The following is a 72,089-nucleotide window of genomic DNA, read 5'->3' on the forward strand; positions in this document are numbered from 1 at the left end:
TTAGACTTTTAATCAGCTATTATGTTTTATTGCAAATAAAGTGCTCTTTATATGGTGTGTATGTAAATGCTATCGATTAAGTATTCATTTCTTCACCGTTTGGAGGCTTTATCACATTGGGCATCGAGTGGTTGTCTGCATTAAAGGAATGGAAGGAGTGTCGTGAGCAGGTTGGCCATTCATAACACCGACTAATCTTTGGTGCAGGGTAGATTCACTGAGACATTCCCTGGGATGAAGGTGCAGTATAGATGCACTGGGATGTTTTCCAGGTTGAGGGGGCAGTGTAGATTCACTGGGATGTTTCCTGGGAGGAGGGGGCAGTGTAGATTCACTGGGATGTTTCCTGGGATGAGGGTGCAATGTCGGTTCACTGCGATCAGTGTCAGCTGTGGCTCAGTGGGTAGCACTCTCGTCTGAGACAGAAGAATGTGGGTTCAAGTACCATTCCAGAGCACACAAAAATCTAAGCTGACGCTCCAATGCAGTACTGAGAGAGCACTGCAATGTTGGAGGAACAGTACTGAGGGAGTACGGTGCTGTCAAAGGGACAGTACTGATGGAGTGCGGTGCTGTCAGAGGGACAGTACTGAGGGTGTGCGGTGCTGTCAGAGGGACAGTACTGAGGGAGCACTGCACTGTCGGAGGGGCATTACTAAGGGAGCACTGCACTGTCGGATGGGCAGTACTGAGAGAGTGGTGCTTTCGCAGGGTCAGTGCTGCACTGGCGGATGAGACGTTGAACCGAGGCTCCATCTACTCTCAAGTGGATGTCAAAGATCCCATGGCACTATTTTGAAGAGCAGGGGAGTTATCGCCGGTTTCCTGGCCTTTGTTTTAAATGTTGAGTGAGGGATAAATGAACAGATTATCTGGTCATTATCACGTTGCTGTTTGTGGGAGCTTGCTGTGTGCAAATTGGCTGTTGTGTTTCCTACATTACTACAGTGACCATGCTCCAAAAGTACTTCATTGGCTGTAAAGCGCATTAAGACGTCCGGTGGTAGTGAAAGGCGCTATATAAATGCAAGTCTTTCTTTATTACCTGGGATGAGGGTACAGTGTAGATTCATTGGGAAGTGGTCTGTGATGAGGGTTTAGTTTAGATTCATGGGATATTATGTGGGATGAGGATGCAGTGTAGATTCACTGGGATCAGTACCAGCTGATCTGGCACTTTAGTGTCAGCTCTGGCTCAGTGGGTAGCACTCTTGCCTCTGAGTCAGAAGGTTGTGGGTTCAAGTGCCACTCCAGGGACTTGAGCACAAAAAATCTAAGCTGACACTCCAGTGCAGTGCTGATGGAGCACTGCACTGTCGGAAGAGCAGTACTGAGGGAGTGCTGCACTGTCAGAGGTGCTGTTTTTCAGATGAGTCGTTAAACCGAAGCCAAGTCTGATCTCTCAAGTGGACGTAAAAGATCCCATGGCACTATTTTGAAGAAGAGCAGGGGAGTTATTCCCAGTTTCCTGGCCTATATTTATCCCACAAGCAACATAACAAAAAAAAACATCTGGTCATTATGACACGTTGCTGTTTGTGTGCAAATTGGCTACTGCGTTTCCTCATTCCAACAGTGACCATGCTCCAAAAGTACTTCATAGGCTGTAAAGTGCTGTGAGACATCTGGTGGTCATGAAAGGCACTATATAAATGAAAGTCTTTCTTTATAATCGTGAATAAGGGTGCAGTGTAGATTCACTGGAATATTACCCGGGATGAGGATAGATATTACCTGGATGAGGATACTGTGTAGATTCACTGGGATATTACCCAGGATGAGGATACTGTGTAGATTCACTGGGATATTACCCAAGATGAGGGAATAGTGTAGATTCACTGAGTTATTACACAGAATGGTGGTGCAGTGTAGATTCACTAGATATTACCCGGAATGAGGATACTGCGTAGATTCACTGGGATGAGGATAATCTGTAGATTCTCTGGGATATTACCCGGATGAGGATACAGTGTAGATCCACTGGGATATTACCCGTGAATTGGCTAGAATAGACTGGCGAATGATACTTAGAGTTGACGGTGGATAGGCAATGGCAAACATTTAAGGATCACATGGATGAACTTCAACAATTGTACATCCCTGTCTGGATTAAAAATAAAATAGGGAAGGTGGCTCAACCGTGGCTAACAAGGGAAATTAAGGAGCGTGCTAAATCTAAGTAAGAGGCATATAAATTGGCAAGAAAAAGCAGCAAACCTGAGGACTGGGAGAAATTTAGAATCCAGCGGAGGAGGGCAAAGTGTTTAATTAGGAGGGGGAAAACAGTATAAGAGGAAGCTTGCTGGGAACATAAAAACTGACTGCAAAAGCTTCCATAGATATATGGAGAAAAAGATTAGTGAAGACAAATGTAGGTCCCTTGCAGTCAGATTCAGATGAATTTATAATGGGGAACAAAGAAATGGCAGACCAGTTGAACAAATACTTTGGTTCTGTCTTCACGAATAAAGACACAAATAACCTTCTGGAAATACTAGGGGACCGAGGGTCTAGTGAGAAGAAGGAACTGAATAAAATCCTTATTAAGTGGGAAATTGTGTTCGGGAAATTGGTGGGATTGAAGGCCGATAAATCCCCGGGGCCTGATAGGCTGCATCCCAGAGTACTTAAGGAAGTGGCCCTAGAAATAGTGGATGCATTGGTGATCATTTTCCAACAGTCTATCAACTCCGGATCAGTTCCTATGGACTGGAGGGTAGCAAATGTAACGCCACTTTTAAAAAAAGAAGGGAGACAGAAAACGGCTAATTATAGACCGGTTAGCCTGACATCAGTAGTGGGGAAAATGTTGGAATCAATTATTAAAGTTGAAATAGCAGCGCATAAGGAAAGCAGTGACTGGATCGGTCCAAGACAGCATGTATTTATGAAAGGGAAATCATGCTTGACAAATCTAAATTTTTTGAGGATGTAACTAGTAGAGTGGACAAGGGAAAACCAGTGGATGTGGTGTATTTTGACTTTCAAAAGGCTTTTGACAAGGTCCCATACAAGAAATTGGTGTGCAAAATTAAAGCACATGGTATTGGGGGTACTGATGTGGATAGAGAACTGTTTGGCAGACAGGAAGCAGAGAGTCGGGATCAACGAGTCCTTTTCAGAATGGCAGGCAGTGACTAGTGGGGTGCCGCAGGCTCAGTGCTGGGACCCCAGCTATTTACAATGTACATCAATGATTTAGATGAATGAATTGAGTGTAATATCTCCAAGTTTGCAGATGATACTAAGCTGGGCGGCGGTGTGATCTGTGAGGAGGATGCTAAGAGACTGCAGGATGACTTGGACAGGTTAGGTGAGTGGGCAAATGCATGGCAAATGCAGTATAATGTGGATAAATGTGAGGTTATCCACTTTGGTGGCAAAAACACGAAGACAGAATATTATCTGCATGGCGGAAGATTAGGAAAAGGGGAGGTGCAACGAGACCTGGGTGTCATGGTACATCAGTCATTCAAAGTTGGCATGCAGGTATAGCAGGCGGTGAAGAAGGAAAATGGTATGTTGGCCTTCATAGCTAGCGGATTTGAGTATAGGAGCAGGGATGTCTTACTGCAGTTGTAAAGGGTCTTGGTGAGGCCTCACCTGGAATATTGTGTTCATTTTTGGTCTCCTAATCTGAGGAAAGACGTTCTTGCTATTGAGGGAGCGCAGCGAAGATTCACCAGACTGATTCCATGGATGGCAGGACTGACATATGAGGAGAGACTGGATCGATTAGGCGTGTATTCACTGGAGTTTAGAAGGATGAGAGGGCATCTCATTGAAACATATAAAATTCTGACCGGACTGGACAGGTTAGATGCAGGAAGAATGTTCCCAAATGTTGGGAAGTCCAGAACCAGGAGACACAGTCTAAGGATAAGGGGTAAGCCATTTAGGACTGAGACGAGGAGAAACTTCTTCACTCAGAGAGTTGTTAACCTGTGGAATTCTCGACCGCAGAGAACTGTTGATGCCAGTTCATTGGATATATTCAAGAGGGAGTTGGATATGGCCTTTACGGCTAAAGGGATCAAGGGGTATGAAGAAAAAGCAGGAAAGGGATACTGCGGTGAATGATCAGCCATGATCTTACTGAATGGTGGTGCAGGCTTGAAGGGCTGAATGGCCTACTCCTGCACCTATTTTCTATTTTTCTATGTTTCTATGATGAGGATGCTGTGTAGATTCACTTGGATATTACCCAGAATGAGGATTACCCAGGGGGATGGGAACCTATGCAGGGAGACAGAGGGAAGTAGAATGGGGGCAGAAACAAAAGATAGAAAGAAGAAAAGTAAAAGTGGAGGGCAGTGAAACCCAAGACAAAAAGCAAAAAGGGCCACATTACAGCAAAATCCTAAAGGGTCAAAGGGTGTTAAAAAGACAAGCCTGCAGGCTCTGTGCCTCAGTGCGAGGAGTATTCAGAATAAGGTGGACGAATTAACTGTGCAGATAGCAGTTAACGCACACGATTGATTCGCATCACGGAGACATGACTCCATGTTGACCAAGGCTGGGAACTCAACATCCAGGGCAGAGGATGACCTGCTTGAGGCGGTACTTTTAAAATTTTGAAAATTTAGAACTAGGCGCAAAGGATTCTGAACTTCTGCTAAATTGGGTTATATCGCCCCATGAAGGAAGGGGGCGGTACATCAAGCACTAATGAGCTCAGCGGGGCACTACAGGGGTGCTACCACCCAGAGCGCTACTGAATTTCAGGGGACTTTCATTCAGCAATCATCTTTTGAATCCTTCACACTGCCTCATTCCAGCTCTTAAAGGGGAGGTTCTATCAAGCTGCAGCTGCTCATTTTCATCATTCCTACAACTGAGACCAACTGAAAGATTTCATGGCTATGGCTGCTCCCAATCCAGATTGAAGGGTAAGATCTCATCGGTTTAATGATGCCGCATTGGTGGGGGCAGTGAAACCAAGGAGAGATGCGCTGTTCCTGACCAGTGGAAGGAGGCCATTGCCCCAGGTCTTCAGGGCAATGTGGAGTGAAGTGACACACAAGGTCTCGGCCAGTAGCGTGGTTGTCTGGAGCCTGACACGGTGCTATAAAAAGTTCAACGACCTCAGTTGAGTATTCAAAGTGAATACACGCCTCAACAGGTCCTACATACCACATCGGAACCTCTGTCTGTGCATACTGCGCTTTGCCCCACTCCCCCACCAAACATCTGCAACTATTCAAACTCACTTCCTCATCTCACGCATTGCCCACATTCACTGCTATTCAACGACGGCAGACAAATCTCTCAGACACAAAGCTGGACTCTGACTCATACACATTACTTTCTTTTGCGGGTCAATAGGAGGGAGCAGCAGAGGACAGGTGATGTGCAGCTCCAGCAGCTCTCAGATTTGGAGGAGTGAATGCTGCGGCTCAATGGGCAGCAGGTGGTGGATGCCGTGACCATTGATGACATCGACCCCGCTGGGGGCAACAACGATATCTTTATCCCCTCTCCTTCTCTCATCCCACTTCCCCCTCACACCAGAAGGCTTTATCAGTTTCCAGCTCCTGATACTGTCTGCATTCCTTTCTGCATTTCTGTCCCCCAGCCCTCACCTTAATGTGAGACTTGTGACACCAGTGCTTTCAGACAATCAGCCGGCAGATGACGAGCCTGTCCCTGAGCCTCCCAATGAGAGTGAGGAAGAAGAGGAGGAGGACCCAAGCACCGTGTCACTGTATCTCTCCCCGCAGGCACCATCCCAGAGACTGGCACTACGTGATCATTAGAGGCAAGCTTAGTAGAGGGGTCTACACTGGGCAATGCACCGGGGACTAGAGGGCTGCAGCAAGGCCACGGGGAAAGGATAACTCGAGAGTCAGCTCCCCGGAGGGAGAGTTCGTGCTTGAGTTCTGCTGCACAGGACTCAGATGAGGACCTCGATGGGGAGGCGTTTACAGCAAGGTGATGGGCCATGCACTCCAAGATAATAGGTGCAATGGCAAGGTTGCCTGAGAGCCTCCGCACTATAGTACGGAGCATGGAGGAGTCTGCCTCCAACATTGCACAGAGCTCTGCGCACACCACGGAGCCCATCATTCCCAGTCTGCAAAGGACGGTGGACTCCCAGAGAGACCGTGGCAACGCAGACCTCATGATGTGTGTGATGGGCAATGAGGCAGTTTCCATTGCAGCACGGGCGGAAGCAACTCAACGTCTTGGTGCTGTGATGCAGAGCATGGTTGGTGCCATTGAGTCTCAGACTGCTCCCATGCAGTCCCAGCTGGATGCCACACAAGATCTGACTGCTGCCATCATTGCTGGGTCCACCACAGTCCATCAGGGATCTCACGGTGTCGCAGCTGACCAGCAATCTGTGCTCCAGGAGGAGTGGCAGTGGTTCAGTGGAGCAGGAATCTGCTGTCCTCGCTCAGGATCACATCACTGCCACTCCGCCATTGCACTTGTCGCTGCCTGTCACCCTGCCAGCCCAGACTGACGCCGCCCAGTCTGAGGTGGTGCAGTCTACAGCTGGGTCTTCCAGGCCCAGAGCTGGTCGAGGGCATCCTACAAGGCCATCTGTAGTCTCTCACTTTGACACTCAGCAGCCTTCCACCAGCCGTGCTGCAGCCTCTGGGGAGACACTATGTAGAAGCAGTAGAATCGGTAAAGGTAGTGTTAAGCGAGGATATAAAGTTTTGCATAAGGGTGAATATTAAATGTAATTGTTGTATATATATATATATACGTGGTGAATGTTTTCTGGTAAAAAATTGATTGGAATGTTGCATATTTGATGCAGTCTCTCATTTCAGTTTTGGGGCTCTGGTATGGAATGAGAAGTTGATGTATTGATGAGGATGAGCAAACCAATCGACCATTGGAATGGAATTCATTGGAACCGAAGTCTGATGAGACGCTCAAGGCCTACCCTTGCAGAAGGCCAATTGAGTGCCTGCCTCCTCCATCGCTGCTGTTGCTTCTGTTTCTCCTCCTGCTCCTCCTCCTGAGGTGGTGCGGCTATGCCTGGTGACAATGGCTGCATCCTCATGATGGCCAAGTTGTGCAGAAGATGAAGATGAAAAGGGGCACCCACTCAGCCGAGTACTGGAGGACTCCTCCCGAGCGGTCAAGGTGGCGGAACGGTTGCTTGAGCACTCTGATGGTCTTCTCAATGATGTTCCTGATGGCGGCATGGCTCTCATTGTATGAGTGCTGGGCAGGAGTGGTGGGGTTGCAAAGGGGAGGCATGAGCCAAGTGGAGAGTGGATAGCCCTTCTCTCTGAGCAGCTGGCCATGAGCTTGATGCGATGGCTGGAAGGGAACTGGCACACTGGTCTGGCGCAGGGTAGCGGGTATTGACGGTGAGGATTCGCAGTGTGTGGTCACACACCAACCGCACAGTGAGTGGTAACCTTTGCGGTTATGGAATACCTCAGGATCATGATGCGGTGCCCACAAAGTGACGTGGGTGCAGTAAGTGGCCGTCCTGCACCGTGGGGAAACCTGCTATCCTGGGAAAGCCACATGTACGCTCGAGCTGCTTCTCTCTGCTCATGGGGAAGGAGATGTAGTTCCTCCTCCTTCTGTACAGAGCATCTGTGACCTCACGGATGTAGCAATGGACGGCAAACTGGGAGATGTTGGACATGTTGGAGATGTTTCCTGTTGCACACTGGAAGGATCCGCTGGCGTAGAAATTGAGTATGTTGATGACCTTGACTGCCACTGAGAGAGCGACCTTACCTTGGTCTGAGGCTCGAGGTGGCAGAGCTCTGTGAACATGTCCTTGCTGAAGCACAGCCTTCGCGCACACTGTTCCTCAGTGAAATTGGTGTTGGAGAACTGCCGCTAAAATACCCTGGGAGGGTAATTCTTCCTGTTGACAGCCATGTGGTGCTCCCTGTGCGGTTGGTGACATGGAATGATATAAACTTGGACTTTCAAATCTGACCTCAATGAAAGTCACAAATCATTAAGAGCCAGAACACTCCTTCATCTGCAAATCGCTCAAATTGGTCAAAACACCTGTCTGCCTATTGGAAATGAAGAAGGAAACAGTATTGGACGGCTAAAACTTCACCGGATGCTGGCGTCTTTAAATAGTGCTCCTCCAGCCGATATCCGACTGAAACCCAATTGCTGAAGCTGTCGTCGTCAGCAGCAGGCGCGAAACCAGGGGCCGAGGTCTAATTTTTGTTCCGGGACACTAGCGAGGCATTGCGCACGGTGATGATGTCAGCATCGCTGGGTGCAGCAGAGCGGGGTGCTACATGTTACCGCTGCCGCAACGGCCCCCACTGGATTTAACGGTAGGTTCTGTTCTCACAGTGCCCGGTCACAAACTGATTTGCGCCCCATTAACGCCCCTCACCAGGTCACAAACGGGATGTGCAAAGTAGCCCAATTTCTCCCCCATAGAGTACAAAAGCCAGGAATGTATGGTAAATCTTTATAAATCACTGGTTACGTCTCAGCCACAGTATTGTGTCAAATTCTGGACTCCACACTTCAGGAAAGAAGTCAAGGCCTGGAAGAGGGTGCAGAGGGGGTTTACTAGAATGGTATAAGGGATGACACAATGCAGTTATGTGGCGAGATTGGAGAAGCTGGGGTTGTTCTCCTTACTCCTGGCTCAGTACTGCTCCTCTGGGCTAATCTACTGGGACATGAGATTCATTATAAGATGGAACTTAATTTTAATGGTGAGAAAGCTTGTATTTTTCACTTTTTGATGGATCTAAGAATTACAGTGAAAGGATATTTCACAATCTTTTTCAGCTGCTCCCGGAACTGGCTCTGAGTCACGGTGTAAATGCATGTGTTTGTGCAGGAACTGAGGAGCTGGAGCAGGTATCCGATGGTACCTGCGGCAGGTGAAGGGGTATAGGAATTGGACATGAATGCGATTCGCTGATATATGAAACATGTAACATAGGTCATCCATAAAACAATAAAACTGCCTGAGATAGTGAAGAGTAAAACAATGGATTTTCTGCGTTTGTCCATCTCTGGGTCACTGGGACTCTCCCCATCGCTGTCCTCCCGGAGTCTCCTGCGGGCTCTGCTCGCCAGCAAGATGTGTCTGACCGTCAGGGTGTTGAGGAGCAGAATCAAAAGGAACGGGACCAAAGGGGTTAGAAGCCGATGAAAAATCTCAAACGCTGCCCAGAAGATTGAAGAGTAATACTCTGGTTTTGTGATGCAAAACCATTCCAGGTTATTGAAGATGTACCGAGCTTCGAACTTGAAGAACCAGGGAGCACTTTCCAAACAGCTCAGCACAGTCACTGCTCCGACTACCACCGCCGCAGTTCTCCCAGTGCAATATTTCGTTTTCAGCTTCTGGCAACAAATGGCCACAAATCGATCAAAGGTGAAAGCGACTGTCAACCAGACAGAACTCACTGTGGCGACAAAAATGAACACCGTAACCAAACGACACACGGAAGTAATATCCAAAAAAGAGACTGGGAAATAAATAATGAGCCACCTCAGTATCACATCAGTGATGACAACCAGGAGGTCGGCCACTGCCATGGCCACCAGGTAACGAGTGACACATTTGGAAAGACCGCACTTTCCCTGAGACAGGATCACAATCGCCAGCAAGTTAACTGTGAAAACAAAACAAGGTCAAATCACTGGCTCAGCTCAAAGCATCAGTTTACCAGGATGTTCTGTTGAATTTTCAGTATCCACTATTCAAATCTGTCTTCTGATTCCATCAGTATTTTTGGCAGGGGACCGGTTCAAAAATAAAACTAATTGCTAATCAATTGTGAGAAATAAAAGCAACAACATCAATCTTAAAAACAAATTGAACAGGCATGATTTCTGGCCAAAAGACCAGGTGGAGAGTGAGGAGGGGAGGGGCCTGGTGTTAACCGATGGGTCAGGCGAGGGAAGAGGGCCTGGTGTTGATCGGGGTGGGGGAGGTGGGGGGGTGGATGGTCTAGTGTTAACCGGGGCGAGGCAGGGAGGGTGAGGGTGAGGGGGGAGTGGGAGGGGGGGGTGGTCTAGTGTTAACCGGAGCGAGGTGGGGAGGGGGAGGGTGAGGGGGAAGGGGGAGAGGGGGTGGTCTAGTGTTAACCGGGGCGAGGTGGGGAGGGGGTGAGTGGATAGTCTAGTGTTAATTGGGGCGAGGTGGGGAGGGTGAGGGGGGAGGGGGAGGGTGGATGGTCTACTGTTAACCGGGGCGAGGTGGGGAGGGTGAGGGTGAGGGGGGAGTGGGAGGGGGGGGTGGTCTAGTGTTAACCGGAGCGAGGTGGGGAGGGGGAGGGTGAGGGGGAAGGGGGAGAGGGGGTGGTCTAGTGTTAACCGGAGCCAGGTGGGGAGGGTGAGGGGGGAGGGGGAGAGGGGGTGGTCTAGTGTTAACCGGAGCCAGGTGGGGAGGGTGAGGGGGGAGGGGGTGAGTGGATGGTCTAGTGTTAATTGGGGCGAGGTGGGGAGGGGGAGGGTGGATGGTCTAGTGTTAATTGGGGCGAGGTGGGGAGGGTGAGGGGGGAGGGGGAGGGTGGATGGTCTACTGTTAACCGGGGCGAGGTGGGGAGGGTGACGGGGGAGGGGGAGGGCAAGGTGGAAGGGTTAAGGAGGAAAGCCTAGTGTTAACCAATGGAGAGGGGTGAGGGAGGAGGGCATGTTGTCAACCAGGGAGGAAGGGAAAGGAGGAGGCCAGGCTCTCGACCAGGGAAGAGGGAGCCAATGGATTAAATGCAACGATGTGCATTAATGCAACTCTTTCAAGTAAGCTAACAGCACAAGGAGGGAAGGAGGACCTTCTGTCACAGAGGTCCACATTTGGTATGCTATGTCCGGCAGTGTCATTAAAGTTAATAGATCTCATTTTGGGAGGAGAGTACATCAGAGATGTTCCATGACCAATCAACTGTATGTCATCTGCACATGCCTTTCCTGAGTTGCCGCTAGAGCAGGTTATTGGGGACTGGATCTGTGTGGGCCGGTTGGAGAGGTCTTGCTCCCGGCTTACTCTGATCTGTTGCTGGTGATGTTTACACACTGGGTGGGCAACTTACTGTCTGCAGACCCTGAAATGATAATCTTACAGTTTACCATTATGGGCTGTCTTGACGAAGAAGCATTGCAATCGTGAGGCTGCTCCTCCACAATCCCTACCTTCATCTGCCTTTTGTCAATGCACTGGAGGAATGGAGAACATAAGAACATAAAAAATAGGAACAGGAGTAGGCCATTCAGCCCCTCGAGCCTGCTCCACCATTTAATATGATCATGGCTGATCCAATCATGGACTCAGCTCCACTTACCTGCCCGCTCCCCATAACCCGTTATTCCATTATCGGTTGAGAAACTGTCTATCTCTGTCTTAAATCTATTCAATGTCCCGGCTTCCACAGCTCTGTGAGGCAGCGAAGTCCACAGATTTATAAGCCTCAGAGAAGAAATTCCTCCTCATCTCAGTTTTAAATGGGCGGCCCCTCATTCTAAGATTATGCCCCCTGGTTCTAGTCTCCCCTATCAGTGGAAACATCCTCTCTGCATCCACCTTGTCAAGCCCCCTCATAATCTTAAACGTTTCTATAAGATCACCTCTCATTCTTCCGAATTCCAATGAGTAGAGGCCCAATCTCCTCAACCTTTCCTCATAAGTCAACCCCTACATCTCCAGAATCAACCTAATGAACCTTCTCTGAACTGCCTCCAAAGCAAGTATATCCTTTTGTAAATATGGAAGCCATAATGCACTCTATGAACACTTCCTCAAGGCTCCCCTGACCAATTTAATTTGTCCAATCAATTTTGAGGTTAAAATCGCCCATGATTATTGCTGTTCCCTTTTTACAAGCCCCCACTATTTCCTGGTTTATACTCCGCCCAACAGAGTTGCTACTGTTAGGGGGCCTATAGATTATGCCCACCAGTGACTTTTTCCCCTTATTATTCCTTATCTCCACCCAAACTTTTTCAACACCCTGATTATTTGAGCCAATATCGTTTCTCACTATTGCAGTGATTCCATCCTTTATCAATAGAGCTACCCCACCTCCTTTTCCTTTCTGTCTGTCCTTCCGGATTGTCAAATACCCCTGAATATTTAATTCCCAGTCCTGGTCACCTTGCAACCACATCTCTGTAATGGCTATCAGATCATACGCATTTGTATCTATTTGTGCCGTCAACTCATCTGTTTTGTTGTGAATGCTACGTGCATTTAAACAAGTGCATTTAAAAATTTTTTTACCCTTTTTCCCTGCTTATTTCTTCTCTCCTTCAAACTCACTTTCTTTATTTTTGCTTTCTAATTCCAGCTTTACTCCCCTCCCTACTGAATCTATTTTTAGGTTCCCACCCCCCTGCCAAGCTAATTTAAACCCTCCCCAACAGCACTAGCAAACCGCCCCGCGAGGATATTGGTCCTGGCTCTGTTGAGGTGCAATCCGTATGGCTTGTACAGGTCCCATCTCCCCCAGAAACGGTCCCAATGCCTCAGGAAACTAAAGCCCTCCCGCCTGCACTCTCTCTCCAGCTACATATTCATCTGCTCTATCCTCCTATTTCTTTACTCACTAGCTCATGGCACTGGGAATAATCCGGAGATTACTACCTTTGAGGTCCTGCTTTTTAATCTCTCTCCTAGCTCCCTAAACTCTGCCTGCAGGACCTCATCCCTCTTTCTACCTATGTCATTGGTCCTGATATGGACTACGACCACTACGACCTCTCCCCCCAGAATGCCAAGAACAGAGATGCTGCAAAGATTACCAGAGTCAGGGACATGCTGCAGACTCAGCTGGATCTCCTCAGAGATATTCAGCACCTACTTGCCACCAAAGTCTTCTGCAGAATACAATCCAGACATGGCCCTGTGTCTCTCGAGTGCATTGTGGCGGCTCCGATACTTGGAGCAGTTGTATCTGATCTCATCCCTATTCGGGAGGAACTGCTCATAGGCAAGAGACCCTTAACGCACACCCACCCATAACTTTTCTTGTCTCTCAGGAATTCCCTGTGTGCTGTTCCACTCTACATGGAGGGATTTCCTCTAATATCTACTGGTTCAAACTCCACTTCCTCACCCTTTTCTTCCATCAGGACATATTCTGGTGGAGCATTGTACTATCTGGCTTGGGCAAGTGGATCAGTGGAAGACTCTCTACTTGACTATCTTTCCCCGCACCACTGGAGTGCTGGGGTGGAAACTGTTGGACAGTGTGGTAGCCTCCAATCACCAACACAGCCACTTCACCAAGGCCTGGCTGCCCACCCTTTCTGGGTCCAGAACAAAACCAACATTGACACATCCGAATCGTCATTGTTGTGTTACCTGAGGGAGCGCTCCTTTATTTTTGATTGCATTTTACCCCTACAATGCTATTCCTTGGTCATTCAGTGTGCTGTGCGAGCAGTTTGGAGGACATTCTGGGCCTGGCAAAAGCCACCCCTTCCAGGATGTGCAAGGTTGCTGGAAATGGTCTTGCTTCCTGCTTGCACAAGGCTGGGATTGAACTTGGGCCGTGAGATTTGGTACCACCCTATTTGGGGGAGGTAACAATAGCGAGGCGGGAATAGGTGAGCATGGCACAGATGTCCCAGCCGGCGATCTATATTCAGGTTGCTGCCCCCGAGGGGATTCCTCGCTGAGGTGAGCAGGGCGCAAAGCCAAGCGGTGTTCGCAGCAGAACATGGTGGGACACGCAGCACTGGCGGGTAGACAGGGCCCTCCCCTTCATTAAAGGGGGGGAGCTATGCTGCCGACTCTGCGGGTGGTAAACGAGGCCATCCCCGGACCACCAGGGAGCAGTGGCAGCAGCCTGGCACAGAAGCAGAGTGTCGGGCTGCAAGATGACCGCACGATCGAGCAACAAGAAGGCCGTGACTAGTAAGTCGGCCATTTTTTTTTCCTGCTGCTCCTCCCCTTTAATTTTCACCCCATGAGCGGCGTAAAGCCGACTGCGTGCCTACAACAGCTTCAGGGGGCCCTGCTGAATATTCACTCCGGGGCGAAAACCGGTCACTGTACATGGTGACGACGTCGCCGTCACAGCGGAGTGAGGCGCTCTCGGTTACCGCCACTGCTAAACTCCCGCGCAGGTCGATAGTGGCGCCACGCCCGAACAAAGAGTCGCTTGCACCACGTTAGCGCCCACCGAGGGTGCTAACAGGAGGCTCAAACGCCCCGATGTTGGGATTTTAGTCCTTTATGGTTCAGGCCCACATTGGTCAGTGAGTCGCCCCAATGTGATGAGAATTATTGATGAAACAAAAAAGCAAACTTTCAAATAATATTGTCGCACTCTTACACTAGTTTCTTCTCACGTAACTTTCTTTTTAATCCAGCTGCAGTTGTGCTCATTTATTCCATTGAATATTCTTTCAAACAATGACTTGTTTTTAGATAACACCTTTAACATAGAGAAATCTTCCAAAGCAAGATTAAAAAACAGACACTGGGCCAAGGTAGGAGATAATAAGAGGGGCGATCAAAAGTTTGGTCAAAGAGGTGGGTTTTAATGAAGAAATAGCAAGGTCGGGGTGGGGAGTGAGGTGGTGTCGGGTTAGGGAGTGAATTCCAGAGTTTGAAGCTTAGGTACTGTCAATGGTGGAGTGAAGGTACGGGGTGTACAGTGGCCAGCATCAGAGGAATGAAGAGATCAGAGGGGGTTGTAGGGCTGGAGGAGTTTACAAAGATAAGGAGGGGTGAGGCGAATGAAGGATTTAAACAGGAGAATGATCATTTTAAATTGGAGACATTGGGGGACCTGGAGCTAATGAAGGTAATTTATTACAGGGTGATGGGTGAGACGGATTTTGTCCGAAATAGGATATAGACGGCAGAGATTTAGACGTGATGAGGTTTATGGAGGATGGAGGATGGGAGGCTGGCCAGGAGAGCATTGGAAGCATGGATGATGGTTTCAGCTGAAGATGGGCTGAGTTAGGGCTTGAGACCGGTGATGTTATGGGGGTAAAGGCAAGTGATTATTGTGATGGAGGATATGGGGTCAGATTTTCAACTCAAGGTCAATTAGGATGCTGGGCATTGGTTACATAGAAACATAGAAACATAGAAAATAGGTGCAGGATTAGGCCATTTGGCCCTTTGAGCCTGCACCACCATTCAATAAGATCATAGCTGATCATTCCCTCAGTACCCCTTTCCTGCTTTCTCTCCATACCACTTGATCCTCTTAGCCGTAAGGGCCATATCTAACTCCCTCTTGAATATATTCAATGAACTGGCATCAACAACTCTCTGCAGCAGGGAATTCCACAGGTTAACAACTCTCTAAGTGAAGAAGTTTCTCCTCATCTCAGTCTTAAATGGCCTACCCCTTAGCCTAAGACTGTGTCCCCTGGTTCTGGGCTTCCCCAACATCGGGAACATTCTACCCGCATCTAACCTGTCCCGTCCCGTTTCAATCTTATCTGCTTCTATGAGATCCTCACTCATCCTTCGAAACACCAATGTATAAAGGCCCAGTTGATCCAGTCTCTCCTCATATGTCAGTCCTGCCATCCCGGGAATCAGTCTGGTGAACCTTAGCTGCACTCCCTCAATAGCAAGAATGTCCTTCCTCAGATTAGGAGACCAAAACTGAGCACAGTATTCCAGGTGAGGCCTCACCAAGGCCCTGTACAACTGCAGTAAGACCTCCCTGCTCCTATACTCAAATCCCCAAGCTATGAAGGCCAACATACCATTTGCCTTATTCACCGTCTGCTGTACCAGTATGGCAACTTTCAATGACTGATGAACCATGACACCCAGGTCTCATTGCACCTCCCCTTTTCCTAATCTGCCGCCATTCAGATAATATTCTGTCTTCGCGTTTTTGCCCCCAAAGTGGATAACCTCACATTTATCCACATTATACTGCATCTGCCATGCACTTGCCCACTCACCTAACCTGTCCAAGTCAGCCTGCAGCCTCCTAGTGTCCCCCTCACAGCTCACACTGCCACCCAGTTTAGTGTCATCTGCAAACTTGGAGATATTACACTTAATTCCTTCATCCAAATCATTGATGTATATTGTAAAGAGCTGGGGTCCCAGCACTGAGCCCTGCGGCACTCCACTAGTCACTGCCTGTCATTCTGAAAAGGATCCGTTTATCCCGACTCTCTGCTTCCTGTCTGCCAACCAGTTCTTTAACCACGTCAGTATATTACCTCCAATACCATGTGCTTTGATTTTGCACACCAATCTCTTGTCTGGGGCTTTGTCAAAAGTCTTTTGAAATTCCAAATACACCACATCTACTGGTTCTCCCTTGTCCATTCTACTAGTTACATCCTCAAAAAATTCCAGAAGATTTGCCAAGCATGATTTCCCCTTCATAAATCCATGCTGACTTAGACCGATCCTGTCACTGCTTTCCAAATGCGCTGCTATTTCAATCCTTAATAATTGATTCCAACATTTTCCCCACGACTGATATCAGGCTAACTGCTCTATAATTACCCGCTTTCTCTCTCCCTCCCTTTTTAAAAAGTGGTGTTACATTAGCTACCCTCCAGTCCATAGGAACTGATCCGGAGTCGATAGACTGTTGGAAAGTGATCACCAATCCATCCACTATTTCTAGGGCCACTTCCTTAAGTACTCTGGGATGCAGACTATCAGGTCCCGGGGATTTATCAGCCTTCAACCCTATCAATTTCCAAAACACAATTTCCCACCTAATAAGGATATCCTTCAGTTCAGCCTTCTTGCTAGACCCACGGTCCATTTGTACTTCCGGACGGTTATTTGTATCTTCCTTCATGAAGACAGAACCAAAGTATTTGTTCAATTGGTCTGCCATTTCATTGTTCCCCATTGTAAATTCACCTGAATCCGACTACAAGGGACCGACGTTTGTCTTTACTAAGCTTTTTCTCTTCACATATCTATAGAAGCTTTTGCAGTCAGTTTTTATGTTCCTGGCAAGCTTCTTCTCGTATTCTATTTTCCCCCTCTTAATTAAACCCTTTGTCCTCCTCAGCTGAATTCTAAATTTCTCCCAGTCCTCAGGTTTGTTGCTTTTTCTGGCCAATTTATATGCCTCTTCCTTGGATTTAACACTATCCTTAATTTGCCTTGTTGGCCACGGTTGAGCCGCCTTCTCCGTTTTATTTTTACTCCAGACAGGGATGTACAATTGCTGAAGTTCATCCATGTGGTCTTTAAATGTTTGCCATTGCCTATCCACCGTCAACCCTTTAGGTATCATTTGCCAGTCTATTCTAGCCAATTCACGCCTCAAACCATCGAAGTTACCTTTCCTTAAGTTCAGGAACCTAGTTTCTGAATTAATTATGTCACTCTCCATCTTAATAAAGAATTCTACCATGTTATGGTCACTCTTCCTCAAGGGGCCTCGCACAACATGATTGCTAATTAGTCCTTTCTCGTTACATCTCACCAGTCTAGGATGGCCAGCTCCCTAGTTGGTTCCTCGAAATATTGGTCTAGATAACCATATCTAATACCCTCCAGGAAATCCTCCTCCACCACATTGCTACCCGTTTGGTTAGCCCAATCAATATGTAGATTAAAGTCGCCCATGATAACTTCTGTACCTTTATTGCATGCATCCCTAATTTCTTGTTTGATGCTGTCCCCAACCTTACTACTATTGTTTGGTGGTCTGTACACAACTCCCACTAGCGTTTTCTGCCCCTTGGTATTCCGTATCTCCACCCATACCGATTCCACATCATCCAAGCTAATGTCCTTTCTTACTATTGCATTACTTTCCTCTTTAGCCAGCAATGCCATCCCACCTCCTTTTCCTTTCTGTCTATCCTTCCTAAATGTTGAATATCCCTGGATGTTGAGTTCCCAGCCTTGGTCACCCTGGAGCCATGTCTCCGTGAATGGCGGCAGATTAGGAAAATGGGGAGGTGCAACGAGACCTGAGTGTCATGGTTCATCAGTCATTGAAGGTTGGCATGCAGGTACAGCAGGCGGTGAAGAAGGCAAATGGTATGGTGGCCTTCATAGCTAGGGGATTTGAGTATAGGAGCAGGGAGGCCTTACTGCTGTTGTACAGGGCCTTAGTGAAGCCTCACCTGGAATATTGTGTTCAGTTTTGATCTCCTAATCTGAGGAAGGACGTTCTTGCTATTGAGGGAGTGCAGCGAAGGTTCACCAGACTAATTCCAGGGATGGCTGGACTGTCATATGAGGAGCGACTGGATCGACTGGGCCTTTATTCACTGGAGTTTAAAAGGATGAGAGGAGATCTCATAGAAATGTATAAAATTCTGACAGGAATGGACAGGTTAGATGCGGGAAGAATGTTCCTGATATTGGGGGAGTCCAGAACTAGGAAACATAGTCTTAGGATAAGGGGTATGCCATTTACGACTGAGTTGAGGAGAAACTTCTTCACTCAGAGAGTTGTTAACCTGTGGAATTCCCTGCTGCAGAGAGTTGTTGACGCCAGTTCATTGGATATATTCAAGAGGGAGTTAGATATGGCCCTTACGGTTAAAGTGATCAAGGGGTATGGAGAGAAAGCAGGAAAGGGGTACTGAGGGAATGATCAGCCATGATCTTATTGAATGGCAGTGCAGGCTCGAAGGGCCAAATGGCCTACTCCTGCACCTATTTTCTATGTTTCTATGATTCTATGCCAATTACATCATACCCGTTAATTGCTATCTGCACAGTTAATGTGTCCACCTTATTCCGAATACTCCTCGCATTGAGGCACAGAGCCTCCAGGCTTGTCTTTCTAACACACTTTGCCCCTTTGGAATTTTGGTGTAATGTGGCCGTTTTTGCGTTTTGCCTTAGGTTTCTCTGCCCTCCACTTTTACTTTTCTTCTTTCTATCTTTTGCTTCTGCCCCCATTCTACTTCCCTCTGTCTCCCTGCATAGGTTCCCATCCCCGTGGCATATTAGTTTAACTCCTCCCCAACAGCACTAGCAAACATTCCCCCTCCGACATTGGTTCCGGTCCTGCCCAGGTGCAGACCGTCCGGTTTGTACTGGTCCTACCTACCCAGAACCGGTTCCGATGGCCCAGGAATTTGAATCCCTCCCTTGTGAACCACTCCTCAAGCCACATATTCATCTGAGCTATCCTGCGATTCCTACTCTGACTAGCACGTGGCACTGGTAGTAATCCTGAGATTACTACTTTTTAATTTAGCTCCTAGCTTCCTAAATTCATCTCATAGTACCTCATTCCATTTTTTACCTCTATTGTTGGTACCTATATGCACCACAACAACTGGCTGTTCACCCTCCCTTTTCAGAATGCCCTGCACCTGCTCCGAGACATCCTTGACCCTTGCACCAGGGAGGCAACATAACATCCTGGAGTCTCGGTTGCGGCCGCAGCATCAGGCAACGGTCAGAGTGTGGGATCAATGCGGTCGCCCATTTAAAACGAAAATGAGGAAGAATTTCTTCTCTCAGAAAGTCGTGAATCTTTGGAATTCTCTGCATCAGAGAGCAGTAGAAGCTGGGTCTTTGAATATATTTAAGGTGGAGATAGACAGATTTTTGAAAGATAACGAAGTCAAAGCTTAAGGGGAAAGGGCAGGTAAGTGGAGTTGAGGCCAGGATCAGATCAGCCGTGATCTTATTAAATGGCGGAGCAGGCTCGAGGGGCCGTATGGCCTACTCCTGATTCTATTTCTTATGTTCTTATGAAATGGGTGTCAAAATTGCAGAGTCTGTAATAGGGGCTGGAGAAGACGGCTTCAGTCATCAATAAATATAAACTTTTTCTTGATATGTTGAAAGTTGGAAACCTAAGCATACAATGCTCGCAATCTACATATTATGTAGAGGGAAATGTACGCGATGACTATCGCCTGACATTGCCTGGAATACACAGGTCTTTACCTGATTTAGAAGGGGCTCCTTTGAATTGTGAAAGTCCATTAAAGATGGTTATCAAGGCTCAAACATAAAAAATAGGCGAGGTAATAGGGAGCGAGCAGTGCCAAGGAACCTACTCCTGCAAACAGCCATCACTTTGAGGGAGGAGGGAATAACCTTGGCAGGAAATAGGTTTACATTTTCTGCTTTTTTGGAGTTTCATGACCATTCATCCCCATGTCCCATTCTGCATCCAATTCACAAATGCAAACACTGAAATGTATCGACGATAAAGTTTGACACTTAATTTTCAGCTTTAACTTATTCATGTGTGTGGCGCTCCTTTGTCAGGGACGGGACTCGGACCCAAGCAGGGACTGGTAGAAGGGCAGGTCAAAGCATCTGAGAGAGGGAAGAAACAAAAGAGAGGAGAATTTCACAGAACAGGACAGAGACGGGCGAAGGCATGGTGAACAGTAGTGGAGGGTGGAAGGTGAGATTCAAAAGCTAAGGATCAGGGACTTTAAACAAGTATTTCAAATCAATGCATGGAGGATGGGGAGTCAGTAGATCTCAGTAATGGCAGGGGTGGTAGATGAATGGAACTTAGTATGGGAAGAAAGAAATTGCATTTAAATATCGCCTTTCAGGACCATGGGACATCTTATAGCACTTCTCAGCCAGATCTGGATCTCGGTCACAAAACAGAAAGATCATTTGATCCACCCTTCGTTCCAACATCAAGAAACATCCCATCATGTCTCCACACGGTCTTCAATAGTTTCTCACATGTTTCAGGGTTTCTGTTTCGGTATTCAGACAAAGTCCAGTCTTTACTTTGATCACTTTCTGTGATAAATCTTCCTGACATCTGATCTAAATTTGTTGATATCCAGTTTGAACCTGTGCCCCCTTGACCCACGACCATGGCGTGGTTTGAAGTATTGCTCAATATGTACCAGTTAATACATTCTTCAGTCATTCCTTTCAAGATTAAAACGTTTTTCCAGTTGTCTATTGGCTATTCGCTAAACTGGCTCATTATTTTACTCGGGATCAGAACTCAATCTAGTGCTCGGTTTGAGCACTGCTCGCACCCATTTTGATTCTAATGTTGTCAATACATAATTCAACATTCTATTTATGTTGGTGAATATTGCTCCACAGTGATTCGACAAACTGACCACAGAGTCCTCTAGTTTCTCCAGTCTCTCTAAGTAACTGAAGTCCCTCATCCCTTGTACAATTCTAGTAAACCTCCTCTTCACCCTCTCCAAGGCCTCGACAACCTTGCTAAATTGCAGTATCCAGAATTGGCCATAATGCTGCACCTGAGGCCTAACCGGTGTTTTATAAAGGTTAATGTAGAAATATGCAGGCTATGGCAACATAAGATGGGAAGACCTGAGAATAAGGTTAAGGTGCCTTGAACATAGAAATGAATTACCAATTGAAACTGAACTTTAGTCAATCCTTCCTTAGCATAGCCAGTAACAATTATAAACTAATCATGGAAAATAAAGTTTAGAATAAACTAATCATCAGGACAGACAAATGTGTAAGCAAAGAGATGGGACAAATTAGAGAATAGTATGTACCAGGAGGGGAAACCCCACCAAGGCAGTGAGAACCTAGAACCCACCCTCGAGAGAAGCTGGACCTTAAGCAGGGAGCTTAAAGCAGGACACGAGAGAAGCCGGACCTTAAGCTAGGAGCTTAAAGCAAGACACCAGTGGCAGAGATTGATCACCTCTGTTAACGGGTAATATAAGCACAAGTAGTGAGGCTTATGTGCTATTTTATACATTGTTTGTACTTTAATTCTAATTTGAGAAATAAAGTTTATTTGGCTTAAACGTAACATTTGTCAACGACTTTCTTTCAATACTCGAAGTCCCACCAAATTGTTGCGACTGTAGTAACTAAATACCCACCGAGTAAACTGTCTACAAACCTACAGTGAGTTTTGGGCAACAAACTGGCGACCCAGATGGGACTGTGAATTTAAAGAGTATTGGAAGAAAGAAAGTCAGTATTTGAACTGGTCAGGGACCAGGACTAAGGACAGTCAGTATGGAGACACAAAGGGAAAAAAAATAAGGAAATTACCTCCCATGATTGGGAAGAGCAGTTTAACCGAGTAATGATTCAGAAATTTCAGTTGGATGTCGACAATGTCCATGTTATGGCCAACTGAAAGTACAGGCCAAAAAATTTTAGAAACTACTTTAACAGGCGCCAGTAAAACCCTAAAAGGTAAAAATTACAAATATGTACAAATGGGAGCCTGGTATCACGAGTTACGGAATGAACGAACCCAACTCCAGGAGCAAACGCGCGAATTGGAAAGGGTCAAAAGGGAAATAGAGGAATTAAGGAGAGAAAATACCCAACTCAAGTACGAAAAATAATTACGGCTAGTCTGCGAACCATAGATTCAAGTGTATTTGCGACTAATAGGTGAAAGAAAGAATTGAGGGCATCGGGATTGGCCCAAGATCGCCTGGCAACCGGATGCCAGGACTTGAAGTTAGCCCTTAGATAATGCAGCAGTTTCACCAAAGGGAGAAGTATGATAAATCAGACCATACTCCCTGCCATAAAGAAATTGATAAATTAAAAGCACAATTATCCTCCCACAGAGGAATGATTTGCCTTTTCTCTGACCAAGGGGGTTCCGAAATTAACTATGCTGATTTGGCTGAGGCAGCCTATGAGTATGAACATGACCCAGAATTAGAGGAATAGAGAAAGCCCCCACCTTATGCCCCTGACCCCCCAGCATGTCAGGCCACCATGAATCCCATGATAACTACTAGGGGTGGGGGTATCAAGGGTGACGTACCCGTACGTTACTCCACCCCCTTGAATGTTTCCCAACTAAGTAAAATTTCCAAAGGTATTTCTAAATATGAAGGGGAAAAATAGTTTTGAATTACGGAAAGCATCAGTCAAACAGGCCTCTTAGACCCACGGATTAGATGAAGCAGAACAAAGGAAATTGGTAACTTTGTGTCTGGGACCGGTTATTTTTGGGGCCATGCCGCAAACACAAAGTATGGGAGGAGGAACCTTGGCGGAATTGTGGATCGCTATACAGGATGTTCAGGGGTCAACAGTAAGGACCCTGTTATGGAATTGGCTAACTTTAGACAGTCCCTGGAACAACACCCCTGTACCTATGCAGAGCGATTATGGGTATTTTACTGTGCGGTAATGGGTCACCGGGCTAGGGAGCATAGAGCTCCAAGACAAATCCACAGAAAAGGGGTCTCAAGGTGGCCAGGATAATTCAGATGCTCATGGAGCAAGTTGAGCGTTTGGAAAAAGAGAAACACGATTCAAAAACATAGAAACATAGAAAATAGGTGCAGGAGCAGGCCATTCGGCCCTTCGAGCCTGCACCGCCATTCAATATGATCATGGCTGATCATGCAACTTTAGTACCCCCACTCCCACTTTCTCTCCATACCCCCTGATCACCTTAGCCATAAGGGCCACATCTAACTCACTTTTGAAAATATCCAACGAACTGGACTCCACAACTTTCTGTGGTAGAGAATTCCACAGGTTCACCACTCTCTGGATGAAAAAGTTTCTTGTCATCTCGGTCCTATATGGCTTACATTTTATCCTTAGACTGTGACCCCTGGTTCTGTACTTCCCCAACATCGGGAACATTCTTCCTGCATCTAAACTGTCCAGTCCCATCATAATTTTATATGTTTCTATGAGATCGCCTCTCCTTCATCTAAATTCCAGTGAGTATAAGCCTAGCCGATCCAGTCGTTCTTCATATATCAGTCCTGCCATCCCGGTAAACCTTCGCTGGACTCCCTTAATAGCAAGCATGTCCTTCCTCAGATTAGGAGACCAAAACTGCACACAATACTCAAAGCCCTGTACAACTGCAGTAAGACCTCCCTGCTCCTATACTCAAATCCTCTCGCTATGAAGGCCAATGTGCTATTTGCTTTCTTTACTGCCTGATGTACATGCCTGCCCACCTTCAGTGACTGATGTACCATGACACCCAGGTCTCTTTGCACCTAGCCTTTTACTATTCTGTCCCATTCAGATAATAATCTGCCTTCCTGTTTTTGCCACCAAAGTGGATAAACTCACATTTATCCACATTATGCTGCATCTGCCATGCATCTGCCAAGTCACCCTGCAGTCTCTTAGCATCCTCTTCACAACTCACACTGCCACCCAGCTTAGTGTCATCTGCGAACTTGGAGATATTACATTCAATTCCTTCATCCAAATCATTAATGTATATTGTAAATAGCGGGGTCCCAGCACTGAACCTTGCAGCACCCCACTAGTCACTGACTGCCATTCTGAAAAGGACCCGTTTATTCCCACTCTTTGCTTCCTGTCTGCCAACCAGTTCTCTATCCATGTCAATACATTACCCCCAATATCATGTTCCTTAATTTTGTACACTAATCTCTTATGTGGGACCTTTTCAAAAGCCTTTTGAAAGTCCAAATACACCACATCCATTGGTTCTCCCTTATCCACTCTACAAGTTACATCCTCAAAAACGCTAGAAGATTTGTCAAGCATGATTTCCCTTTCATAAATCCATGCTGACTTGGACTAATCCTGTCACTGCTTTCCAAATGCGCTGCTATTACATCTTTAATAATTGATTCCAGCATTTTCCCCACCACTGATGTCAGGCTAACCGATCTATAATTCCCATTTTCTCTCTCCCTCCTTTTTTAAAAAGTGGTGTTACATTCGCTACCCTCTAATCTATAGGTAGTGATCCAGAGTCCATGGAATTTTGGAAAATGACTACAAATGCATCTAATATTTCTAGGGCCACTTCCTTAAGTACTCTGGGATGCAGACTATCAGGCCCTGGAGATTTATCGGCCTTCAGTCCCATCAGTTTCCCTAACACCATTTCCTGACTAATGAGGATTTCCCTCAGTTCCTCCTTCCCGCTAGACCCTCGGTTCACTAGTATTTTCGGGAGGTTATCCGTGTCTTTCTTAGTGAAGACAGAACCAAAGTATTTATTCAATTGGTCTGCCATTTCTTTGTTCCCCATTATAAATTCACCTGCTTCTGACTGCAAGGGACCTACGTTTGTCTTCGCTAATCTTTTTCTCTTCATATGTTTATAGAAGTTTTTGCAGTCAGTTTTTATGTTCCGTGCAAGCTTACTCCCATATTCTATTTTCCCCCTCCTAATTAAACCCTTTGTCCTCCTCTGCTGAATTTAAAATTTCTCCCAGTCCTCAGGTTTGCTGCTTTTTCTGGCCAATTTATATACCTCTTCCTTGAATTTAACACTATCCCTAATTTCCCTTGTTAGCCACGGTTGAGCCACCTTTCCTGTTTTATTTTTATGCCAGAAAGTAGGGCAGGAGAGAGAGAGGCCGTCATGAACCGGCTGACAGAAGTTTTGAGCAATGAAAGGCAGGAGAGAAAAGCGCAGGAAGAAACGGCTAGAAACAAGATAGAGTATCTGCAATTTCAGGCCACCAAAAGTAGAAGGCAGTGTCAGGCTCAGCGAGAGGAAATAAATAGGAACTCAGAGAGAGCTGACAAGGCTGAGGGTCAGTTAAAAGATATAAAGGTGGCAGACAGGGGAGTTCTAAATCCAGTATATGAAGAGGCCAATCACGGGCCCTAAAATGAAAAAAATCAATAAGTTGACCCTAGCATTATCCGGGGCCAGGGATATGGCTTGTCTTATGACACCGGGGGTGAAAAGTCATGAAATGTCTCTGTAAGCCTGTCTGTGTAAAAACCTTTGATGTTTTCAGGGAGAATGTTTAAAGTTGTTTACCATTGTTATGTGTTTGTCAAATTTTAAAAATGCGGAAAAAAAGAAAGATAACTCTGCACCAGGCTTCAGAAAGCAACATCTTTTTGCAGAGTTGAATGTAAATATTTTGAGCATTTTAAAATTTTAAGAACATTTTTAAAGTTTTGAATTTGAGTAGATGTGTCCCTCAGTGACAGAAAAGGGATCAGAATTGATGAATGAATCCAGTGGAATGGCAGGAAAACCACAATAGAGTTTCTGTTTTTTTCTTCTAAGCAGGACTACTGATGGTGCAAGATTACCAAGAGGGGTTGTTTAATATGGAAGTGACTTCAAGGTGTTACCAAACTTGAACTTTTGCTGGAACAAAGGAGAAAAGCCCCAGTAATGTTCAAGAGTTTGAACTTCTTATCTGCAATGATGGATTTCAAATGTCGCAGCATGGTGACAAAATTGAACTTAAGACTGCTTTAAAAAAAAATGCCTGGAATGCATGATTTGGAATCATGTGTTATCTTCCACGATACTCGATAGCGAAGATAAAGTGCCTTTGTTTTTGTTTTGTTAAATCACAAAGGCTGGACATAGCTTATTGTGAAATTAAAGTTAACTAGCTAAATTGATACGAGTTGCTGCTCCAGCACTCGGGAAGGGAAATTTATCTTAAATTTAAGGGGATAATTCAATCTTATCTTTTGAAAAGGTCCAGTCAATGTGGTTCTATTTAAACTGTGTTTAAAAGGATATTTTTTTTTTTCGGTGGGGGGGGGGGGGGAGGGGAGGGGGTTGGGGTGTTCTTGCAGACTGGACTGCTCTCTGGAGTGACAATTTTTTAAGAAGGTTTATTAAGAGCTTATCAGCTGTCCAACTGTAAGAAACATAATCAGTAACCCACGGAAGAGCTTAAAACCAACGTGCTCATGTAAACACCAAGGGAAGATAGTGGTTCAGGTATTACAGACACCTACTACCCCCGAACCAACTACCCCACTTGCTACGACCTCACTTCCGGTTTGGGACTGCACCAAACACAAGCCAGGTCCAAGGGGAGGCGTTGTTATAAGACCGGCAAGAAAGGTTGTGTATGACAATGTACAGTGCAAAGTAGTACCCGTTGTGCTAAATATGTTAAATATGAAATTGTCCGACTGGTGTCCAAAGGAGCAGAAACAGATCTACGCGAATTTGGTGAAGGTGTTGCTCAAGCAAGAGGTAGGAGACAGTATCACAGAGGGAAAAATGAGAAGGAAGAGAGGATTAATAAACGATGTAGGCACCATATATGGCGTCAGTATGGCTACTGTGAATACCCTGGATATATAGCAAGTTTGAACGATAAGATTAAAACTTTGACTAATCAGATCAAGGGAGTCCTAAAGGATTTGAACGACAATCAGTGAACTCATCACAGGCAGGAAAGGAAGATGCTCAGACACAGGAAGGGATAGTAAGAGTTTTAGAAGGACATGCTCAAACCATCAATAAAATAATTTGGGTAACTAAGAGACAGGACAATATAACCCAAAGCCAAACGTTATGTAGTGTTTACGGGGACTGGGATTTGAATCAACTGAGAAAACTTGATGTTAGCTAACCAGGCAAAAGTAGCAACCTGGATAAACAATACCCAACTGTTTAGACTAGTCAGAAGCAAGGATTGTGATGATGGTCACATTAACAATTATGAACTGAGGAAACTTAGTAAAGTTTGATTCAACAAGGACTGCAAGGGCAGTAGCAGTAATAGCTCCTTGGGTCTAGTTATTGGTATACCGATTATGGTAGAGCAAGGAAAGATGGATTTGCTGGAGGTCCAGAATATAGGGAGAATACAGGGAGGAGTCTAGGTAAGGTATGACCATCTGTTGCCATATGCTGTATCACAGAACGATACCTTGGTCGGCACCAGACTTGATCAATGCGAACAAACAGAACAAGTGGTGATATGTTCATACAAAATCTATTCCACCAACACCGCCAGGTGTGGGTTCAAAGTAAACCCACCCGTAAATTGCACCATGATGATTGAAGCAACTACGAAATCAATCATAAGAACCAATTACCAAGGAAACGGGGCTTACCACATCACCACGAATGAAAAAACTTACCATTATGAGAATAGAGTATGCCCCATAAAAGATTCCACCTTCTGTCTACATCCCCAAATACCAATGAGACTGGGGAATGAAGAAATCATCAATATAGATAGAAGGCCAGCCGTGGAGATCAACATGAGCGTCAAACTAAAGGGACATCTGAGAGACTACTTTGCCAAATATGATAATGATATTGCGCTGGAAAAGGAACATTTGTTTAGGATCCACAGCCAGCCGGAATTAGTATATAAAACATAGAAACATGGAAACATAGAAAATAGGTGCAGGAGTAGGCCATTCGGCCCTTCAAGCCTGCACCGCCATTCAATGAGTTCATGGCTGAACATGCAACTTCAGTACCCTATTCCTGCTTTCTTGCCATACCCCTTGATCCCCCTAGTAGTAAGGACTTCATCTAACTCCTTTTTGAATATATTTAGTGAATTGGCCTCAACAACTTTCTGTGGTAGAGAATTCCACAGGTTCACCACTCTTTGGGTGAAGAAGTTCCTCCTCATCTCGGTCCTAAATGGCTTACCCCTTATCCTAAGACTGCGTCCCCTGGTTCTGGACTTCCCATACATTGGGAAAATTCTTCCTGCATCTAACATGTCTAACCCCGTCAGAATTTGAAACGTTTCTATGAGGTCCCCTCTCATTCTTCTGAACTCCAGTGAATACAAGCCCAGTTGATCCAGTCTTTCTTGATAGGTCAGTCCCGCCATCCCGGGAATCAGTCTGGTGAACCTTCGCTGCATTCCCTCAATAGCAAGAATGTCCTTCCTCAGGTTAGGAGACCAAAACTGTACACAATACTCCAGGTGTGGCCTCACCAAGGTCCTGTACAACTGCAGCAACACCTCCCTGCCCCTGTACTCAAATCCCCTCGCTATGAAGGCCAACATGCCATTTGCTTTCTTAACCGCCTGCTGTACCTGCATGCTAACCTTCAATGACTGATGTTCCATGACACCCAGGTCTCTTTGCACCTCCCCTTTTCCTAATCTGTCACCATTCAGATAATAGTCTGTCTCTCTGTTTTTACCACCAAAGTGGATTACCTCACATTTATCCACATTATACTTCATCTGCCATGCATTTGCCCACTCACCTAACCTATCCAAGTCACTCTGCAGCCTCATAGCATCCTCCTCGCAGCTCACACTGCAACCCAACTTAGTGTCATCCGCAAATTTGGAGATACTACATTTAATCCCATCGTCTAAATCATTAATGTACAGTGTAAATAGCTGGGGCCCCAGCACAGAACCTTGCGGTACCCCACTAGTCACTGCCTGCCATTCTGAAAAGTACCCATTTACTCCTACTCTTTGCTTCCTGTCTGACAACCAGTTCTCAATCCATGTCAGCACACTACCCCCAATCCGATATGCTTTAACTTTGCACATTAATCTCTTGTGTGGGACCTTGTCGAACGCCTTCTGAAAGTCCAAATATACCACATCAACTGGTTCTCCCTTGTCCACTCTACTGGAAACATCCTCAAAAAATTCCAGAAGATTTGTCAAGCATGACTTCCCTTTCACAAATCTATGCTGACTTGGACCTATCATGTCACCATTTTCCAAATGCGCTGCTATGACATTCTTAATAATTGATTCCATCATTTTACCCACTACCGATGTCAGGCTGACCGGTCTATAATTCCCTTTTATCTCTCTCCCTCCTTTTTTAAAAAGTGGGGTTACATTGGCTACCCTCCACTCCATAGGAACTGATCCAGAGTCAATGGAATGTTGGAAAATGACTGTCAATGCATCCACTATTTCCAAGGCCACCTCCTTAAGTACTCTGGGATGTAGTCCATCAGGCCCTGGGGATTTATCGGCCTTCAATCCCATCAATTTCCCCAACACAATTTCCCGACTAATAAGGATTTCCCTCAGTTCCTCCTCCTTACTAGACCCTCCGACCCCTTTTATATCCGGAAGGTTGTTTGTGTCCTCCTTAGTGAATACCGAACCAAAGTACTTGTTCAATTGATCTGCCATTTCTTTGTTCCCCGTTATGACTTCCCCTGATTCTGACTGCAGGGGACCAACGTTTGTCTTTACTAACCTTTTTCTCTTTACATATCTATAGAAACTTTTGCTTCTTAATGTACTCCATTTTCCTTGCCCTAATCAAACCCTTTGTCCTCCTCTGCTGAGTTCTAAATTTCTCCCGGTCCCCGGGTTCTCTGCTATTTCTGGCCAATTTGTATGCCACTTCCTTGGCTTTAATACTATCCCTGATTTCCCTTGATAGCCACGGTTGAGCCACCTTCCCTTTTTTATTTTTACGCCAGACAGGAATATACAATTGTTGTAGTTCATCCATGCGGTCTCTAAATGTCTGCCATTGCCCATCCACAGTCAACCCCTTAAGTATCATTCGCCAATCTATCCTAGCCAATTCACGCCTCATACCTTCAAAGTTAGCCTTCTTTAAGTTCCGGACCATGGTCTCTGAATTAACTGTTTCATTCTCCATCCTAATGCAGAATTCCACCATATTATGGTCACTCTTTCCCAAGGGGCCTCGCACAACGAGATTGCTAATTAATCCTCTCTCATTACACAACATCCAGTCTAAGATGGCCTCCCCCCTAGTTGGTTCCTCGACATATTGGTCTAAAAAAAACATCCCTTATGCACTCCAGGAAATCCTCCTCCACCGTGTTGCTTCCAGTTTGGCTAGCCCAATCTATGTGTATATTAAAGTCACCCATTATAACTGCTGTACCTTTATTGCATGCACCCCTGATTTCCTGTTTGATGCCCTCCCCAACATCACTACTACTGTTTGGAGGTCTGTACACAATTCCCACTAACGTTTTTTGCCCTTTGGTGTTCTGCAGCTCTACCCATTTAGATTCCACATCATCCAAGCTACTGTCCTTCCTAACTATTGCCTTAATCTCCTCCTTAACCAGCAATGCTACCCCACCTCCTTTTCCTTTTATTCTATCCTTCCTGAATGTTGAATACCCCTGGATGTTGAGTTCCCAGCCCTGATCATCCTGGAGCCACGTCTCCGTAATCCCAATCACATCATATTTGTTAACATCTATTTGCACAGTTAATTCATCCACCTTATTGCGGGTACTCCTTGCATTAAGACACAAAGCCTTCAGGCTTGTTTTTTTAACATTCTTTGTCCTTTTAGAATTTTGCTGTACAATGGCCCTTTTTGTTCTTTGCCTTGGGTTTCTCTGCCCTCCACTTTTCCTCATCTCCTTTCTGTCTTTTGCTTTTGCCTCCTTTTTGTTTCCCTCTGTCTCCCTGCATTGGTTCCCATCCCCCTGCCATATTAGTTTAACTCCTCCCCAACAGCACTAGCAAACACTCCCCCTAGGACATTGGTTCCGGTCCTGCCCAGGTGCAGACCGTCCGGTTTGTACTGATCCCACTTCCCCCAGAACCGGTTCCAATGCCCTAGGAATTTGAATCTCTCCCTGCTGCACCACTGCTCAAGCCACATATTCATCTGCGCTATCCTGCGATTCCTACTCTGACTAGCACGTGGCACTGGTAGCAATCCCGAGATTACTACTTTTGAGGTCCTACTTTTTAAGGTGGAACAAAATACCAAAGGAATAGAAAAAGACATAAAAAAATATTCCAGTAAACATCTGGTGAGACGACATATGGAATTGTGGAAACAGCATCAAGATCCATCCCTGGATCAGAGTATTCCCACACGTTACAGTGATCCTAATCATGGTGGTGTTCGTGCGCTTATGCCTCACATGGAGAAGAATGTTGAAACTAGAAAAGTGGCTGAAGCTGAGACTTGAGAATGTAGAGATTTATCAAGCTTTGCACAAATCAAGACAAGAGAAGCCTTATGATGACATGAACGGGTGATCATGATAATCTTCGATTTAACATGATCATAGGGAGGAATGTAGAAATATGCAGGCTATGGCAACATAAGATGGGAAGACCCAAGAGTAAGGTTAAGGTGCCTTGAACATAGAAATGAATTACCAATTGAAACTGAAGTTTAGTCAATCCTTCCTTAGCATAGCCAATAACAATTATAAACTAATCATGGAAAATAAAGTTCAGAATTAACTAATTATCAGGGCAGACGAATGTGTAATCAAAGAGATGGGATAGACTATAGAATAGTATAAACCAGGAGGGGAAACCCCACCTTGGCAGCGAGAACCTAGGACCCATCCTCGAGAGAAGCTGGACCTTAAGCTGGGAGCTTAAAGCAGGACATCAGTGGCGGAGATTGATCACCTCTGTGAGGCCTATGTGCTATTTTATACATTGTTTGTACTTTAATTCTACTTTGGGAAATAAAGTTTATTTGGCTTAAACGTAACATTTGTCGATAATTTTCTTTCAATACTCAAAGTCCCACCAAATTGTTGCGACTGTGGTGACTAAATACCCACCGAGTAAACTATCTGCAAACCTACAGTGAGTCTTGGGCAACAGTTTAGCACAACTTTGTTACTTATTTACTCTATTTCTCGATTAATAAAGCCAATGATCCCGTGTGCCGTTTTAACAGCCTAACAGCCTTCTCAACTTGCCCTGCCATCTCCAATGACTTATGTACACACAGTCCCATGTCTCTCTGTTCCAGCACCCCTTTTAAAATTGGATAATTTGGTCATATTGTCTGTCCTCATTCTTTCTACCCAAATGAATCACATCACAATTCTCTGTATTACATGTAATCTGCCATGTGTCTGCCCATTTTACCAATCTGAGTTCCGTTACTATCCCCTCATTGTTCACAACATTTCCGAATTTTGTTTCACCTACAAACTACGAAATTATTCCCTGTAATTATGCCCAAGTCCAGGTCATTAATATATATCAAAAGGAGCAGTGGTCCTAGTATCGCCCTCTGGGCGACATCACTTCTCTCCTGTCTGAAAAACAACCATTCACCACTACTCTCTGCTTTCTGTCCCTTAGCCAATGTTATATCCACGCTGCAATTGCCCTTTAATTCCATGTGCTTCAATTTGCTAACAAGTCTATTATGTGGTACTTTACCAACCACCTTTTGAAAATCCATATACACATCAACAACATTTTCCTAAGCAACCCTCTCCACTACTTCATCACACAACTCAATCAAGATTGTTTTCTTCCTACTTGCAATGCTTTACACTTACTACATTTCATCGCTCATTGGTGGGCCCACAACATAGCTTGTCCAGAAATCTCCTCTCAGACTCAGGGGCTCTTCCCCATCTACAATCCTCTCAATGACCTGCTAAAGCAGGAAGAGGAAAGTGGAGCAACACATCCCATCCAGTGTCCCACAGTGGGATTCCACAAGCTTTATACTTAACATGAAAATCACATTGAAGAAATAAAGTCACCAAAGAGGCGACCGGGTAATAAAGATATCAGACACGGTGTCACATTATCAGACCCCCAGATATAAAACAATCCAAAGTTAAAGACATTATTGGCAAGAATTTCCACTACGTTGCGTTGGTTTTTTCAACACAATTCGCCTCAATTCGGCCAAACCTGTGCAAAAGATCCTGGAGTTGTATTAAGCGATCTTTTGCGCTAGTTTAAAAAACATTGCGTTAGAAGCTGCCCCTACACACAAAACTGGCCATGTCCCCAGAGCTAATTAATCACCGGGGCGAGTTTCCACTAATTGCACCTAAAAGGAGGCTCTTGAAATTAAGCTGTTTTTTCGGTGCAAGAACACTAGGCATGTTTTGAAAACTTTTAATTATCTTTTAAAAATTAATAAGAAACTGACTACTGTACACCAATGTAACGAGTAAATTATTTTGTATATATTTTTAAGTCATTTTCAGTTATTTAAAATCGGATTACTCACAGGTGGTGGGACTAGACAGTCTGATTAGAAATGCTTATTTTTTGCGATTAACCCATTTTCAGATGTATTGATAAAACTGGACCAAGTTACCACTCGTAATACAACAACAACAATTTATATTTATATAGCACCTTTAATGTAGTAAAACGTCCCAAGCCGCAATATATCAAAGAATATCTTTTGAGCAATTTTTTAAAAAAAGGACATTCTAAAACACTGCCCAATTGCGCTTCTTCACAGCAGATTTTACATTCGGAGATGCTCAAATATGTTTGAACGGAAACTTGAAAAACAAAAACACTTGCCAAAACTAGCGCAAGTTTGAGCACAATTTGCACCTGGATTGGCGATTGTGCTCCACGCGGAAACACTTGGCCAATTACAAAGTGATGGAGGTTTTAGTAACTTACTCGGCACTCCGATGGCCCCTAGCACAGGGCAGTAAATGACCTCGACATCAGCGAGTGTTGGTAACACATTGAACGGATATTTCATGCTCAATTTCAAGCAATGACTCCAACTTCAACTGAGACTGTGAGCATCTAAAGGAACCCTTATACATACAAAATAAACCCTCCAGGGACACAATTAGGTTAGATGATCATTGATGTTACTTACAGTCATTTGAACAAACAGATCTGAGGGAGACAAGCAGTATTTAGAATAAGGATTAGTTCAGAAATAGGAGGGATCAGACAGGGGGGAATTGCGAGAGAGACTGAGACGGGGTGGAGTGCATGTATGTAAATGCATGGAGTGTGGGCAACAAGCTGCAGGCACAAGTAGCCACATTGGATTATGATATAGTGGAGACCTGGTGTAAACAAAGGGAGAATGACCACTAAATATTCCTGCCTACAATGTATTTAGGAAAGATAGGGAAAGAAAAAAGAATTGTGGATAGCAGTATTGATCAAAAACACTTGCAGTACTAGGAAGGGATGATGTACTTGAACGTTCAAAGACTGGGGGCTAGAAATTCTGTTGCGCCCCGTTTGGGGCGATAACTTTTGAAAAGTGAGCAATGTATAATCCTTTTTCCATCCTGGGAACTTCAGCTTTAGTAAATCAAGCGCTGCCATTTCTCTTAGAGCACGAAAATGAGTGAGAAGGCGGTAGTGGCGAGGCATCAGAGGCTCCTTCCCTCGCTTAAAGTGAAGGACCAATGCTGGTTGGCAACATTCTTCTTCTTGCGTCTGTGGGGCCAGGGGACGTACATGGCTGCCATAACAGCCCCCATCACTCTCAGAGAGTGGAGGGCTGAGACATTGCGCAGCAATGAGTCATCAGAAACAATCAGAAGGCACCAGACTGCTGCCAGTAATAACGTTTGACCTAACTGACTAACACTCCTTTAACTATCGCTCCCCAAGCAGCCGGCCGAGGTGACCACGTCTCCTGCAGCTGCCGTTGTTGATGCCCGGCGGGAGCGAATATCACATCCAGGGCGGTAATGGGGGTGCTGCGCACTTGATGATGTCAAGATCCACCGAGAGACCAAGGCGGTAAGTGTTAGCGCCAGCATAAAACCGCCAGGGAAGTTCGCGGGCATCGGTGAATTTGCCTCACCCAGTCAGTAATCCCATAGTGTCCCGTTACCGCCCCTCACAGGTGCTAACGGGAGGTGCAAAGCAGCCAAATTTCTCCCCCCAGAATTTATTTGGTTAGAATTAAAGACAATAGAGGAGCTATTACCCTGCTGGGTGTATACTACAGCCCACCAAATATGGAAAAGACATAGAGAACCAAATATGCAGGGAAATTGCAGAAAAATGCAAGAAGTACAGAGTAGTGATAATGGGGGTCATCAACTATCCTAATGCAGAGTGGGAACATAAAAGTGTAAAGGCCAAAGAGGAGGAGGAATTGTTGAAATGGATACAAGAGAACTTCCTTCGTCAGTGTGTTTCCAGGCCAAGGATGCAGTGCTGGATCTGGTTGTGGGGAATGAAGTGGGACAAGTGGAACATGTTTCAGTGAGGGAGCATTTGGGAAACATTGATCACATATTACGTTTCATCATCATAGGCAGTCCCTCAAAATCGAGGAAGACTTGCTTCCACTCCAAAAATGAGTTCTTAGGTGACTGAACAGTACAATACATGAATTATAGTCACTGTCACAGATGGGACAGACAGTGGTTGAAGGAAAGGTTGGGTGGGACTGGTTTGCCGCACGCTCTTTCTGCTGCCTACACTTGGTTTCTGCATGCTCTCGGCAATGAGACTCGAGGTGCTCAGCGCCCTCCTGGATGCACTTCCTCCACTTAATGCGGTCTTTGGCCAGGGACTCCCAGGTGTCAGTGGGGATGTTGCATTTTATCATGGAGGCTTTGAGGGTGTCCTTGAAATGTTTCCTCTGCCCACCTGGAGCTCACTTGCCATGTAGGACTTCCGAGTAGAGCGCTTGCTTTGGGAGTCTTGTGTCAGGCATGCGAATAATGTGGCCCACTCAGCAGAGCTGGTCGAATGTGGTCAGTGCTTCAATGCTGGGGATGTTGGCCTTGTTGAGGACACTAACATTGGTGCATCTGTCCTCCCAGGGGATTTGCAGGATCTTGCGGGAACATCGTTGATGGTATTTCTCCAGCGATTTGAGGTGTCTACTCAATATGGTCCACATCGCTGAGCCATACAGGAGGGCGGGTTATGGAAAAGGACAAGGATAAATCAAATGTGAAAATACTCGACTGGAGGAGGGCTCATTTCAGGGAGTTGAAAAGGGATCTGGCCCAGGTGGGTTGGAATCAAAATTATCAGAGAAAGCTGTAAATGAAGCCTTCAGTTCAGAGAGAGTTTGGGTCCAGACTCGGCACATTCCCATGAGGCAGATATGAAGAGCATCCAGACCTAGAACTCTCTGGGTGACTAAAAATGTAGAGATTAAAATGAAACAGAAAAGGAGGCTTATGATAAATGTTAGGTTCATAATTCAGTAGAGAATCAAGCTGAATACAGAAAGTACAGAGGAGAACGGAAAAAGGAAATAAGCGGGGCAAAGAAGGTGTATGAGAACATATTAGCGGGTAACATAAATAGGAACCCAAAAGTCTTTTATTAACATATAAATAGCACAAGGGTAGTGAAAGCAAGGGTGGGGTGGATTAAGGACCAAAAAAAAAATTTTCCTGTGGAGACAGAGGGCATGCTGAGGTACTAAATGAGTACTTTTTGTTTGTCTTCACTAAATACGAGGATGCCGCCATTGTCACAGTAAAGGAGAAGATAGTGGAGCAATTGGATAGGATAAAAATAGATAAAGAGGAGGTGGTTAAAAGGTTGGTAGCGCTCAAAGTACAACGGTCACCCGGTCTGGATGGGGTGTATCCTCGGTTGGTGAGGGAAGGCAGGGTTCAAATTGCATTAGTTATAGGCCACAATCTTCCAATCCTCCTCAGATATGGAGTGGTGCCAGAGGACTGGAGGGTTGCAAATGTGACACTCTGTTAGCAGTCAACCTCCATCCTTTTCTGATTCACAACACCTTTGGAATAAGCACAAGGCACTTCATGGTGGAGTACATGGAACAGACATCATTGATGTTTAGTTTGCATGATCAACTCAACTAATGTGGAATCTATATGGGTAGAGCTGCAGAACACCAAAGGGCAAAAAACGTTAGTGGAAGTTGTGTACAGACCTCCAAACAGTAGTAGTGATGTTGGGGAGGGCATCAAACATGAAATTAGGGGTGTGTGCAATAAAGGTGCAGCAGTTATAATGGGTGACTTTAATATGCACATAGATTGGGCTAACCAAACTGGAAGCAATACGGTGGAGGAGGATTTTCTGGAGTGCATAAGAGATGGTTTTTTAGACCAATATGTCGAGGAACCAACTAGGGGGGAGGCCATCTTGGACTGGGTGTTATGTAATGAGAGAGGATTAATTAGCAATCTCGTTGTGCGAGGCCCCTTGGGGAAGAGTGACCATAATATGGTGGAATTCTGCATTGGGATGGAGAATGAAACAGTTAATTCAGAGACCATGGTCCAGAACTTAAAGAAGGGTAACGTTGAAGGTATGAGGCGTGAATTGGCTGGGATGGATTGGCGAATGATACTTAAGGGGTTGACTGTGGATGGGCAATGGCAGACATTTAGAGACCGCATGGATGTACAACAATTGTACATTCCTGTCTGGCATAAAAATAAAAAAGGGAAGGTGGCTCAACCGTGGCTATCAAGGGAAATCAGGGATAGTATTAAAGCCAAGGAAGTGGCATACAAATTGGCCAGAAATAGCAGCGAACCTGGGGACTGGGAGAAATTTAGAACTCAGCAGAGGAGGACAAAGGGTTTGATTAGGGCAGGGAAAATGGAGTATGAGAAGAAGCTTGCAGGGAACATTAAGACGGATTGCAAAAGTTGCTATAGATATGTAAAGAGAAAAAGGTTAGTAAAGACAAACGTAGGTCCCCTGCAGTCAGAATCAGGGGAAGTCATAACGGGGAACAAAGAAATGGCGGACCAATTGAACAAGTACTTTGGTTCGGTATTCACGAAGGAGGACACGAACAACCTTCCGGTTATAAAAGGGGTCGGGGGGTCTAGTAAGGAGGAGGAACTGAGGGAAATCCTTATTAGCCGGGAAATTGTGTTGGGGAAATTGATGGGATTGAAGGCCGATAAATCCCCAGGGCCTGATGGACTGCATCCCAGAGTACTTAAGGAGGTGGCCTTGGAAATAGTGGATGCGTTGACAGTCATTTTCCAACATTCCATTGACTCTGGATCAGTTCCTATGGAGTGGAGGGTAGCCAATGTAACCCCACTTTTTAAAAAAGGAGGGAGAGAGAAAACAGGGAATTATAGACCGGTCAGCCTGACATCGGTAGTGGGTAAAATGATGGAATCAATTATTAAGGATGTCATAGCAGTGCATTTGGAAAGAGGTGACATGATAGGTCCAAGTCAGCATGGATTTGTGAAAGGGAAATCATGCTTGACAAATCTTCTGGAATTTTTTGAGGATGTTTCCAGTAGAGTGGATAAGGGAGAACCAGTTGATGTGGTATATTTGGACTTTCAGAAGGCGTTCGACAAGGTCCCACACAAGAGATTGATGTGCAAAGTTAGAGCACATGGGATTGGGGGTAGTGTACTGACATGGATTGAGAACTGTTGTCAGACAGGAAGCAAAGAGTAGGAGTAAATGGGTACTTTTCAGAATGGCAGGCAGTGACTAGTGGGGTACCGCAAGGTTCTGTGCTGGGGCCCCAGCTGTTTACATTGTACATTAATGATTTAGATGAGGGGATTAAATGTAGTATCCCCAAATTTGCGGATGACACTAAGTTGGGTGGCAGTGTGAGCTGCGAGGAGGATGCTGTGAGGCTGCAGAGCGACTTGGATAGGTTAGGTGAGTGGGCAAATGCATGGCAGATGAAGTATAATGTGGATAAATGTGAGGTTATCCACTTTGGTGGTAAAAACAGAGAGACAGACTATTATCTGAATGGTGACAAATTAGGAAAAGGGGAGGTGCAAAGAGACCTGGGTGTCATGGTACATCAGTCATTGAAGGTTGGCATGCAGGTGCAGCAGGCGGTTAAGAAAGCAAATGGCATGTTGGCCTTCATAGCAAGGGGATTTGAGTACAGGGGCAGGGAGGTGTTGCTACAGTTGTACAGGGCATTGGTGAGGCCACACCTGGAGTATTGTGTACAGTTTTGGTCTCCTAACCTGAGGAAGGACATTCTTGCTATTGAGGGAGTGCAGCGAAGGTTCACCAGACTGATTCCCGGGATGGCGGGACTGACCTATCAAGAAAGACTGGATCAACTGGGCTTGTATTCACTGGAGTTCAGAAGAATGAGAGGGGACCTCATAGAAACATTTAAAATTCTGACGGGGTTAGACAGGTTAGATGCAGGAAGAATGTTCCCAATGTTGGGGAAGTCCAGAACCAGAGGTCACAGTCTAAGGATAAGGGGTAAGCCATTTAGGACCGAGATGCGGAGGAACTTCTTCACCCAGAGAGTGGTGAACCTGTGGAATTCTCTACCACAGAAAGTTGTTGAGGCCAATTCACTAAATATATTCAAAAAGGAGTTTGATGAGGTTCTTACTACTTGGGGGAATCAAGGGGTATGGCGAGAAAGCAGGAATGGGGTACTGAAGTTGAATGTTCAGCCATGAACTCATTGAATGGCGGTGCAGGCTAGAAGGGCCGAATGGCCTACTCCTGCACCTATTTTCTATGTTTCTATGTTAAACACAGAGAGAGCAGCTTTACAGTTTCTGTATCTTTCGAGCCCTCTGAAAACCTGTGGATAATCATGCTGCTTTCTACACCATATTCTGTCAACATCAAAGGTACATGTCACAGATAATGGAGTACGAGAAGAAGCTTGCAGGGAACATTAAGAAGCAAAAGTTTCTATCGATATGTAAAGAGAAAAAGGTTAGTAAAGACAAACGTTGGTCCCCTGCAGTCAGAATCAGGGGAAGTCATAACGGGGAACAAAGAAATGGCAGATCAATTGAACAAGTACTTTGGTTCGGTATTCACTAAGGAGGACACAAACAACCTTCCGGATATAAAAGGGGTCGGAGGGTCTAGTAAGGAGGAGGAACTGAGGGAAATCCTTATTAGTCGGGAAATTGTGTTGGGGAAATTGATGGGATTGAAGGCCGATAAATCCCCAGGGCCTGATGGACTGCATCCCAGAGTACTTAAGGAGGTGGCCTTGGAAATAGTGGATGCATTGACAGTCATTTTCCAACATTCCATTGACTCTGGATCAGTTCCTATGGAGTGGAGGGTAGCCAATGTAACCCCACTTTTTAAAAAAGGAGGGAGAGAGATAACAGGGAATTATAGACCGGTCAGCCTGACATCGGTAGTGGGTAAAATGATGGAATCAATTATTAAGGATGTCATAGCAGTGCATCTGGAAAATGGTGACATGATAGGTCCAAGTCAGCATGGATTCGTGAAAGGGAAATCATGCTTGACAAATCTTCTGGAATTCTTTGAGGATGTTTCCAGTAAAGTGGACAAAGGAGAACCAGTTGATGTGGTATATTTGGACTTTCAGAAGGCTTTCGACAAGGTCCCACACAAGAGATTAATGTGCAAAGTTAAAGCACATGGGATTGGGGGTAGTGTGCTGACGTGGATTGAGAACTGGTTGTCAGACAGGAAGCAAAGAGTAGGAGTAAACGGGTACTTTTCAGAATGGCAGGCAGTGACTAGTGGGGTGCCACAAGGTTCTGTGCTGGGGCCCCAGCTGTTTACATTGTACATTAATGATTTAGACGAGGGGATTAAATACAGTATCTCCAAATTTGCGGATGACACTAAGTTGGGTGGCAGTGTGAGCTGCGAGGAGGATGCTATTAGGCTGCAGAGTGACTTGGATAGGTTAGGTGAGTGGGCAAATGCATGGCAGATGAAGTATAATGTGGATAAATGTGAGGTTATCCACTTTGGTGGTAAAAACAGAGAGACAGACTATTATCTGCATGGTGACAGATTAGGAAAAGGGAAGGTGCAACGAGACCTGGGTGTCATGGTACATCAGTCATTGAAGGTTGGCATGCAGGTACAGCAGGCGGTTAAGAAAGCAAATGGCATGTTGTCCTTCATAGCGAGGGGATTTGAATACAGGGGCAGGGAGGTGTTGCTACAGTTGTACAGGGCCTTGGTGAGGCCACACCTGGAGTATTGTGTACAGTTTTGGTCTCCTAACTTGAGGAAGGACATTCTTGCTATTGAGGGAGTACAGCGAAGATTCACCAGACTGATTCCCGGGATGGCGGGACTGACCTATCAAGAAAGACTGGATCAACTGGGCTTGTATTCACTGGAGTTCAGAAGAATGAGAGGGGACCTCATGGAAACGTTTAAAATTCTGACGGGTTTAGACAGGTTAGATGCAGGAAGAATGTTCCCAATGTTGGGGAAGTCCAGAGCCAGGGGTCACAGTCTGAGGATAAGGGGTAAGCCATTTAGGACCGAAATGAGGAGAAACTTCTTCACCCAGAGAGTGGTGAACCTGTGGAATTCTCTACCACAGAAAGTAGTTGAGGCCAATTCACTAAATATATTCAAAAGGGAGTTAGATGAAGTCCTTACTACTCGGGGGATCAAGGGTTATGGCGAGAAAGCAGGAAGGGGGTACTGAAGTTTCATGTTCAGCCATGAACTCATTGAATGGCGGTGCAGGCTAGAAGGGCTGAATGGCCTGCTCCTGCACCTATTTTCTATGTTTCTATGTTTACCCCAAAACTACTTCCCTGAACTAAGATTTCCTGACCTAACTGTTCTTAACTTCTTTGAAGAGTAGCAATTAACCGTTATCTTTCTATGCTATAATTAATGGATCCCTTGAGCTATGTTTATTACCCCAGCAACTAAACCCATCTGCTTCAGCTCCAAATATCTGCAAATTATCTCCCTGATCCAAAAGTAAAACTCTGAAATGGCTTGGAGTTAAGAAGGTGTTTTATTATTTCGGAGATTCCTTTTACTTGCCTCAGTTTGTCTGTCACCAAGAAGACATGAGAGGTAAGGAGGAGTACAATAGGCCCCTATTATTCTGACATGGAGGTGATGCCTTCATTGACCTTGGTGAGGTTATTAAACCTCTTCTTGCTCCATGCGGCAGTTTGTGGGGTGGGAGAAGTTGCACGCACAGCCTCTGTCACCTCCTTCCATTGAACTTCAAACACCTGGTCCTGCAGGGGGGTTCTCCATCTCTGAGCCCTTCTCTTCTTAAACTTGTTTCTCCTAGTAGGACATTCATTGAAGTATCTGTAATCCTGGGTGCTGTTCCTTCTGCCTTTACGGTGTTTTGATACCCTTCAAATCAGCGGCAGAACCACTGAATTTTCCTCCCTCCCAGCGATGGTAAACCAATGAGCAGTAGTTTAACTTCTATAAACCCAACTGCGAATAACTAATGAGGACCAGGTTAGGAAACTTCTGTGGGTTCGCAGTGAGATCATGTGAGCAGGTGGAAGTCCTGCTATTGAAAGGGAAATCCAGCCCAAAATGTAGGATATGAAACCTGGGCAGTTTCCATAATGGGCTGAGATCCAACATGACAATTTTACATCCAGCGGGCAAGTTGAAAATCTACCTCATAGTCGCATGAAAATTCTCCTTCCTCCACAGCATAAATTACAAAAACATTAAAAAGATAAAACAATTGCACTGACCCTTGGATGCATTAGTTCCCCCTCCGCTGTCGGTATATGTTCCCCGCCCACTTTTCCAGGCGTTCACTGTCGGGGCATACATGTCGAGCAGCAGTCAAAAAGCACGTCGGTGTCACTACCAGGGACAGTTCTTGCGGGTGGTTCTGCTCTGCGCCGTCGAAAAACCAGCCCCGAAAACCCTTGCCGGGCGCTGGAGGCTGACTGCCACCATTCCCGCGATCCAGGCGAAAAACAGCGCACAAAGGACCAGAAAATCCGCCCGCATTCTATAATGGGAAATGACTAAGAAAGAATGTCCCTTCATTCCAGGTTGCTCTCTTGGTGTCTGGAGTTTGTGAAAGAGGAAGGAGAATTTTCATGAGACTCTGAGGTAGATTTTCACTGTCAAACCATTTAATGTGTATTCTCTTGCCTTGTTAGACCTCCCCAAAATGCATTACCTCACACTCATCTGGATTGAATTCCATTTGCCAATGTTCCGTCCACCTGACCTGTTCATTGATATCTTCCTTTTGAATATATCCAACAAACTGGACTCAACAACTTTCTGTGGTAGACAATTCCATAGGTTCACAAATCTCTGGGTGAAAAAGTTTCTCCTCATCTCGGTCCTCCTAATCTGAGGAAGGACATTCTTGCTATTGAGGGAGTGCAGCGAAGGTTCACCAGACTGATTCCACGGATGGCAGGACTGACATATGAGAGACTGGATCGACTAGGCGTGTATTCACTGGAGTTCAGAAGAATGAGAGGGGATCTCATAGAAGCATCTAAAATTCTGACGGGATTGGACAGGTTAGATGCTGGAAGAATGTTCCCGATGTTGGGGAAGTCCAGAACCAGGGGTCACAGTCTAAGGATAAGGGGTAAGCCATATAGGACCGAGATGAGGAGAAACTTTTTCACCCAGAGAAATGTGAACCTATGGAATTCTCTACCACAGAAAGTTGTTGAGTCCAGTCATTGGATATATTCAAAATGGAGTTAGATGTGGCCCTTACGGCTGAAGGGTTCAGGGGGTATGGAAAGAAGGCAGGAGTGGGATACTGAAGTTGCATGATCAGCCATGATCACATTAAATGTCGGTGCAGGCTCAAGGGGATGAATGGCCTGCTCCTGCACCTGTTTTCTATGTTTCTCTGTTTCCTGCAATCCACAACTTTCTTCTTCATTATCAACCACACAATTGATTTTAGTGCCATCTGCAAACTTCTTAATCATACCTCCAAAATTCAAGTCCAAGTCATTGATATATAACACAAAAAGCAAGGACCTAGCACTGAGCCCTGCAGAATCCCACTGGATACAACCTTCCAGTCACAAACACACCCATCAACCATTACCCTTTGCCTCCTGCCTCTGAGCCAATTTCAGATCCAACTTGCCACTTTGCTATGGATATCATGAGCTTTTATGTTCATGACTAGTCTGCCATGTGGGACCTTATGAAAAGCTTTGCTAAAATCCAAATACACTACATCATACGCCCCGCCCTCATCGACCCCCTCCTGGTTACCTCCTCGAAAAATTCAATCAAGTTCGTCAGACACGACCTTCCCTTAACAAATCCATGCCGACAGTCCTTGATTAATTCATGTCTTTCCAAATGAAGATTTATCCTGTCCTTCAGGACTTTTTCCAATAATTTTCCCAACACTGAGGTTAGGCTGACTGGCCTGTAATTGCTTGGTTTATCCCTTTCTCCCTTTTTAAACAAAGGTACCACATTAGCAGTCCTCTGGCACCACACCTGTAGCCAGAGAGGACAGAAAAATGATGGTCAAATCCTCTGCTATTTCCTCTTTTGCTTCTCTTTTGCCTGGGATACACTTTATCCGGGCCTGGGGATTTATCCACTTCCAAAGCTGCTAAGCCGCTTAATACTTCCTTTCCCACTCTGTTTATCTCGTCAAATATGTCACACTCCTCCCTCATTGTAAAGCCTGCATTGCCTCTCTCTTTTGTGAAAACAGATGCAAAGTATTCGTTATGAATCATACCCACATCTTCTGCCTCCACACACAGATTACCTTTATGGTCTCGAAGAGGTCCCACTCTTTCTCTAATTATCCTCTTGCTCATAAAACATATTTGTGCTTTTTCTGATTTTAATTGTCAACATTCTTTCATGCTCTCTCTTTGCTTTCCTGATATCTTTTTTAATTGCACCCCTACACTTCTTATACTCCTCTCGAGTCTCTGCAGTATTGAGTTCTCGGTCTCTATCTTAAGCTTCCCTTTTTTTCTTTCTCTTACCCTGCAAGTTCCTTGACATCCAGGGGACTCTAGATTTGTTAGCCTCAGCCTTTTTTTTTAAGGGAACATACTTGCTCTGTAGCCTCAGGATCTCCTCATTGAATGCCTCCCACTGCTTTGACACTGATTTACCATCAAGTAGCCGTTTCCAGTCCACTTTGGCCAAATCCCATCTCAGCTCAGCAAAATTGGCATTACCCCAATTAAGAACTTTTTTTCCTGGTCCTTTTCCATAACTACCCTAAATCTAACTGAATTATGATCACTAGCACCAAAATGCTCTCCCATTGATACTCCTTCCATCTACCCATCTTCATTCCCCAAAACCAAGTCCAGAACCACCCCTCCCTTGTTGGGCTTGTTACATACTGGCTATAGAAGTTCTCCTGAATGCATTTAGGAATTCCGCACCCTCTATACCATTCACACTGCTTTTTTTCTCAGTTAATATTAGGGTAGTTGAAATCCCCCACGAATACAGCTCTATAGTTTTAGCACTTCGCAGCATTTGGCCCACATATTTGTTCTTCTATCTCCTTCTGACTGTTTGGGGGTTTCTTTCGGCTTTTTTTGTTCTTCAATTCAACTTCTCTAGTCTCCCCATGGAACTGAAATCCCTCATCCCTGGTATTTACCATTCTAGTAAATCTACACTGCACCCTCTCTAAGGCCTTCACATCTTTCCTAAATTATCGTACCCAGATGTGAACACATTACTGCCACTGAGGCCTAACCAATGTTTTATAAACATTTTGGAAAACTACCTCGCTTTCATACTCTACCAATAAAGCCAAGGCTCTCTTATGCTTTTTTAATACTGCAGAACAGTCGCAAATGGAATTTAATCCAGAGAAGTGTGAGGTAATGCATTTGGGGATGGCTGACAAGGAAAGGGAATACACATTAATTGGTAGGATACCGAGAAATGTAGAGGAACAAAGGGACTTTGGAGTGCATGTCCACAGATCCCTGAAAATAGCAGGCTATGTAGATAAGGAAGTTAAGAAAGCATTTAGAAGGCATACAGAATGTTTGCCTTTATTAGCCGAGGCATGGAATACAAGAGCAGAGGGGGTTATGCTTGAACTGTGTAATACACTGGTTAGGCGACAGCTGGAGTACTGCGTGCAGTTCTGGTCACCCCATTACAGGAAATATGTTATTGCACTAGAGAGGGTATAGAGGAGATTTATGAGGATGTTGCCGGGAGTGGAGAATCTTAGCTATGAGGACAGATTGGATACGCTGGATTTGTTTTCATTGGAAAAGAGGAGGCTGAGGGGAGATTTAATTGAGGCATATAAAATTATGAGGGGCCTAGATATAGTGGATTGAAAGATCCAATTTCCTTCAGCAGAGGGGTCAACAACTAGAAGGCATAAATTTAAAGTAATTGGTGGAAGGCTTAGAGGGGTTTTGAGGGGAAATTTCTTCACGCAGAGGGTTGTCAGGGTATGGAACTCACTGCCTGAAAGGGTGGTAGAGGCAGAAACCCTCACCACATTTAAAAAGTACTTGGATGTGCACCTGAAGAGCTGTAACCTGCAAGGTTATGGATCTAGAGCTCGAAAGTGGGATTAGGTGGATAGCCTCTTGTTGGCTGGCGCAGACACTATGGGCCGAAATGACCTCCTTCCGTGATGTAAACTTCTATCATTCTATGATTATTGTCCTGCTATCTTGAAAGATGTGTGTACTGACAGCCCCAGGACTCTCTATTTAACTATTTAACTAAGTTGATTGATTTTTTTGATGAGGTAAAAGAAAGGGTTGATGAGGGCAATACGGTTGATGTGGTGTACATAGATTTCCAAAAGGCATTTCCTAAAGTGCCACATAATAGGCCTGCCAGCAAAGTTGAAGCCCACGGATTAAAAAGGGACAGTTGCAGCATGGATACGAATTTCATGATCTTATTGAATGGTGGTGCAGGCTCGAAGGGCCGAAAGGCCTATTCCTGCACCTATTTTCTATGTTTCGCTAAGTGACAGGAAACAGAGAGTAGTGGTGAATGGTTGTTTATCAGAGTGGAGAAAGGTATACAGTGGTGTTCCCCAGCAGTCGGTACTGGGACCACTGCTTTTCTTGATATATGTTCATGACTTAGACTTGGATGAACATGGCACAATTTCAAAATTTGCACATGACATACAACTTGGATGTATAGTGAACAGTGAAGAGGATAGTGATAGACTTCAAGAAGGCACAGACATACTTGTGGAATGGGTGGACACGTTGCAGATTAAATTTAACACAGAAAAGTGCGAAGTGATACATTTTGGTAGGAAGAATGAGGCGAGGCAATATAAAATAAAGGGTACAATTCTAAAGGCGGTGCATGAACAGAGAATCCTGGGAGTATATGTGCACAAATCATTGAATATGGCAGGGCAGGTTGAGAAAGCGGTTAAAAAAGCATACGGGATCCTGGGCTTCATAAATAGAGGTATAGAGTACAAAAGCAAGGAAGTTATGATGAACCTGTATAAAACACTGGTTCGGCCTCAACTGGAGTATTGTGTCCAATTCTGGGCAATGTACTTTAGGAAGGATGTGAAGGCATTAGGGAGGTTGCAGAATAGATTTTCAAGAATGGTTCCAGGGTTGAGGCACTTCAGCTATGTTGATAGATTGGAGAAGCTGGGATTGTTCTCCTTAGAGCAAAGAAGATTGACAGGAGATTTGATCGGGATGTTTAAAATCATGAGCGTCTAGACAGAGTAGATTGAGAGAAACTGTTCCCACTGGCAGAAAGGTCGAGAACCAGAAGTCACAGATGTTAGGTGATTGGCAGAAGAACCAAAGGCGACATGAGGAAAAACGTTTTTACGCAGTGTATGGTTAGGATCTGGAATTCACTGCCTGAGAGGGTGGTGGAGGTGGACTGAATTGTGGCTTTCAAAAGGGAATTGGATAAGTACCTGATGGAAAACAAATTGCAGGGCTACAGGAAAGGGTGGGTGGGGTGGGGGGACTGGCTGAAGTGCTTTTGCAGAGAGCCAGCAACGGGCTCGACAGGCCAAATGCCCTCTTTCTGTGCTGAAACAGTTCCATGATTCTACGATTCTATGATCCTCATTCTTCCTCCCAAAATATATCATTTCACACTTCTCTGCATTAAATGGAATCTGTCATGTGTCTACCCATTTCAGCATTCTGTCTGTGTCCTCCTGAAGTCTGATGCTATACTCTCTATTGTATTCTACATTTATGAGTTTCATGTCATCTACAAACTTTGAAATTATACCCTGTGTTCCCAGGTCCAGGTCATTGATATATATCAAAAAGAGCAGTGTTCTTAACACTGACTCCTGGGGAACACCATTGTATACTTTCCTCCAGTCTGCAAAACAAAAGTTCCTTCCCTTAGATAATGTCATATCCACACTGCCACCTTGTCTTTAATCCCATGGGCTTTAATTTTTCTAACAAATCGATTACATGGAACTTTATCAAAGATGTTTAGAAAGTCCATATACACAACATCATAGAATCATAGAAGCATAGAATAATACCCACAGAACAGACCATTTGGTCCATTGGGTCTGCATCGGCTATTTCAAGGAGCAATCCAGTTAGTCCCCTGCACCCGCTCTTTTCCCATATCCATACAATGTTTTGTCCTTCGAATATGTATCCAATGCCCTTTTGAAGACTAATATTGAGTCTGTATGCACCGCCCTATCAGGCAGTGTACTCAAAGTCCTAACCACTCGTTGTGTAAAAAAGTTTGAACCAGTGTCGCCTCTGGTTCTTTTGCCAATCACATTAAATCTGTGCCCTCTGGTTATCAGCTCTTCAGCCATGGGAAACAATTTCTCTTTATTTCCTCAATTAAACCCTTCATGATTTGAATCACCTCTGTCACATCTCCTGTTAGCCTTCTCTGCTCCCTGCTCTAAGGAGAACATCCCCAGCTTCTCCAGTCTCTCCACCTAACTGCATTCCCTCATCCCTGGAACCATTCTAGTAAATCTCTTCTGCACCCTCTCCAAAGCCTTCATGTCCTTCCTAAAGTGTGGTGCTTAGACTTGGACACAGTACTCCAGCTGGGGACGAAGCAGTGTTTTATATCGGGTTAGCATAACTTCCTTGATTTTGTATACTGTACCTCTATTTAAAAAGCACAGGAATCCATCGGCTTTATACACTGCGTTGTTAACCTGTCCCGCCACCTTCAAAGATTGGTGCACAAACACCCCCAGGTCTCTCTGTTCTTGCACCCTTTAAAATGTACATTTAGCTTGTTTTGTCTCTCCTCATCCTTCCTACCAAAATGTAACATCTCACACTTTTCCGCTTTGAATTTCATCTGTCTTGTGTCCTCTCTTTCCACCAGTCTATCTATGTCTTCTTGAAGTCTGTTGCTATCTTCCTCACTTTTTACTGCACTTCCAAGTTTTGTGTCATTTGCAAATTTTGAAATTGTGCCCTGTACCAGCAAGTCCCAGTCATTAACATATATCAAAAACAGCCGTGATCCTGGTACTGAACCTTGGGCAACTCCACTGTATACCTCCCTCCAGTCTGAACAAACAGCCCTTCACCACAACTCTGTTTTCTAGTCATGCTGCTACTGCCCCTTCTAGCTTCAATTTTGCTAACAAGCCTAACATTGGTATTTTATCAAACATCTTCATCCACCCTCTGTTACCTCATCAAAAAACTCAAGCAAGTTAGTCAAACACAATTTGTTCTTAACAAATCATTGCTAGCTCTCCTTTATTAGTCCAAACTTGTTCAAGTGGCTGTGAAGTTTCCCTTGGCTTTCTCCTGTACCCAGCACTGAGGTTAAACTGACTGGTCTGTATTGGTCAGGTTTATTCTTCTCCCCTATTTTGAACAAGGGTGTAACATTTGAAAACCTCCAGTCCAGGTTGGAAGGTTGTGGCCAGCACTTCTGCAATTTCTGCCCTGACTTTCCTCAGCAACCGAGGATTCATCCGATCAGCGCCGGGTGAACTATCTACTGTAAGTACTGCCAGCCTTTCTAGTAATAATAAAAAGAATATGTTTTATTTACACAGCGCCATTAGCAGTGTAAAACATCCCACGGTGTTTCACAGCAGTGTTAGAAGACAAAACAGATAAGTTTGACACCGAGCCACAAAAAAAGAAATTAAGGCAGACATCCAAAAGCTGCTTAAACAGGTAAGAACATAAGAACATAAGAAATAGGAGCAGGAGTAGGCCATTGGGCCCCTCGAACCTGCTCTACCATTCAATAAGATCATGGCTGATCTGATCATGGACTCAGCTCCACTTCCCTGCCCGCTCCCCATAACCCTTTACTCACTTATTGCTCAAAAATCTGTCTATCTCCACCTTAAATATATTCAGTGATCCAGCCTCCACAGCTCTCTGGGGCAGAGGATTCCATAGATTTACAACCGAAATTTCTCTTCTTTTCAGTTTTAAATGGGCGGCCCCTTAGTCTAAGACTATGGGCTAGATTTTCCATTATTTTGGCATGCATAATGCCCACTTAACGGCCATTTTAACGCTGAAATAAGGTGTAACACCCAGATATCGCCCATTTAGCTACAAAATGGAAATTGATGCCCATTTTTCAAACACTTATCGCCGAGCATTACTTTCGCTATGTACGTAAATGCAGGGAAAAAATAATACCGCCCGCCCACTTTTTTTGGGCAGAATCATCAGAATGGGCGAAACCAACACCCATAATATAGCCCAGCATTACTTCCGGCACGTAATTAACGCCGAGATTTAATAATACCGACCGCCCACTTTTTTTTCTTGTAAAGATCACATTTGCAAAATGTGATCTTTACAGTATATCGTGCATCCTTACTTTCGGCACCTCGTACACATCTTGCCGACAATATCGCTCGCCGAAAAAACTGCCGGGAAAAAGTTGAACGAACTGGAACTACTCACAGCGGTATGGACACCATGTTCTAAATTGCAGGTCGCATCATTTAAAAGGCTGCTCTGCTTCAACCTTGGGGGAGTTCAGACGTACTCTGGAGGTATTTGGAGGTGATGTGAATATCTGAACAAATATCTTTTCATACTGTGGACTATTGGAATTTACTTGGTGTCTTAGTGGGGACATTCATTCTTTGTGACCAATCGTTGGAAAACAGATTGCTGTTGGAATGGGGCCTGTCATTTCTCACCCTCTCTTGATGACCACTCACATGCTGCATACGCGAGATGGCAGAAGTTACACTCGACAGCATCATGTGCCCAATGTCAGACGTGACAGACTGATGAGGAGGACCAGACATTATACTCCCTGGAAATACAGGGAGAAGCGATCTTACCTCAACTTGTACGACACCACCTGCTTTAGGAGACTGCACTTCCACAAAGAGGCAATTAGTGAGATATGCCAGCTCATAAGGAGAGATCTGCAGTCTGCCAGCACCTTCAGGACTGCACTGTCCGTAGAGGTCAAGATCACCGCGGCACTGTTGTTCTACATGTCGGGTTCCTTTCAGGCCTCAGCTGGCGACATTTGCGCTATATTTCAGCATGCCACACATTGCTGTATTAGACAGGTTACTGAAGCCCTGGAGGGACTTTATCAGTTTCCCTATGACCAGGGAGGTTCAGACGGAGAGGGCTCTAGGATTCTACTGAATTGCAAACTTCCCCAAAGTGCAGGGAGAAATAGACAGTACGCACATCGCGAAGCAGCACCTTTTCAGAATGCAGCGGTTTTCAGGAACCACAAGGGATTTCACTCCTTGAATGTGCAACTCGTTGTCGACCACGAGCAAATTATTATGGCAGTGAATGCTAAATTTCCGGGATGCATCCATGATGCTTACATTCTGCGTGAGAGTACTGTATCTGACTTGTTTACCAATCAGTCACAAGGTCAATGCTGGATGCTTGGTGACGAAGGATATGGCCTCGCCACCTGGCTGATGACTCCCCTGCTTGACACCCACACCAAAGCCGAGAAGCGATACAACGAGAGCCACAGAGCCATTCGCAATATCGTCGAGAAAAGCATTGGCGTGCTGAAGCAGCGCTTTAGATGCCTGGACCGCTCAGGAGGTGAGCTCCAATACCACCCTAAGCAGGAAGCTCAATTCGTAGTGGTGTGCTGCATGCTGCACAACTTGGCTATCAAGAAGAGTCTGACGTCCACCTCAGCAGAGAGGAAGAGGAGTATGAGGAAGTGGACACTTACATCGGATCAGACAATCAGGCTGACGCTGAAGCCATGCCCCGCCTCCCTGTAGACCACAGGATAGGGTACGTGGTGGCTACATAGCTGCAAGACTCTTATGTCAGGAGATCATAAAAGAACGTTGGTGTTATTTACAAAGTTGACACACTGCTGGGTGTGCAGGTCTTACATCAATGGTGGGCATCACCTTGGTGACAGTTAAAGTTTAAGTTGATTTAAGTTAAGTGTAATTATACTGTTTCATGTTAATGAATCACCAGTGTGTAATGGTGCAGCTATCTGAGCCAATGCACAACAAAGTTATAAGGTTATGTTAAATAAAACACATTTAATCCGACCATTTGTCTGAAACCATAAGTATATCTGTAAAAACCACCCCTACCCCCGCCCCAGCCCACTACAAATTTATTACATTTACATCATTACAATGGTCCCCATTTCCAACATAACAGAACGCAAATGCAAAACAACCCGGTAGCCCCTTGCCCCGACCCTCCCACCACAATAGCAGCAGCAACTTAAAAATATGCCCCAGACAACACCTGTGGCCATGCACCTCACTTTCCTTCCCACGCCCGCTCCTTCTCCCTTCTCCTCACCAACTCTACCCCTTCCCCTTCCCCTCCTGACTCCAAGCCACCTGGCCGAGGAGTTCCTCAGCTGGTGCTTCCTTGGGAGTGGGGGGGGGATGAAGGCAGAACCGATGCTCGGACTGGTATGCGAGAGGATGATCCCGAGGTGGGAACGTGCTCCGAGCCAGAAGCAAGATGTTGCTCCTGGCTCTAGTGTCGTTGGCAATGGGGGTGCGGCACCTTGGGGTGCAGTGCTGCGCTCTGGGACCACTGGGAGCCCTCTGCCACCAGTGTTCCTGGCTAACAGCTCCAGGGCCTCCTCCATCCATTCCATGTTATATATTATTTGTTGGACAAAAACTCGGTGGCAACTACCTTCTTGGTGCTTAGTCGGCTTTTTACTTTGTGCCTCCCACAACAGCCAAACAAGCACACACCACACCCATATCGTTTTAAGTCCCTCTCTGTTCCCTCTCTGTCTCCTCTTCTGCGCATGTAATAATTACCCCTGACCTCCTGAATCGCGGGAATCGAGCACTGCCATGCCATTGCTAAGGACAGCGACACTTTACGGCAGCAGGTCAGAGAGCTATAACGCTGCCGCCCATTTCATATCGCTTGCAATTTTTAAAATGAAGACTAGGGGCTTTGAAAATGGACCACAAGCCGGCGATCTAAAAATGCATTTTTACTGTCCACCAGTGTAAAATCTAGCCCTATGTCCCCTCGTTCTAGTTTCCCCTATGAGTGGAAATATCCTCTCTGCATCCATCTTGTCGAGCCCCTTCATTAACTTATATGTTTCGATAAGATCTCTCATTCTTCCGAACTTCAATGTGTACAGGCCCAACCTACTTAACCTATCTTCATAAGTCAATCCCCTCATCTCCGGAATCAACCAAGTGAATCTTCTCTGAACTGCCTCCAATGCAAGTATATCTTCCTTAAGTACGCAGTACTCTAGGTGTGGCCTCTCCAATACCCTGTACAGTTGTAGCAGGACTTCTCTGCTTTTATACTCTATACCCCTTGCAATAAAGGCCAACATTCCATTTGCCTTCCTGATTACTTGCTGTACCTGCACACTAACATTTTGTGTTTCATGCATAAGGACCCCCAGGTCTTTCTATACTGTAACACTTTGCAATTTTTTTCCATTTAAATTATAATTTGTTTTTCTGTTATTTCTGCCAAAGTGGATAACCTCACATTTCGCCACATTATACTCTATCTGCCAAATTTTTGCCCACTCACTTAGCCTGTCTATATCCCTTTGCAGATTTTTTGTGTCCTCCTCACAACTTGCTTTCCCACCCATCTTTGTATCATCAGCACCTTGGTTACAGTACACGCTGTTCCTTCATCGAAGTCATTAATATAGATTGTAAATAGTTGAGGACCCAGCTCCAATCCCTGCGGCACCCCACTAGTCACTGTTTGCCAACCGGAAAATGACTCATTTATCCTGACTCTCTGTTTTCTGTTAGTGAACTAATCCTCTATCCATGTGAATATATTACCCCCAACCTTGTGAACTTTTATCTTGTGTAGTAACCTCTTATGAGACACCTTATTGAATGCCTTCTGGAAATCCAAATACACCACATCCACTGGTTCCTCCTTACCCACCCTGATCGTTACATCCTCAAAGAACTCCAGCAAATTTGTCAAACATGATTTCCCTTTCATAAAACCATGCTGGCTCTGCTTGGTTGAATCATATTTTTCCAAATGTCCCGCTACTGTTTCCTTAAAAATGGACTCCAGCATTTTCCCAACAACAGATGTTAAGCTAACTGGTCTATAATTTCCTGCTTTTTGTCTGCATTCTTTTTTAAATAGGGGTGTTACATTTGTGGTTTTCCAATCTGCTGGGACCACCCCAGAATCCAGGGAATTTTGGTAGTTTACAACCAGTGCATCCACTATCACTGCAGCCACTTCTCTTAAGAACCTAGGATGTAAGGCATCAGGTCCAGGGGGCTTTAGTCCGATTATTTTACCGAGTACTACTTCATTGTGATAGTGATTGTATTAAGTTCCTCCCTCCCTATAGCCAGTTATCATCCACTATTGGGATGTTTTTAGTGTCTTCTACCGTGAAGACCGATACAAAATATTTGTTCAATGTCTCTGCCATTTCTCTGTTCTCCATTATTAATTCCTCAGTCTCATCCTCAAGGACCCTGGGGTTCCCATATGGTGCAGGAATTGCAGGCTATGGGTCGTAGCTGTCCCTCCATTACAATTACAAACTTAAAATAAATTTCTTAGATATAAGGCTATTATTTATATAATTGCTGTTAACTCGACCTAAACTACGCAATTGTTTTTCTATTCGCTCCTCAAAGCAAACTAACAAAAGTTAGTATCTCAATAGTTCTTGAATAAATAAACACAAGTAACCTAAATATTACATATCTAGATACTTAACCTAGATACTTATCTTAGAATCCCCGGGGGTTCTGTGGCTCCACTCCTAACTTGGGGGTGAGAAAACGCCTTTCCCCTCTCCACCGAATTACTATTATCATCCAATTCTAAGCTTCCACTCCATGATTCATACTGATTCCGATTCACCCAGCTGTCTTCAAGCTCTGTGCCCGGGTTGTGTTGCACATCAGCCTCATTACGTTCATCAATCCTCTCCGTTACTTCATCAAAGAAGATAATCAAGTTAGTCAAACACGATTTACCTTTAACAATATGGGGATTACACAAGAAAGTGGAGTTGAGGTCGAAGATCGGCCATGATCTTATTGAATAGTGGAGCAGGTTTGAGGGGCAGTAAGGCCTATTCCTGCTCCTATTTCTTATATTCTTATGTTCTTAAATCTGCATTGGCTTTTATTTATTAGCCAATACATTTCTGAGAGGCAATTAATTTTGCCCCAGATTTTTGTCTCTAAATGTTTCCCCATCACCGAAGTTCGGCTGACTGGCCTGTATTTGCTGGGTTTATCCCTGTTCCCTTTTTTGAACAGGGGTGTAACATTTGCAATCCTACAGTCCTTTGGCACACCACCATATCTAAGGAGGGTTGGAGGATGATGCCCAGGGCCTCTGCAATTTCCACCCTCACTTCCCTTAGTAAACTAGGAGGCATCCCATCTGGACTAGGTGACTCTTCTAGTTTGAGTGTTGCCAATGTTTTAAGTAGCTGCTCTTCATCTATTTTTGTACTATCAAATATCACTGTTACCTCCTCCTTCAATGATCATAGAATTATTACAGCACAGAAGGAGGCCATTCGGCCTGTCGAGCCTGTGCCGGCTCTCTGCAAGAGCATTTCAGCTAGTCCAACTCCCCCTCCCCTTGCCTCGTAGCTCTGCAATTGGTTTTCCTTCAGGTACTTATCCAATTCCCTTTTGAAAGCCATAATTGAATCTGCTTCCACCACCCTTTCAGACAGTGCATTCCAAATCCTAACAACTCGCTGTGTAAACAAGTTTTTCCTCATGCGCCTTTGGTTCTTCTGCCAATCACCTTAAATCTGTGTCCTCTGCTTTTCGACACTTCCACCAATGGGAACAGTTTCTCTCTATCTACTGTAGAATTTACCAATATCTCGCAAAGATTCCAGGTACCTTTCCCCCACAGAGGAGAAGAATCCCTTTCTGGGCTTTTAAAATGAGTTTAAAGGGGCAGGCAAAGCCTGCGGGGGATAAAAGGGGATGCATTCATGGAGACCCCCCCCAGTGTTTGGACTCATAGGAAAGGGAATTCAAAATGGACCTAAATTTCAGAAGCTTGAGATCCCCTAAACATCTATGGGAAGGAGCATATCAATTTTAAGATTCTACAACATTTTGGCTGCAAAAAAGAGTTACCAAATACAGGAGGTGGAGCCAACGTCTAAAGCAAATTCGTGTATTAAAGACCCCAGACTGTCTGGGGGAACTATTCACCCTCTAAGAGATAATTGAATTACCCAATCAAGCACAATGGAAATCATGGTCAAGAAACTGGACAATTCTAAAACAATGCAAAACCAGTGATAGCACATTCTCACACCCTAATCGAGTTACTGCTGACAAAGGAGACATTTGAAAATCAGTGGACAGTACAGTTTAAACAGAGCCCAAGAGATTTGATGGGAGATAACGGAGCCTGTTTTTGGAATATATCTATCCCCCAGTTTTTATAAGGAAAGACCAGCAAGGAGCAGCACGCAGACTAGCAGAACACAGGAAAACTAGCAGAACTCAAAAGTAGCAGAACTAAAAGTAGCAGAACACAGACTGTAACTTGCACAGACTTGAACACAGACAGATACAAGCAGCTGGAGCTGGGGAGTGAAGAAATGGAGTAGTGAAGGAAACTACAAGAAATCGTCAAGGACCGACCGAGCACGAGGTGCACGAAATGGAAGGTTGTCAGGAACCAAATTGACAACCACTCTACAATCTACTTCTGATCGACCCAACAGGGGAGAAATTACCAAAAAGGACTAACTAAAACTATTCCTAACCAAAGAAAGTGGGTATTTACCCCATACATCCAAAACGCAACTTACCGCATCAACGGACGCACCCCAACTGAAGACTACGCAGTCCGAAGTCCTCTCCTCCGTCCAGGGTACGGCTCGCCTAGAAGGCCAAGTGCAGCGAACCCCGAAACCACGATTCACCGGCAACTGTCTAAAGGGATTGGTGAGCATAGCCCCTGAACCCCCCCAGAGCTATAACTTCATTAGTTAGGGGAATTGGGAGGAGGGAGGCTGGGATAGTTTGTGTAACTGTATCTGCATTCGCCTCTTTACCCCATTTAGAGTTTAAGCTGTATTCTTTTCCCCACAGACTGTAATTGGACAATTTATTTAATGTGTTGTACCCCTCAGTGTGTATTGGTCTGTGTGTGTTATTAAAGGTGTGCCTTTTACTTCTTTTTAAACACAATAAAGCCATACCTGCTTCCTACCTTGAAACGGATTGTCTGTCCAAGTCTGTCACAGTCCCTTCATAATTCCAGTGTCTAGAACCAAGGGTGTGGGAGCGATTCGGAACTGCTCATATAAGGTCAGAAGGGAAAGCTGACCCCCTGTAAACCACCCCTTACACTACTCTGTTTAGATCCCTGATGAATTTGAACACATCTATCAAATTCAGAAGTTGATGCACTTTGTTATACCTTATTACTTTGTAATAAAAGTCTTACTTTGATGCAAGCCAAATATATGGATAGTTCAATATTTATGTAAGTTTTATATTTGTGTAGAATTTTTATCCTGCTTTATTTAGTTGTAGTCTCTGCATTTTAATCCAGTGTATGCTTGATGTATATACAGTAATTTAATGAAGGTTAATGAGCAAGGTTGATGATCTAACAGGGACTGACGTGATGATGTAACAGCGGGATGTTGTTGAGGTAACTTTTAGTATATGTTGATGAAGTAAGTGAGAGTAACTATTGATGCAGCTGCAGTGAGTGGTGCTAATGATGTAACAGTGAGTGAATCAGATGATGTACCAGTGAGCGAATCAGATGATGTACCAGTGAGCGATGATGTAACAGTGAGTGATGATGTAACAGTGAGCGATGATGTAACAGTGAGCATTGATGTGCCAGCGAGCGATGATGTGCCAGCGAGCGGTGATGTCACAGTGCGCGATGATGTAACAGTGAGCGGTGATGTAACAGTGAGCGGTGATGTAACAGTGAACGGTGATGTAACAGTGAACGGTGATGTAACAGTGAACGGTGATGTAACAGTGAGCAATGATGTACCAGTGAGCGATGATATGCCAGTGAGTGGTGAAGTGACAGTGAGCGGTGATGTCAGTGCACGATGATGTAACGGTGAGCGGTGATGTCACAGTGAGCAATGATGTAACAGTGAGCAGTATGTCAATGAGTGATGATGTAATAGTGAGCAATGATGTTACAGTGAGCGGTGATGTTACAGTGAGCGGTGATGTAACAGTGAGCGAGTGATGTCATAGTGAGCAATGATGTCACAGTGAGCGATGCGATGTGGGCAACCAATGAGCCGCAGTGCTGACGCGGAGCGGAGCATGTGAGAGAGGATGAGGGTGAGGTGGGAAGTGGTTCCTGGGGGCATTGGGCATTCACATTCCACATGGGGCAGCGGGCCCGGGCGGCCGGGAGGGGCTCGGCAATCTGCAGTTACATTGCCGGTCCACTGGCCCGGGAGCTTGAACACGTTTAGCCTGCACCCCCCTGGGCCAGCAGCGGGAGGACCGGAGTGTGAGACATGGCCCGCACTGGGGGAGGACATCTTGGCTTGGTCTCTGCTCACCCCCCGCTACATGATGCGGCTTGGACCGGGGCCTGAGCTGCCTGATGACGGGGAGCAGGGAGCGAGACTGGGAGAGGGCCGAGGAGGGGACAGGGGAGGGAGAGCGTGACCGAGCTAAGAGAGGAGGTCGCGCCGGGGGAGGGAGAGCGGGACCGGGCTGGGGGAGGGCAACCTTTAATCTCCCGTTTATATGCTTTGGCCACCTGTCTGTCTGGGAACTCTGGGCCGGTAATAGAGAATTCAAACAGGCTGCATTTAGACAGGCTGTGAAAATTCACAGGCAACAAGTCAGAGATGCTACGTGAGTGGTAGCATGTTGCATTAAGTCATCAATCAACTTGACATTTTAGGACTCTTGGGTAGCGAGCCAATTAAAAGGTTAAAAGACTTTTAATTGAGCCAATAAGGTCAAAGAAGGCGAGTTCTTTTCTGTAAATTGATTCAGGTATAAGTACAGCCATTTTGACCATGTGGTCTCAGAAGGACAAAGACCTGGCTTAAAGCCAAGAGCTTGTTGCTGTCTGCCAAGAAATAAAGTGTCATTAAAACTACAATCGGAGTTTGTATTTCATTGGAAATTAAGAGATCTAACAATTTTGGCGTCACGAACAGGATCGCTGAGGAAAGAAACTGAATTTTGGACATCGGACCTACATACTGAGGTAAGGACTCCTCTTTATAAAAGTCCTCGGTCAAAAGTCTAAATTCGCCTCTCCTTCTACGCAATTCCGAAAGCCTCCAGTTTGCGAACCCTCCGGTTGGTAGTCGGCTCGAGGTCCCATAGACGTCTAAACTTCGGCGGTGTGTTAGTTAATTAATCACCGACCTATTGATCGGCTAGAAAGCCTATGATTCGAGACCCCAGTAAAGAATTCAGTATTATGGCAGCAGGAGATAAGAGCAAAGAATTGCCTGCAACTGTTAAAGGTGGGCAAGCACCACCTGAGGTTTCGCTAGATTTAATTCTCGAACAGTTGAAAGAATACATAGAGCAAGAATTCAACTTATCTAAAACCTGTATTAAGATCGAACAAAAGTACGGAACCTCCAAAGGACAATGGTCCTTGGACGAGATTAAAAGGGTCTGGGGAAAAACAACCCGTATGAAAAATAAAGAGCGAACGAGATGGTCCCTAGCGGTTATGGGCCAGATCCGAAAGCGGAATGAAATTATAATGCGTTCCCAACATGATCGAGAACTGACCAGTACAAAGGATCAATTGCAAGCTGTTTGTGCACAGCTGCAACAGAAAAAAACTTGAACTTGAAAAGCTGGAAGCGGAAGTTAAAGATCTTAAAGGTGAAATTAAAGAATGGAAAAAATCATTAGGTCAAGAGACAGTAATAGGAAAAGGAAAATGTATCGGTCAATTCCCAGAGTACCCATGTTTGGATAAATTAAAAGCGCAAACCCGAAGACACGACTGAGGAATAGATACGAATTCTGAATCCTCCGTCAATACAGGGTCGGAGGATGATGAATTAGGGGTGCGCTTTGCTCCATTTGAAAAAAGACGAGTTGTAGTCAAATCAGAAGAGACTGCGGATGAGGGCGGAACCAAAAAAACGAGGAAAAGGGTGTACGAAAAATACTTAGTTCATGATCCGGCAGACCCAGAGAAAATTGATAAATGGTCCAAGGAGTTGCCCGATCCAAAGAAAGGGGGAGTGAACACGTGGGACCAATTGGACCGCTTAAGAAATATTTATCAACTTCATCCCTGGGATGGAGTGCAAATTTTGACCATAATGGTGCCAAAAACACAGGGAAGAAAATTGCACGACAAGGTTGAAGAAGCTTTGGGGCAGGATGAGCACGAATTAGACGCAGGATGGGAGGCGATTAAACACTGGCTGCAAGCCTTCAGTCCAGCTAAGACAGACGGGGGAAAAATTGCAGCCTGCCAACAGAAAGGAACAGAGGAGGTCCTGGAGTACGACGAGCGGTTTAGATGCACGTGGCTAGAACATTCGGGTATGAATAATACGGATGAGGAAATGGATGAACAAGTGTTTGGACCCCTGAAAGCAGCTTTCTAAAGCCAGAACTGTCCAAAATGCTTAAGGTAGTGTTACCGGACTGGGAAGGTAGAGGAACTACCTTTGCAGAGTTGGTGGATCGATGTAACCAATTAGATCGGGATATGGGAGCTAAAGTCCGAGCTGTACAGGCTATGGGATGGAAATCCCAGGATTCCGATAAACAGTCATTAGGAAAATTACCCGGAAAATGTCATTATTGTGGGAAAGAAGGTCACTGGGCCAAGACGTGCAGGGCAAAACAGAAAGGTCGTGGCTGGGGAAGAGGACGCAGCCAGGGATACAATTCAGCCAACAAACCAGGCTTGTCACCTCATAGAAGCATTTAAGCGACTGACAATACAACAACAGAAGGAGTTACTTGGGATAGCAAAAAACGATTAGAGCCCACCCTGGCCCCCCTCCTCGCACTAATACAACAGAGGGGAGATGGGCTATATATAACTGTGAGGGTGGGCAATAAGGATGTGGACTGTCTTTTAGACACAGGGGCGGAATTAACATGCTTACCCCTACAATATGGAGACTTTTTGCCGTTGGATGGTAGGGCACGTACAACCTATGGAGTTGGGAGCCATAAAATGGAAATTAAAAGGACAACACCGGTACTTATAGGGCTGGGTCCACAGGAACTAACCACGCCGGTCTGGATATGCCCAGTAGATCAACCCCTTTTGGGAATGAACGTTCTAATCCAAGTAGATTCATCGTTGCATTTCGAGAATGGTCGGGTGACATGGTCAATTAGAACTTTGAAGAAAGAAGAATTGAAGGAACACCCGATATGGGCTAAAGATAAGAACGATTGTGGCCTACTCCAGATGGAGCCTGCGTCATTTACCGGGACCAAGTCTCCATGCACTAAACAGTATCCCATCAGTCCAACTGCCATTGCGGGAATCTTACTGGTTATTCAGCAATTGGAGAAACAAGGGGTGTTTATTAAAACGTAAAGCTCCTCCAATAGCCCCGTGTGGCCGGTACAGAGATCTAATGAGACTTGGCATTTGACTGTCGATTATAGGGAAGCTAACCAGTGTATTGATCAAAAAGCTCCTTTGGTCAGATCCCCCCACCATTTTTAATGCCCTCAAACCGGAACATAAATATTTCTCGGTTATAGATATGGCCAACGGATTTTGGTCGGTGCCTCTGGCACCGGAGGTTCGACAGTGGTTTGCTTTCACGGTCCAAGGACAACAGTATACTTGGACCCAGTTACCGCAGGGTTTCCACAACAGCCCGACGGTATTCCACATGGCTTTACAAAGCCATTTGCGAGAATTACCTCCCCTGTCATCCACAGTCATCCAATATGTAGACGATATCTTGCTAGCTTCAAACACGGAAGAACAGCATGAACAAGATTTACGAGCTTTGCTGGACCACCTTTGGCTGAAAGGACATAAAGCCAGCATCGACAAAGCACAAATATCCCAAGAAGAGGTTGTATACCTGGGACAAAAGATTTCACAAGGAAAGAGAGAACTTACCCAGGATAGAACTGCAGCCATTCGGGCTGCTAAAAAACCCACCACTATTCAGGAACTAAGGTCTTTTTTGGGATTGTGTAACTTTAACAGAAATTGGATTGACTCCTTCACACAGCTTGCTCAGCCACTGAATGATATTTTAAAGGGGAAACGTGCCTCTAAAGAAGCCATCACCCTCACTAAAGAACAGCAAGAGGCCTTCCTGAGTTTGAAAAAGGCTTTGTGTTCGGCACCGGCTCTGGGAATCCCCGACAGTGGTAAGCCATTTACCCTGTTTGTCCATGAGAAAGAAGGATATATGACAGCTATACTGACACAAGAACATGGGGATCGGCAAAGACCAATTGGCTATTATTCAGCAAAACTGGATGCAGTAGCCCTCGGATGGGGAAGTTGCCTAAGGGCCATGGAAGCTACATGTCGAGCGGTAATGACCACTGCGGGTCTAGTCCTCGACCAAAAGCTGATTGTCAAGTGTCCCACACCGCACACACCTTGCTGTCTATGAATAGAATGTCTCAGGTGACGGCAGCTAGATGGACCCGCTGGACAGCAGTTTTGGAAGCTCCTAATCTCCATATCGTCCGGGCCAGCCCGGTTAATCCCGCAACTATGCTCCCGATGTCAAATCGAGGGAGCAAGAGGGGGGAGAATGTGAAGAGCATGACTGCGTGGAGATTTTAAAAGAAACAGAAGAAGCAGCCTTAGCAGCAGAGGAGCCTCTGCACAACCCAGACCTCATCCTGTTTACAGATGGTTCCTCCTTTGTTGACAATGGTACCAGAAAAGCAGGATGGGCAGTTACAACCTTATATGAGGTAGTGGCAAAAGGATGTTTACCCTCAGGAACGTCAGCACAACAGGCCGAGTTACGGGCTCTGTCAGAAGCATGTCGACTAGCAGAAGGACAGACAGCTAACGTCTACACAGATTCGTGTTATGCTTTTGGAGTCGCTCACGACTTTGGTCTGTTATGGATTAAAAGAGGATTCCTCACTGCTACTGGTACACCTATCCGAAATGAAAAAGAAGTCCGAGACTTACTAGAGGCCATACAATTACCTCAGGAAGTGTCCATCCTGAAGTGTAAGGCCCATACCAAGGAAAATACCACAGAAGCACAGGGAAATGCCCTAGCCGACCAGGCAGCTAAAGATGCCGCCTCACAGGGCGTTCCCCCAGAAGAACCAACACAGATGTGCAGATTGAAAGCACTCAGGACTCTGACACGAGACCTTCAAACAATGCAAGGCGAGTGCTCCAGAGAGGAAAAATGGACATGGATTGAGGCAGGAATTAAGCTATGTGAAGATGGTGTCTGGAGACAAAGAAATACCGACAAGCCAGTCGCGCCACAAGCGCTTATGCCTTTTTTAGCCCAACAGATCCACTCCTGGGGATACTTAGCCTCACAACAGATGACGGCACGGTTCCAGAAAAGCTGGTGGGGTCGGGGATTTAAAAAACATGCCCAGCTGGTAACAGACCGCTGTGTGGTCTGCCAGAAAAATAATTCTGGACTCATCATAGTAATGCCCCAACTGAGGCCCCCTGCCCCTGTCGGACAATTCCAGCATCTGCAGGTTGATTAGATATCTCTTCCTTCATGCCAAGGATACACTAACATTCTTGTCATGGTCGACAGATTCTCTAGATGGGTAGAAGTTGTCCCAACTAAAAGAGCCACAGCCAATCACACTGCAAAGGTCTTGTGTAAGGATTACATTCCCCGATGGGGAGTCCAGAGTAGCATTGACTCAGATCAGGGAACACACTTCACAGGTGCTGTCTGCCAAGAAGTCTGTGGGTTACTGAACATTACGTGGGATTTACACTGTCCTTATCATCCACAATCATCAGGACAAGTAGAACGAATGAATCGAACTCTGAAACAATGGCTTGCCAAATATCACCAAGAAGGAACACCATCGCCCCAGGCACTACCAATAGTGCTATGTAGCATTAGGGCAACCCCGAACAGAAGTACAGGTCTAAGCCCATTTGAAATTATAACAGGAAGATCCATGTCGCTGCCAGGAACTATCGATTTACGGAAAGCTGATGTTCACTTAATGAGTGACACTTTGTTATCATACGTCAGAACCTAACCAATGCTATTAGTTCTGTTTCCCGACAGGTATCGACAGCTTGGGGTAATCCACCCAAAGGAGGACATAATATCATCCCGGGAGTCTGGGTATATGTGAAAAAGTTGCATAAAGAACCTTTGGGTGCCAAGTGGGAGGGACCTTACCAAGTGTTATTGACCACCCAGGCAGCTGTTAAAGTCCAAGGAAAGAAAGCCTGGATCCATGCTTCACACGTTAAATGAGCACCCGTAACTGAAGCTGAAATTTAATAAGGACAATTACTTTTTGCGAAAATGTATAAATTTACTGTATTATTAATTGTAGGTATTCTAGGCATATGCCTACTTCTTACTAGCCGGCCCTCTGCACCAAAGGGAAATAGTAGGGTAGCAAGGGAATTAGATGTAAATACTTTTTATATATGTCATACATTTATGCCAAACAAGGTAACATTTCTAGGTGTTGAGTGTGTGCGCATATTCCTATTCACTTGAGGCCAGTTCCCTTGAATATCTCGGAAATGGCTGAGTGGATAATTAATCAAAACAAAACAGGCAATGCGTTTCAGGATACGGAAAACTGGGCACGTAAATGGAAGTCAGCAGGTTACAATCTGACTACCTTTGAAGGGGGATACCAACCGTGCTACAATAATTCCAAACGGCCCCCACTTTTTGTTATCACTAATACAACGGGAATAGGAAGACCGGGGGAATCGGTCTTTCTGATTAGAAACATCAAAGTAGGCCAAAATATGGGGTATAGTAACTGCTCCCGGAATTATAATATAATCAAGCCACGGAACCGTCCAAACTGGGCCGATGTGGGAATTTTTAACGTTACGGGGATTCTGAGTAAAACAGATGGAAAAGCCTGGACAGGCCCCGGAGTGTTGCTGACAAAGAAACAACTAACCTTCATTGCCTATAATGGCACCTATTGGGTGTGTGGCCACAAGGCCTACTCTTGGCTGCCCCAGAATTGGACGGGATCCTGCTATTTAGCCTACATTGTGCTTTATATGTATCATATAAAGTCACTGTCGGAACATTTACACCGTCCTAAGAGAGCTATCACAGGAACAGAGAGGTTCTTTGCCATTCTGATCCCCAGGTATGGGACCGCCAGACTGGCAAGGGAATCCATTAACATGGCATCCGTTGTGGAACGGGTAGCCAATGATACCTCAGAGGCCCTAGTTAAAATCAATGCAGAAATGGTAGCAATCCGCACAGTAGCCCTACAGAATAGACTGGCCCTTGATTACATCCTGGCTGAAAAGGGAGGTACTTGCGCCCTACTTGGAACTGAGTGTTGCACATATATCCCAGATAGCTCCGAAGAAATTACCCACTTAGCGGAGCATATCCAAAAGGAGGTAGAAAAACTTAAGCAACCCCCATCATTCACTTTGTGGAGTGGAGCCACTGAATGGCTAGGTTCAATAGGAACTTCATTGGTGGAAGGTTTAATTCTATTTGTTGTAATTGTTTTACTTTTATATTGTTTGTTTATGTTGATTAACATACCCCTGTGCCACGTACAGACGGTCTGCAGGTCCCAGCAGACCGTCTGTACGTGGCACAGGGGTATGTTATGCTTAAGGGAAGGTTGTTTACTGTTTGAACTAAGATATTGATTTGGATTAAATTGGAATAAGGTTAATTAACCTACTAAAACCAGACTTCCATTGTGGCCACGATGGAACTCGGGTTGGTGTAAATTTGTGTGGAAGCTACTAGTCCGGACATGTGGCGAAACACATCAACAAATTTTAGAAGGAAACTCTATTAACATGTATGAAATTATTTTGTAGAATGTTTAACCAGTGATACCTGATGTTTTATGATTCAGTTTGTGAAAGAATCAAAGGGGGGATTGATAGAGAATTCAAACAGGCTACATTTAGACAGGCTATGAAAATTCAGAGGCAACAAGTCAGAGATGCTACGTGAGTGGTAGCATGTTGCATTAAGTCATCAATCAACTTGACATTTTAGGACCCTTGGGTAGCGAGCCAATTATAAGGTTAAAAGACTATTAATTGAGCCAATAAGGTCAAAGAAGGCGAGTTCTTTTCTGTAAATTGATCCAGGTATAAGTACAGCCATTTTGACCATGTGGTGTCAGAAGGACAAAGACCTGGCTTAAAGCCAAGAGCTTGTTGCTGTCTGCCAAGAAATAAAGTGACATTAAAACTACAATCGGAGTTCGTATTTCATTGGAAATTAAGAGATCTAACAGCCGGGCTGGGGAAGATAGAGCTAGAAACAGACAGTGGGGAGGGCAGAGGGCTCAGGGACCCACTGCATGTTTACTCGTGTGTTCTGTGCCTTCAGGATTAGACAGAGATTGCTCAGATACTCTAGAAGCAAGAGCCAGCATGGAAATACTGAAAGAAGCAGAGGTGTCAGAAATGATGAGCCTGGAGCAGGGGAGACTCCTGGACCCAGGCAGCAGGGCTCAGCCCCGGAGCCAGTCACTGGGTTCAGTGCCTGGTGTGTGAGGTCTTTAGGTGGGCGAGTTGTTTAAAGAGACATCAGTGAGTTTAGACAGGAGAGAGACTGTTCGACTGCGCAGTGTGTAACTGTCATAGATGTGTGCTTGGGGTTACTAGTGTTGTGTGTGTAATAACTCGATAGACTGAATACTCTAAACTAACACAGGTACAAACCTGGCTCTGCTTTACTCGGGCCCAAAGTGATTACATTACATGATGGCTTGCCTTTTATACCTGGCACCACAAGCATACATACATGACAATATCCCCCTTTAAGATATTAGTAACAGTCTTTTTACAAATTGAGACGGTCCGGGGTTTTCCGCTCCCGAATAGATCGTCTCAGTTTAACTCCAGCCTTGGGCGAGCAGTCTGAGTCTGTTATGACTGGGGGCTGGGTAACCGATCTGACAGGAGTGGCAATGACCATGTCAGGGATTGAAAGTCCAGATTCATCGATGATAGCAGAGTCTTCTGATGACTGAGAGGACGTTGGTTGGTCATTGGTTGTGTCTTCCCCAGACTGTTCCGGTTCATCCGTGTGCTTTATCTGATCAACATGTTTCCTGCATGTTTGCCCATTCTTGAGCTGGACGACAAACACTCTGTTATCCTCCTTGGCCGTAACAGTGCTGGCAATCCACTTGAGACCTTGACCATAATTTAGTTAACAGAAATGTTGCGTTGCACAGCAGCACAATCATGATACCACTACTGACTGTGACGTCTGTATTCAACATGATCGTTCAAGTCAGGCTGGACAAGAGAGAGTTTGGTCTTGAGACCTCTCTTCATCAATAGTTCAGCAGGGGAGACTCCGGTAAGCGTGTGGGGTCTTGTCCTGTAACTAAGCAATATGCATGACAAGCAAGTCTGCAGCGAACCTTGAGTTACACATTTCATACTCTGCTTGATGGTTTGGACAGCGCGCTCTGCTTGACCATTAAATGCGGATTTGAATGGTGCTGACCTTACATGTTTGATACCATTGAGCTTCATGAACTCTTGAAACTCCAGACTAGTGAAGCAAGATCCCATCGCTTACAATGATGTCGGGCAGCCACGAATGGCAAACATGACACGAAGGCTCTCAATGGTCGCTGTGGATGTACTGGATGACATGATTATACACTCTATCCACTTGGAATATGCATCCACCACAACTAAAAACATCTTTCCCAGGAGGGACCTGCAAAGTCGATGTGGATCCTGGACTACGGTTTAGATGGCCACGACCACAGACTCAGCGGCAATTCCGCTGGTGCTTTACTTAGCTGCATGCAAGTGTTGCGCTGATGCACACATGATTCCAGATCAGAGTCAATTCCAGGCCACCATACATGAGACCTGGCAATGGCTTTCATCATGACAATACTGGGATGAGTGCTATGTAGATCATGTACAAATTTCTCTCTGCCTTTCTTAGGCATAACAACACGATTACCCCACAGTAAACAATCTGACTGAATGGATAGTTTGTCTTTGCGACGGTTGTAAGGTTTGGTCTCATCACCCATTTGCGTGGGTATGGTAGACCAATCACCACTAAGGACACAACGTTTCACAACCGATAATATCGGGTCTTGGCTGGTCCAGGTCTTAACTTGTTGAGCCGTGACAAGGGTTCCTTCACTTTCAAAAGCATTCATAACTAACAGTAGGTCTGCAGGTTGTGACGTCTCCACCTCCAGTCTGGCCAACGGCAGACGGCTCAGTACATCGGCACAATTATCGGTGCCAGGTCTATGGCAAATGACATAATCATAGGCAGATAATGTCAGCGCCCACCTCTGGATGCAGGGTGATGCATTGGTATTGATATCTTTGTTTTCCGAAAATAATGAAAGGAGTGGCTTGTGATCTGTTTCCAGTTCAAACTAAAGACCAAACTGATGCATCTTTCTAACCCCATACACACAGGCCAATGCTTCTTTGTCTACCATGCTGTAGGCTCTTTCCGCCTTTGGCAAACTTTTAGAAGCATACGCAACAGGTTGTAGTTTACCCGACTCATTCGCTTGTTGGAGCACGCAACCAACACCACATGACAAAGCATCACAGGCCAATACTCGACGCTTGCACGGATCATAATGTACCAGCAGATTGTTAGAGCAAAGCAGATTAGTAGCTTTCTCAAAAGCTCTATTTTGAGGTACAACCCAATTGTTGCCTTTTCTTAGCAGCATGTGCAATGGCTCTAATAAAGTGCTCAATCGAGGGAGGAAATTACCGAAGTGGTTGAGTAGACCAAGGAACGAATGCAGCTCCGTAACATTCTGAGGCTTGAATGCATTTTTTCTTGGTTTTCGAGTCCGTAGGCCTGATGCTGTTAGCAGCAATTTTCCTCCCCAAGAATTTGACTTCGAATGTTTCAGTCTGAGTCCCACTTTGTCCAGACGACATCGACCCTCTTCCAGGTTGTTCAGATGTTCGGTGGTGTCACGACCTGTTACCAGGATGTCATCTTGGAACACAATGGTTTTAGGGATGGATTTCAATAGACTCTCCATGTTCCTTTGAAATATGGCTGCAGCCGAGCGAATTACAAAAGGACACCTGTTGTAGATAAACAGTCCTTTATGTGTGCTGATGCACATAAATTTCTTCGACGTCTTGACCAGCTCCTGTGTCATGTAGGCTGTGTGTGTGTGTGTGGGTGGGGGGGGTGGGATACTGTCCATTACACTGTGTGTGTATGTGTGTGAGGGGGGGGGAAACCATACTGTCCATTACAGTGTGTGTGTGTGTGTGTGTGTGTGTGTGTGTGTGTGCGCGCGCGCGCGCAAGGGGGGGGGTGGTGGGGGGGTACCATACTGTCCATTAAACTCTGTGAGGCTCTTGGGCTCTCTCAATATGTCTGTGTCTCTGCATTCTGCTGTTGCAAAGCCGAGTGAGCTGCCCGGGGGGCTGGGGGGAGTCGGTGAATCAGGCAGGCACTGATTCTGTGTCTCAGGAGCCATTGCACATTCCTCACTGCTTTTTATATTTTTGCAGACATGTGCTGCCACCGATCCAGCCTCGGAGAGAACACCGGAGGCGGTGAGGAGCAACAAAATGCATCACTTCACATTTCTCTGCGTTAAATTTCCCTTGACAAGTGTCTGCCCATTTCACCAATCTGTCTATGTACTAAGGTCGGTTACTATGGAGTGGAGAGTAGCTAATGTAACCCCACTGTTTAAAAAAGGAGGGAGAGGAAAACAGGGAATTATAGACCGGTTAGCCTGACATTGGTTGTGGGGAAAATGTTGGAATCAATTACGAAAGATGTAATAGCAGTGCATTTGGAAAGCATTGACAGGATCGGTCCAAGTCAGCATGGATTTATCAAAGGGAAATCATGCTTCACAAATCTTGTAGAATTTTATGAGGATGTAACTAGTAGAGTAGGCAAGGGAGAACCAGTGGATGTGGTGTATTTGGACTTTCAAAAGGCTTTTGACATGGTCCCACACAAGAGATTAGTGTGCAAAATTAAAGCACATGGTATTGGGGGTAATGTATTGACGTGGATAGAGAACTGGTTGGCAGACAGGAAACAAAAACTAGGAATAAACGGGTCCTTTACAGGATGGCAGGCAGTGGCTAGTGAGGTACTGCAAGGTTCAGTGCTGGGATCCCAGCTATTTACAATATACATTAATGAATTGGGAGAAGGAATTGAGTGTAATATCTCCAAGTTTGCAGATGACACTAAGCTGCGTGGCTGCGTGAGCTGTGAGGAGGATGCTAAGAGGCTACAGGGTGACTTGGACAGGTTAGGTGAGTGGGCAAATGCATGGCAGATGCCGTATAATGTAGAGAAATGTGAAGTTATCCACTTTGGTGGAAAAAACAGGAAGGCAGAATATTATCTGAATGGTGACAGATTAGGAACAGGGGAGGTGCAACGAGACCTGGGTATCATGGTACATCAGTCATTGAAAGTTTGCATGCAGGTACAGCAGGCGGTGAAGGCAGCAAATGGCATGTTGGTCTTCATAACGGGAGAAATTGAGTATTGGAGAAGGGAGGTCTTACTACAGTTGTACGGGGCCTTGGTAAGGCCACAACCTTGAATATTGTGTACAGTTTTGGTCTCCTAATCTGAGGAAGGACATTCTTGCTGTGGAGGGAGTGCAGCGAAGGTTCACCAGACTGATTCCTGAGATGACAGGACTGACATATGAAGAAAGACTGGATCGACTAAGCTTATATTCACTGAATTTAGAAGAATGAGAGGGGATCGCATAGAAACATATAAAATTCTGACTGGATTGGACAGGTTAGATGAGGAACAATGTTCCCAATGTTGGGGAAGTCCAGAACCAGGGGTCACAACCTAAGGATAAGGGGTAAGCCATTTAGGACCGAGATGAGGAAAAACTTCTTCACTCAGAGAATTGTGAACCTGTGGAATTCTCTACCACAGAAAGTTGTTGAGGCCAGTTCGTTAGATATATTCAAAAGGGAGTTAGATGTGGCCCTTATGGTTAAAGGGATCAAGAGGTATGGAGAGAAAGCAGGAATGGAGTACTGAAGTTGCATGATCAGCCATGATCATACTGAATGGTGGTGCAGGCTCAAAGGGCCGAATGGCCTACTCATGTACCTATTTTCTATGTTTCTATGTTTTTAATATCCTCCTCACTGTTTATTACATTTCCGAGTTTCTTGTCATCTGCAAGCTGTGACCTGTGCACTCTAGACCAGGAAATTAATATGTATCAAAAAGAGCAGTCATCCCAATACTGATCCCTGGATGACACCACTGTGAACCTATTGTACCCGTGCAGACTGTAAACCTATTGGGTTAGGGCAGACTGTAAACCTATAGTGTCAGGGCAGATTGTGAATCTATTGGATCAGTGCAGACTGTAAACCTGTTGGACCAGTGCAGACTGTAAACCCATTGGATCAGTGCAGACTATAAACCCATTGGATCAGTGCAGACTATAAACCCATTGGATCAGTGCAGACTATAAACCCATTGGGTCAGTGCAGACTGTAAACCCATTGGACCAGGGCAGACTATAAACCCATTGAACCAGGGCAGACTGTAAATCCATTGGATCAGTGCAG

General features: G+C 45.2%; 2 protein-coding genes across 2 annotated transcripts in view; one reads left to right on the plus strand and one right to left on the minus strand.

Moving 5' to 3' along the window:
* The window catches only part of LOC139278676 (zinc finger protein 3-like), a 19,177-nt gene extending 19,099 nt beyond the window's left edge, over window positions 1-78 (plus strand). The window contains exon 3 of the mRNA XM_070897723.1: window positions 1-78. This exon is cut by the window's left edge and continues 5,070 nt beyond it. The gene's annotated coding sequence lies outside the window, so the exon portion shown is untranslated.
* An 8,613-nt stretch (window positions 79-8,691) lies between these two features.
* On the minus strand, window positions 8,692-33,979 carry LOC139278139 (probable G-protein coupled receptor 139). Its single transcript, XM_070896795.1, has 2 exons — window positions 33,895-33,979; window positions 8,692-9,584 (listed from the first exon to the last, which is right to left on the minus strand). Exons 1-2 carry the CDS (start codon window positions 33,977-33,979, stop codon window positions 8,692-8,694), a joined length of 978 nt encoding a protein of 325 aa, XP_070752896.1.
* Window positions 33,980-72,089: the final 38,110 nt, after the last annotated feature.

The sequence above is a fragment of the Pristiophorus japonicus genome, chromosome 13 (assembly GCF_044704955.1).
Source record: "Pristiophorus japonicus isolate sPriJap1 chromosome 13, sPriJap1.hap1, whole genome shotgun sequence".
Taxonomy (NCBI): domain Eukaryota; kingdom Metazoa; phylum Chordata; class Chondrichthyes; family Pristiophoridae; genus Pristiophorus; species Pristiophorus japonicus.

Bases quoted from the DNA above. Each gene is read 5' to 3' on its own strand.
- LOC139278139 (XM_070896795.1), bottom strand. From the start codon at position 33,979: ATGAAATATCCGTTCAATGTGTTACCAACACTCGCTGATGTCGAGGTC. The intron at 9,585-33,894 runs GTAAGTTACTAA...TTGTTTTCACAG, and splicing joins AGGGGCCATCGGAGTGCCGA to TTAACTTGCTGGCGATTGTG.